Source organism: Haemaphysalis longicornis, unplaced genomic scaffold, assembly GCF_048455015.1.
Source record: "Haemaphysalis longicornis isolate Haplotype H1 unplaced genomic scaffold, Haemaphysalis longicornis Haplotype H1 scaffold_9, whole genome shotgun sequence".
NCBI lineage: Eukaryota > Metazoa > Arthropoda > Arachnida > Ixodida > Ixodidae > Haemaphysalis > Haemaphysalis longicornis.
Window position 1 is genome coordinate 150,492,958 of NW_027526460.1, and position 72,089 is coordinate 150,565,046.

At 46.2% G+C, this 72,089-nt stretch overlaps 1 protein-coding gene across 1 annotated transcript; it reads left to right on the top strand.

Annotated features, from left to right (window-relative positions):
• The first annotated feature begins 6,211 nt into the window (after positions 1 to 6,211).
• Positions 6,212 to 38,978, top strand: LOC144153615 (uncharacterized). Its single transcript, XM_077685265.1, has 5 exons — positions 6,212 to 6,299; positions 25,809 to 25,919; positions 26,346 to 26,372; positions 28,930 to 28,986; positions 38,364 to 38,978. Exons 1-5 carry the CDS (start codon positions 6,228 to 6,230, stop codon positions 38,682 to 38,684), a joined length of 588 nt encoding a protein of 195 aa, XP_077541391.1. The 5' UTR covers positions 6,212 to 6,227; the 3' UTR covers positions 38,685 to 38,978.
• Positions 38,979 to 72,089: the final 33,111 nt, after the last annotated feature.

Genomic DNA, 72,089 nt, shown 5'->3' on the forward strand with positions numbered 1-72,089 from the left:
TATATATATATATATATATATATATATATATATATATATATATATATATATATATATATATATATATATATATATATATATATATATATATAGAAGTCACATTGAAAAACATAACTGCTGAGCACGAGGTCGCGGGTTCGGTTCCCGGCCGCGGCGGCCGGCCGCTTTTCTGATGGAGGCGAAAAGCCAAAACGCCCGTGTGTACGAGATTTCGGTGCACGTTGAAGATCCCCAGGTGGTCAAAATTAATCCGGAGCCCTCCACTACGGCGCGCCTCATCGCCTGCGTTGCGTCGGCGCGTTAAACACCGCAATCAAATCAATCGAAAAACATAACTATATTTATTCTAACGTTTCGACCGGGGGCCGGTCTTTTTCAAAGAAAAAGACTTCTTTGAAAAAGACCGGCCGCTGGCCGAAACGTTAGAATAAATGTTGCTATGTGTTTAAATGTGACTTCTCTATCGTACAGTTAACCTTATAGCCAGGAACCTTTTCTCTTAACTCTCTATCTACAGATATATATATATATATATATATATATATATATATATATATATATATATATATATCTGTAGATAGAGAGTACTGAGAAAGCGCGCAGAAATATTATAAGTGTCGGATACACAGCAAGAATAATCACACAGAAGGTTTGCTCACGTACCGGCAATGGGACTTGCCTTCATCAGATTACGGTGGCATGATTTTGCTGCCGCAAACATTTGGAACAGATTTCTTATATAGCTTTGCGGACAGATGGGAGAAGGAGAGGAAGATGTTTTGGAAACAGAAAGTGTGCATTCAACGCAGGAAAATGTTTTGTAAAAGTAGAGTATGCATACAGTCTAGCTATTTCCGAGGTACAACATCAAAAGAATAGAGAGAGAGAGAGGTTGAGAGAGAAAGACAGAGAGATAGAGAGAGAGAGAGAAAGGAATTGAATTGACAAGGCAGCTCTCAAGATTGCACGACGACGTGGCAACGCACGTGGTGTGGGCTGCAAGTTCAGGCACTGCGGAAGAGTCGACAATCGCGGCTTCAACAAGAAGAGCCCACTTCTTTTAACTCGGCTTCGTACATTATTCGCAGCATTCTGCTCTCAGCGATGGCGCTGCAGCAAAGGCGGTAGCTGGCAGCGTCGCTCTCACACTTGCAGCGAAGGAGCATAAGCGGGAGGAGCATAAGCCATCAAAGCCATCGCCGAGACCAGTATTTTGTGGACAACGCTCAAAGCCGCGTGAAAAGAAGTGGTTTGAGAAGTATAGAGAGAATATCGACGCCAGCAGGCATGCATGCGTGTTCTGCTCCATTCGTTTACCGCCGGTGCAGCTACACGGCGTTCCTCCGCGGTAAGGCCACAGCTCCTGTGCTCCAATCACTTCTGACGGCACCTGTACCGGGGAACAGTGAATTGTGATTGTGGCGTCGACTGGCAAGAAGTAGAACGTGCGTGCTACTGGATGACTGCTGAACAACCCCCCTTCCCGCTTCACGACTGGCCTGTGGAAGAGTTTGTAAATGAAGCCTTCCCCATTTTTTACGTCCGTAGGATTTGGTAAAGGTGCGGAGTATTCATCGTAGTTAAGGACGTGCAGCCACCCCAATTTGGACATAGCACGCAGATTGCCGGTCTACCCCCGGTGCAAACCGTCATAACCCCTTCGCAGCAAAATTATCTGAACTCCTCCCGGAGAGTGAGTGCTTGGGTGCGTCAGCGAGAACACCGTACGTTCAGTAGGATCGCCGAAGAAGACTCGGACGACTGGCTCAAATAAGACGAGTGAGTCGGTAAGTAAAACCGACGGGATGCCCCTGCGCAGCTTGGGAACGTCGTCTTCTCTTTGGTCGGGACCGCACTACTGTGGCTGCAAAACCATGAGGCGTCATTTTCTACGTGGGACGGTTTTGCGAAGAAATTCCAGGCTTCCTTTGGTGACGCGGTTCCCCAGAAGAAGAAAGCAGAACAAACCTTTGCGCAGAGAGCACAAGTGGCCTGCAAAATGTGCACCCTGTACATCGAACAAGTCCTGAGGCTGTGTGGCCTCGTCAACCATTCGATGTCCGACGAGGACGAAATGAGTCACCGGGGACGCTTACAACTTTCTAATCGCTTCTAGCGTCTCCGCGAGAAGGGATTAGCCATTGCCGAGCGCTCGAAACGTTGAAGGATCGAAGCATTTCCCCAAAGGTTTGGCGCCTGGCTAAAGTAACGACTGTCGCCAGCATGGACAGTACTCAGCACCATTCCGTCCAAAAACATTGCCTCGATGATGCGACGTACCGCCAGAAAAGAGCTTCGCGAGTTAGGTATTTGTTGCGGCCAGCGTAGTCACACGTGCGTCCGCCTGATCCAGCCATTCACCAGTGCATACTGCAGGTCATCCATAATGACTCGCGAATACCTTGGCTCTGAGGAGAACCTAGCACTGAGCCTGAGCATTAAGTTTATGACGAAAGCCATGCCTTACGCGCAGCTTGCAAACCTTCGCTTAGTGAGCTATCAAAATGAAAAGTGCAGTAATTCCTCATTATAACTAAATCGCTTTACTCGAAATATCTCTTTATTCGAAATTTCTTCTGGTTTCGACCGAAACAAATGCATTTTAGGCCGCATTATTCGAAGCTCACGAAGAGCTGGGCCTTATTAGAGCGAAGTGGCGAGTGGAGGCGCCACCGAGTGGCGGCTACATAGCGGCGAGTGAGGCTGTCACCATGGTGGGTCAACGCAAACTGGTCTTTTCTCGGCGATTTTCCCGAGCCGGTCAGGCTCGATTCGCCCCATCCGACTTTAGTCAAAAGGTCCAAATGCGTGATAGGGCCATTGAATATGGTTTGTACACATTGGGCAATGGCGTGAACAACATGGTGTGCGAACACCGGCATTCGTTCCATAGAATCAGTAGTGCCGTCGACAACAGGACGCCAAAAAAACTCCTGTGTCGCAAACTTAACGGCTGCGCAGCTCGGGAAAAAATTGCCCAGTGAATACGCAAATCTCCTAGTACAAAACCGGTCGGTTTTCATAATTGCGCTGAGTACCCACAATGAGCGGTTAATACTATTTTAACTCAACAAACCCTACCTCAAACTCGAGCCACTGCGTTTGCGGCGCTTTCCAGCGCGAAACTCTCTTAACGTTCCGTAACGCCCGCACGCCCCCTATGAAAGTGACCACTTCCACTGCCGCTTTTATGAGCGGAGACCGCAGCGTCATGCAATGGTTGACCAAATTGGAGCAGGGGTTAATCGCGCCCAGAACTTGAAACAGCCCAAGCTCACTGCCTTTTTTGCCCCTGAATAAAGTTTTGCTTCACTGAATATAATGTGCTTTGATTCCTCACAGCTGTGGCGCAATTAGAGCTGAAATTGGATAGCTTTTCTTGAAGTGCCGCTTATATCAAAACACTGCTCATAATGAAATTTTTCTCAGTCCAGCTGACTTAGTTATAACGAGGCGGCGCAACTCGGAACGCACAGTTTGACTACGCGCGATCACCCCGTCATTTCGCTGAAGCGGTGCAGTTTCGCAAATAGCGGACTTGGTACAATTGCGGTGTCCGTGGTCTTATTGCCCATTTTTGCAACCGCGTTTCACGGCAATTCCAACGGCCGCCTCGAGGACCATGCATGGGCAACTGGCCAACACGACCTTCCAGCGGTTGTCCCAGCATAACGTGGCACGCAACAACTCGCCGACTTCTGACAAGGGCTATACTTCCGCGACCATGCGACGGCCGCGATCTCCATCGCCTTGTTGCCTACTCAGCGCACCCCCCGTGCGAAACTGTAGGTGTAGCGGCCTACGGGGGTGAGGTCGCGGGCCGGACATTATCGCCGATTCCTTGCCCGTCGTCATGTTGACAAACAAAGTGACCGTTTTTCTAGATGGTGCGGACATTGCTACCTCGGTTTCTCCTATGAGGCTCGCGTTTAAATCTCGTATTGGGTCGAAAGTTCTGTTTACATGACACCGAAAGATTCAATTCCGTGACGTCGGAGGTGAGAGTTTATTCCCCGTTGGAGCATGTTCTCTGATACTTTCACTCGGTTAAGACAGTTTCCGCACGAAGTTTATGGTTTGGGCTCATACGCCTCACAAAGTCATATTGGGCATAGACGTTTTAAGCGAATACGGTGCGACGTTGGTCTGCGGAACCGGTGAAGTTTCTTTTCGAAACCAAGCCCTACCTCTTTTAGACGAAGATTATGGGACAGACAAGGAAGTTTTGTTTGCCGTCACCGATGACGTTATATTGCCTGTTATGACGGCTATGTTTGTTCCCGTGAAATCTAGAGACTTTCGCACAGGCCGTTGCCTCGTCCTAGTTGAGCCACACGTCAGACATGCCATTAAACAATGTGCTGATCCGCGAGTTCTGGTAGACGAGTTCATGGGGGCAGCCATGTGTGGGCGGTCAAAACTTTTAATGAGCATTTACTTTTGTCTCGTGGACTGAAGACCACGTTGCCGTCACAATCCAATCTGTCAGTACGACAACGGACTCGACCATTGACAGCCCGGATTACTGCGATCAAATCAAGCACTAGATAAACGTCTCGCTTCCTTCTCATAAGTAGCAGGGGCTACTTGACGTGTTTATGCGACACGCCGCAGTATTTTAATTCACCAGAAAGGACCACACAATTTCAGTTCTCGCGTCACGCGTTTAACATACAATAATTACCGAGAATACATGCCTGATTCTCCAAAAGCCGTACCGTGTATCGCCTTCTGAGCGCAGAATAATAAGTGAGCAAACACAGAAGATGCTGAAAAAGGGCGTCATCCAAGAGTCAACAAGCCAGTAGGCAGCACATGTGATACTCGTGAGGAAAAAGGATAACTCTATGTGCTTTTGTATGGACTACCATCGGGTCAACGCAGTCACAAAGAAAGATGCGTATCCCCTCCCGCGCATCGACGACGCCGTCGCCTGCTTGCATTCCGCTTCATACTTCTCTTCAGTCGACCTCTGGCTGGGATATTGGCAGATTCCGATGCACTCTTCTGACAAAGAAAACACAGCGTTTCTGACGCCGGGTTGTCTCTTCGAATTCAACGTGATGTCTTTCGGAGTGGGTAAAGCTCCCGCCCCCTTTGAAGGTTTCATGGACACCATCTGCGTGGCTTGAAATGGGAGGCATGTATGTGCTATCTGGACGACGTCATCATCCACGGACGGACATTCTACGAGCACAATAGAATACTATCTACCATTCTGGACAACATCACGGAAGCGGGCTTGATGCGCAACTCAAAGGAATTCTATTTCAGAGAGAGTCAAGCGCTCGTGCTCTGATTCCTCGTCAACAAGGAAGGCGTAAGACCTGACCCCCCAAAATTTTTGCCGTGCGTAATTACCCCGCACCGCGATCCCTGAAACACCTAAGTGGCTTCCTGGGCTTGTGCGCCTATTTCCAACTATTCATTCGAGACTTTGCGCAGCTATCCAACCCTCCGACTTCCGCACTTCGCAAAGGACACGTTTTCGCGTGGAGATCGGACGGCCAGTCTGCTTTTCAGCAGCTGAAATCTTTGTTAACTTCTAGCCCCATTTAGCGACACTTTGATTCAAAGGCACTTATTGAGCTCCGTCCAGATGCGAGTGGTGGGGGGTTGGAGCTGTGCTTGACCAGCAACATAAAGGAGCACAGCAAGTTGTTGCTTATGCCAGCCTCACTCTAACCAAAGCCGAACGCAATTATTCAATAACGAGGTACTGTTACAATACGAGTTACAAGCAATGGTGATTCGCAATCACCCGTGTAGCCCATGTACGGCGGAACAGTGAATTGTGTCGCCGAATGGCAGGAAGAAGAAGTGCAAGAACGTGCGACCTACCAACTGTCTGCTGACCAACCCCTTTCCCGCTTCACGACTGCCCTATGTCAGATCTTGTAAACAACGCATTCCCTATTTATTACGTCTGTAGCAATATAATCAAACTCATTTGTTCAAAAAAAGAGAAACCTAGGGCACCTTGTGGATGATGTGGCGAATTATTTGAAGTTGAAGTGTACACCACCCTCTGATAAATTTGAAATATTTTTGTTTGTTAACACTAACTTGTAATGCTTGACAAAACAGATTAGCGTGTTCCTTAGGCCTTTGGAAATTACACAATAGCAAAGACATGTGGTTGACCTGTGGTAAAAATTTTCGCTGGTAACATTCATCATCAAAAACCTCTGATCTCTTGTCGTGCAGACGAAACCTTCGTGTATGACATGATATTCGGTGTCGAGACGGCTCTCAACCTGCTCTCGGACGTGTTGATGCTGATATCTCTGCAGTCATGGGTAAGTATACTGCTTTACCGCATGCCCAAGAATATTACGGCATGTCCATCCCTGGAGTGGTATTCCGTGTAGAACATGTTCTAGTGTGCCTGATACTGAATTGCGCTAAGTGTAGACACAAATAGGACGCTAACAGGACTGGGACGAGGCATCCTGTTAGCGTCCTATTCGTGTGTATACTTAGCGCAATTCAGTATTAAGCATCCCCAACTAGCCCCATTCCAAGCCCTTTTGATCTAGTATACCGTCCGCATTGCCGTTTCCATAAACCAGAGCGTGATGGGAGCATGGAAAACTTTGTGCGAATGGCAAAGCCACCCAGAGACTCTTGTCGTGCCCCATTTCTGCATTGAATGGAACTGCAAAAAAGATTTTAAGATTTAACCTATTGTTCGGAATGCCATTGCTGTATACAGGTAACTGTACAGTATTCGGTAACTGTCATTGTGTTTTTAAAACGGCGCTTCTTGATTGTAGACAGGTTGGCGTCGCTTAATTGAAGCCCGTTAAAGACACATAACATTGGTGTCAAAAAAAATATCCTGTTTCCCTCACCAAAACAAAGTACATTATGCGACTTTCTTGCCGCAGTGGAGCCTTCTCTCTTACCTGTAGAAATCTGCAACAGCAATAAACTGCGCATATTGGCGCAACTGAAAGGAACTACACCAATGGTTATAATATACGTTTAGATGCGTCGTTGGGGCACCAAAATTAGGACCGTACTCAAGAGATAAAAACATGAAGAAGGACGTTGGTTGGTCATGTAAGAGTAAGATAAATATTTTGCCTAGGTAATTTGTGGCAATGGTGGAGGCATGTTTATATTCCAAGCATAAAAGAGTCAAGAATATAATAATGGGAAAAATAATGGCCACTGCGGCCTGAAGTGGCCGTACTCTATATCGACTATACGATTGTTTTATTTGGTTTGGTGTTTAAAGGCATCCGAAAATGGTTTATTGTTCTGACGAGAGAACTTATCAAAGCCCTGTAAATTTAGGTGGTACACCACTGCCGAAAGGAAAGTAATTAATTGTGAGCTTTACTTATGGGTCGGCAGTTTATGTAGCCCCAAGCTTGTCCTCCCTCCCACGGGCTCGAGAATAAGAGGGGGCAGCAAACCTTTCGCCCTTCTGTGTACGCCATTTCGCGCGGATGTAACGTTAGGCCTACACTGGGCTAACCAGTTATATAGACTCTAAACTCAATAGCACCTGAAACTAAAGGGTTCCAGGTGCTAATTCATGTTATGAGGACTGTTACATTGCAATAAAAACGCCTGTTCCGAAACAGCACTTAAGAAAACAATTACCAAGGATATAGGCGAACTTACCGGTATAAGAACCTTTATCCATTGTGGAGATTACAGTGACAGCAATCAAAGTCGAATAAAGTTTTCTTAAGGGCAATATTATAAAAATACAAAAGTAGAAAGACTCCTTACAAAGAGGTTCCAATGTCGATGACTGCACCCGGAACCTCGAGTTTAACAAAGTTAATAAACAATAAACTTAGACAGCCATAAATACCATTGCAACGAGCTTGTTAGAAAACATGAGGCACTCCAAAATAACAAGGCAGAATTTATTTCAAGTGAAAAATAATAACATAAATCACTTCATCAGCGTAAAAACAAATCGACATATCAATTTTACATTAAAAATAAATAAGCAAAAAATGAAGAGAACTAATAACCGGACAGAAGATTGTCTTTCAAGGAACGTTTTGAAGGACCACGTGAAATTACTAAATTTCACACCACGTAGTAAAGTATTCCTAATTCATATTGCAAGCAAAGTTTAAGTCATTTTTCTGTACTTGGCTTGAACCTCCTTGAGTAACCGATCATTTGGTTCCGAACCAAACGGCAATTTTCGTGTCGCGTTTCTCTTTCACTGATACAAAATGATTAGAACATAAATTGACCCTAACTAGGAATGAAACACGACCAAATTCTCGTTATCAGAGTGAGTCACTACTTCTTGTATATGGATGATTTTATGCCTGTAACTTTTGTGTTTGGCACACCGAATTTTATTGTAAAGTCTTTTTCTGTATCACACAAGTTAGTCGTGGCCTGCTTCGCACAATACGCTGGGACGTCCTCCGGCTTTGCCGGCACTGCTTCTGCTGTGGTCTTGATCCAACTCAGGTTTGTCTTAATACCAAAAGATTGTGCCCGCCTCCGTGTACTGAGTGACTGCAGCAAGCAAGGCTAGAACAAAAACTTGAGGATATTAAATGAGGTTTTATTCATACCATTGTCGCAACTGACAGAACGTGAAACACCACATCCCAGGACTGATATACGGGGACGATATAGTACTAGCCCCACATACAGAACGTGGTTTACAAGTGGTTACAGATATATACAAGAAGGCACCTATCATGGGATTACGTTTTACCACAGAAAAGTTGGCAATATAATTCCGAAATGTAATGCTCGTAACAAATGAGTATTTTTCAACAAGAAGCAATGCATTAGGTAAAAAAGTAGGAATATCTGGACCTGCGTGTAAAACAAGGCGGTGCCCATCTACCGGCTCAAAAGACCTTTAACAAACGCAGGAAAAGAAACGTCGCTATTACCAGCCACGCAGAAATAGGAGGGGGGTGGGTCAATGAATATGAAGCAGTTAATTGAATCTCAAAGGTGGCGATGGTACCACCCATCACTTTGAAAACGTAGTTATACGTGCCAAATTAGCGATTTTATTTTGGCTAGAAGAAAGCCGAAGGGCGGGACAAGGATTCTCTTTATGAGCACTCAGCAAAACAAAAATGAGGCAGTACAGGGAGGCACGGGTTGCAGCCCTTTGAAGCGAGGAAAGCGTAGAGTTAACATGTGTTTTCAAGTACGGCTTATGCTGTATTCGGGTGGTCGCTCTAATAGATTAGCTCAGAGAACGCCGATGCGGATGCTTCCCCCACTCCGAGCCAGAGCCACTGGTGCCAGGCGAATGTCAAACCGATCTTGGAGCAGCAAGCGACAATGGCGCAGCGGCGTGGCCAGCACGGCTACTGCAAACGGCCAGGCTTGCTGCGGTGTTCGAAGCTGCTGTCCTCCTCGGCGTCGATTTCGGTCTGCAGAAGCAGCGAAGACAGTTCCCCTACACTCAATAGGCGTCTCCGTTTCGACATGATGCGGAGATGCTTGCAGTAACAGCAAAAAGCCGCCCGCATCTTCCCACGGGGGGAACTCGAGTAAATGCGTCGCATCTACTCGAGGCAAGCAAAGCATCACGTCAAGCGAAAGCCAAACAAAGACGCCCTTCACTGAATTCCGAACGCGCGCTCCGCCGCTTATATACGTTGAAGGGACTGCGTAAGCCGGTCCCAGTCGACGACGTTGGCGTACTTGTAAAGCGGCGAGGACCCTAGGTGTTTGAGCCAAGCGCGGATGTTGCTTCGCCGGAGAACGGCACACCGGTTATATGCGCAGCGCGCCCGAAGGAGAGGAAACCGCGGAAGAGAGAGTACTGCACATGCGCCGGCCCCAGCGCGTCTGCCGCGGCTATGACGCAGCGTGCCGCGGCTGTGACGCAACACAATCCACGTTAATCCAATCCAATCCAATCCAAATCCAATCCAATCCAAGCCAAGCCAAGCCAAGCCAAGCCAAGCCAATCCAATCCAATCGAATCCAATCTAATGCCCTCGCGAGAGAGTGTTCGAATCCAATTCAATGCCCCTCGCGAGAGAGTGTTCGCTTTCGCCTCGACTCGACGCGCATGCGCAGTGAGCTTGCGGACTACGGACGCCAACGCGGGTGACATCGTGAGTTACTGAAATGCTCTGCATTTAAAACGTCGAAATACTCCCAGAGCATACCGTCGGCTAGGCAGGCGTATATGAGCGAGTCGCGGCGGCCGGAGTCACATGACCCGATCGCCTCCAGATTTCGGCGACCCTCCCACTTCGGAGTCAGAGCAGTCGGAGGCACTCGGAGTGGAGGACGGCGCTCTGAGACGACCAACGAACATACGTCGAGCGCTCGATTTCAACCACCCGAACGCGGAGTCGCTTTCCGGAGTGCTCCAGAGCGCTCTAAAACGACCACCCGAATACAGCATTAAAAACATTCATAGCGTCATGGCAAGACATAGCGCCGGGTATGTTGCAGAGCCTTCATAGTGAAGAGTTATATTTGTCGATACCCCAAAAAATGCGACATCAAATAGGCCTGGGAAGCGGTAAATGCCAAGGGTAATAACTAAGAACTCGAACACCGGCTGCAACTTTTGTAGTGGTTGACAGCCACCGGTTTGCCGAGATTCCAGCTTAAAGCAACGGTGTCGCCTTGTGACTCTTGTCGTACGCGCAAATACCAGCCTCTGGGGTTTTTCTAATGAAACCTAGCGTGAGAAGGTCTTGTTTCCGCTTGATTTGCCGTCGGAATAATGTGAAGGGTGGCCAAAGCGATGCGCAATTCAGCACACATCACTCCTGGAAATCGCCGCTCACTCACACATTAGGCAAAAATGAACCGGATTATTTTTCGCAGGCAGCGACAACCTAACGACGGCGAGGTGTGTGGCGTTAATTTGAGGCGCTGCCATCGCGCTGCAAAGTTCCTTCGAAACAAAAAACGTTTCGATACTTTCGGTGCTGTACATTGAGGCACATTAGCAAAACACGCAGGCGAACGCCACCTGCTGCTGCTGTCGGAAAGCTGTGTAGGATAAGTCCCAGAAAAGCAGCGCTCCTGAAATAATAATAAAATATCATACAATCCATTAAGCAATCAATTTATTTTCAGTGCCCGGGAACGACGGTGATGTCTTACTGCTGGTACACTAACAAACATAAAAACAAACAAAATGACATGATACATACAACACGTATCACTCAAAATACGCTACACTAATAGAAGCACAAAGAACGGTAATAACAATGATTCCACCCTCCATGGACGGGAGAGTTAGCTACAGATAATGTACTAGTTAAATGAACATACAGCCAATTACAGGATAGCGAGGTAAGGATAAAAGCTATACAAAGAAGAAGTTGAATAAAATGCAGTAACTAGCAAACAAAGGAAGGTAGCATAGCAAGATTATGTGAACGGAGTAAGACATATACTGTTAGCTACAAACAGCACTACTCATTTCTGCACGAAACTGGGCCAGAGAGCCATTAAAACATCCAATTTGTCCAAAGAAAGTTATACAGGCATTGCAGTCGGTGGATCGACTACTAGTTGCACCAGTATGGAATGGATAGCGTGATCGCGTGCACTTCGGGGGAACTCAGAGCATAAGCTGGGACAGACGTTCTGGGCAGGAAATGACTCCGTGTAAGAACTTGTGCAGAAAAAGAAGATCAGCTCGATCACGCCTAGAACCCAATGGAATAATCTGAGGTAGCTGATGTTGACTAGAGGACGAAGAAGAACTGCGTCCAAGCCGGTGTTTATATTTTGACGGGACTTTTTTCGGCACTCGTTCAAGATACTGGTGGTTGGACTGGCAGGTTTCATTCCAAACTACAGATGAGTATTCTAATTGTGGGAGGCAACCTGACGAGTAAAGCTTTAAAAAAAGAACAGAAGAAGTGCAATCCCTTGTAAACCTGCACACCACACCCAGAGAGCGGAGGGCCCGCCCTACCATTTGTCGTATATGGGTAGTGAAACTGATGGAACTGTCGAGCAGCACTCCAAGGTCTCTAACCTCGGAAACTTTTGAGAGACGAGCATTTTTAGGCGTGTAAGAGAATTGGAAGGGATGTGTTTTCCGGATGTAGGTGCTAACTTTGGTTTTCTTAGAGTTCAGAATCCCTGCTCAGCACAACAGCGCGCGAAAGATGAGATGTCATGTTGAAGGGCGAAGCAGTCCTCTGGGCAATTATATATTTTGTAAACCTTTATATCATCAGCATAAAAATGAAAAAACGAGCTCTTAATAGAGGTAGATACGTCAATGAAAAGAGAGAACAGAAGAGGGCCCAACACGGACCCCTGAGGTACGCCGCTGGTAAGAATGTAGTCGACAGATCTTTGGCCATTTACACTAATATAACAGCGTCTGTTAAGAAGATAGCTGCCTAGTAAGGCAACTAGCGGAGCATTGAGGCCAGAGAGCATGTTTTTTGAGCAACAGTGCATGAGTAACAAGATCAAAAGCCTTACTTAGATCACAGTAGACTGCGTCAATCTGGCCTCGGTCTGTGACTGCTTTGGATGCACGTCATAATGCAGGTAAGGTTAGTTGTCGTTGACTGCCCAGTTATAAAGCCATGCTGATCGGGTAACAACGCATTTTTTACGCACGACGAGAAAACTGTGTGTAACGAGGGCTCAAATTGTTTGTACGCGGCACAGAGGATTGAAACCGGCCGGTAGTTCGTTGGACGTGTGCGGTTGCCTGACGTAAAGATAGGATATATTCTAGAAATTTTCCATGTAGCTGGAAATGTGTTCGTAGTTAAGCAGTTATTAAATGTAGATGTTAGAACAGGAACTAGATTATCTTTAAAACAGTGTATCGAACCGAAAAAAATACCGATTCGGTTACGGTTCTGGTTCAGGCGAAATATTTCGTTCCGGTTCAGTTCCGGTTCGACAAAATCACGTACCGAAACGGTTCGTGAACCGGTTCGGGAGCTTGAACCGGTTCGCGAACCGGTTCGATGAGTTGAGTTATCACTGAAATTAGAAAAAAAAATTGTAGTTTAAAGCGACGGTCAACTCAAAATACAAACGAAAATTCAAAGTGCTGCTCTTCCCAAAGGGCAGTGGCGCAAGGCAAAGCAAACTTTAAATAATTACGTGATATTAGAAAAACAGATGAAGTGGCGACGATTTACCACGTACTTTCACGCCCAGACTTTATGTTGTCCTAGCGACTATTCATAAAGCCACCGCCAAGAGATATGACAGTGGGATATATTTTGTGCCCTTTCCTTTTTTGTTGAAATCGCAACCGTCGCTATGGAATCCCCCATCACGCTAACTTTGAAGCCTTAAATTTAAGCCTGCGTACTGGCGCGTTCAAATACCAGCGCTTAATACCAATGGCGCACATTTTTTATATTTGTAACAAAACAGAAAAATCATACAACAGGCACATTAATACTTCCAATGAATTAGATTATTCGGTCACCCTGAATAATTTGTTAGCTGTCACCATATCTAATGTGTTAGCTACAGTTTTGTTAAAAGTAAGCTTTAGTTAACGCTCAGTCACTGCATCATTGCTCTGACCACTGCAATACGTTTTGCGATAGCTATACCGGATGTGTGTATTACAATCAGTATGTCATCGTACCGCCTGACCCCCGGCCATCGTTCCGTGTGCTACATTGCGGAATCTTATAACAGACTATGCTGTTACAAAATGAAAGGGAAATTTGACGCGCGGAGCATGAGATGGGACATTTTTGGTTAGACGCTCTTTAATTCGTCCACAGCAGTACTCCCTTCCGGAACGAGTAGCAGTTGAAGTAATGTAGTGAGCTGGGAAGTCAGTACAAGTGCACCTTCGAAAGAAAGCAGATCTGAAAGAGACAAAACTGCATCAGCAGCAAACGGCTTAGCCACTGAGCAGCTCCTGCTGTCACACTTGTCAAGTATTAACAATTTGCTGGTGTCGCACCTTTTAAACGAATTATGAAATGCAAAAAGTTTGCACACATTGGGTGTGAGCTTTCGCTGTTGCGCTGTGGAGCACTCCTGCAGCCTGATTGCTCCAATAAAGTCGCAGCTAAGCAAGGGCAAAGTCGTTTTATATCCCCTTCAAGCTGCCGAGAACGACATTTCGTTTGGCCAGCTTGCACTACGCTCGCGCTTCCAGCAGCAACAGACCATTGCTACATCGGTGCTAATTCATTTCCCCTGTTGTTACATACAGCGTGATAGTGTTCAATTGTCTGGAGGGGAAAGTGCGCGAGAGGGTACGAAATTAATGGTACGTGAAAAAAAAAAGGCCTCAATTGCTTTGACTGTGCCATATCAACAACGGAGGAGGGTCGGACCGTTTCGGTATGAACCGGTAACCGTTATTTATTTTATCGGTTCAGTTCCGGTTCGGGTTCAGCGTGCTCAAAAAATAACGGTTCGGGTTCGGGTTCAGTTCCGGCAAAAATACCGGTTCAGTTCCGGTTTTCGGTTCAGTTCGGTTCCGGTTCGACACCCTGCTTTAAAAGCTTTAAGTATGGCCGCAGGAATGCCATCTGAGCCAGACGACAAAGAAGGTTTCATGTGCTTAATAATATTAATAATCAATCAATCAATCAAGCAATCATGTTTATTTACGTGCCCAGGAACAGCCAGAGGCCTGAGTGCTGGCGCACGGATAGTTACATGAAAACAAAATACAAGAAACATATTGCAAGAAACAAACAAGTGACAAGACACACACAAATTGAAGTAGCGAAAATTACAGAAATAAAGCACAGGCGGAGCCTGGGTACAGGTAGAAAAGAAAAAAGAAGATGCCTTTGTGGCTCAGCTTATTGTAATGAATGCATCAGCAGAGAACAAAGTTTTACAGTAAGACGACAAAAACAATGAGAAGAGTTAGAATCAAATGATAAGACAAGCATGATAAGTAAACAGCTTCAAAAATAGGCAACTATATTGGTTAAACAGAACCGCAGAGAAACCCAATTTTAGCAATAAAAAAAAGAAAAACGAACGACAGAGATATTATAGAATTTTAACATACTGCGTTCAACAGCGCAGTACGGTAAATTGTAAAGGAGCTTTGAAAGACGTCAAGGCGTTCGGAGAAGCGGTTGTAGCAATTCTGTATTCTGCGCACAGGAGAATGTTTAGAGTTGCGCGCAGCGGTCAAGAAAGGGCGATGTGACCTGGTGGGCCTTTGTGGAACCCTAAACTATAAACAGTTGATTGATTGTGGGGTTTAACGCGCCGATGCAACGCAGGCGATTAGGCGCGCCGTAGTGGAGGGCTCCGGATTAATTTTGACCACCAGGGGATCTTTAACGTGCGCCGAAATCTCGTACACACGGGCGTTTTTGCTTTTCACCTCCATCAGAAAAGCAGCCGCCGCGGCCGGGAATCTAACCCGCGACCTCGTGCTCAGCAGCGAGACGCCTTAGCCAGTGAGCCACCGCGGCGGGTAACTCTAAACAGTTAAGCAGGTCCGCACAAGAAAGGTCACCATGAACAATTTTGTGAAGAAATGTAAGGTCTGCACGCATACGTCTGCAGGTCAAGGAAGGGATGGAAGGAACTATGGGTAAGTCAGAATCAGGATGAAAACTGTGATTCTGATGACGGTGCTTAAATATGGATAACAACTTCTCCTGCACACGTTCTAATAATTCACTACAAGATTTGGAGATGCCGTTCCAGGCAACAGAAGCATATTCTAGCTGGGGAATAGATATTGCATTGTATAGCATTAGAAATGGATCTGGAGAAGAGAATTCCTTTGTAATCCGACACACATTTCCAAGGCTTCGGAGTGCTCACCGGGTGATGAGCCTAATATGAGAAGAAAAACAGAGGGTACTGTCGAAAAGAACGCCGAGATCCCTAATCTCCTCAACCCTTTGCAAAGGAGCTCCCTCTATACTGTAGGAAAATAGTAGACGATGGGTTTTCCGGCCGTACGTGAGAACCTTTGTTTTAGCTAGATTTAAAAGTAGACAGTTTTTGCTGCACCAGACCGATAATTCCGACACATCCCTCTGCAAGGCACAGCAGTCCTGAAAACTGCTAATGTGCCTAAACAGTTTGACATTATCAGCCTAGAGAAGAAATGAAGATTTTGTTAACACTGTTGACACATCATTGATAAAGATAGAAAACAATAGTGGACCCAGCACAGAACACTGAGGTACACCACTCGTTGCAGTGTAAACACTAGACCTTTTGAAGTTATCTACGTAAAAGGACCGGTCAAGGAGATAGTTGGACAACAAGCAACAAGGCTTGCATCAACACCGGACATAATAAGCTTGTTAATTAATAATTTATGGTTCAATACATCAAACGCCTTACTGAGGTCAAAATAAATAACATCCAACTGGCCGTTTTCACAAACTGCAGCCGAAGCCTGTGTCATGAAGCTTGCAAGATTTGTAGCCATCGATCGACCCGAGAAAAAGCCGTGCTGATTTGGTATCAGAAAGTTCTTGACGCAGGCAGCAAGAACGTTGTGCAGAGCTGACTCAAAGAGTTTTGAGGCGCCACAAAGGAGTGAGATTAGGCGATAGTTAGTAACGGCTGACTTATCACCATACTTAAATATTGGAAAAATTCGAGCAATCTTCCATGCACGAGGAAATTTGCCGACAAGTAAACAGTTATTATAAATAGAACTTAAGACAGGCACAAAAATGCTGCCGTAAGCCTTGATGAGGGCTGCTGGAATTCCATCTGCACCACAGGAAAATGACGGTTTCATCCGTTTAAGGCTATCATTGACAAGTTTTTCGTCGATCATAAGTGTACTAAAATTAAACATATTATTAAACGATAGGCGTTCGTCGTGACCATCTGGAAGTTGAAAGACAGAATGAAAGTACTGAGCAAAGCTCGTGGGAACATCCTCAACCGGTTCCCCATCAGAATTAAGCAGGCTAATGTGTTCTTTAGACGCCTTAGAACGGCCGCGTACATACCTCCAGAAGTCAGCCGGTTTCTGAGACGCAAAGCCTCTAACGACTCTATATAGAGCTGGTGGTCACGCCGGTAGAGGCTTTTACAAAGTGAGCGTTACCGACTATAAGGTCCACTTATGAGATTAGCGGCCGGGCGCCCGGGCTGCGCGTGGGAACCCGCCGCTCTGTCTAGCGACGTAGCACTGCCAACACTGCGGTGCAACCGCCGCCAATTCGTCACGGCGCGCACGGGAGACGGATCGTCTGGCCCACCGCATACCTCAAGGATAATCCCCCGTTGAGAAAGCAAACAGTGCCGCCGGATTCCAGGAACGTCTGCTCGACGCGCGGAGGTGGTGGGATTACCGGCGTGTCTCCATATTTGTCGAGCCCTGGTCAGCATGACGCACGGTCGCCGTCCTTAGCTTTCACCCCGCGGGATCACGCGAACCTGCTCGTCTGCGGGCGTGCCATGGACCCGAAGGTGGCGACGCCTCAATGAATATTCCGTGGCGTGCTGAGTGACAGCTGTCTACGTGAATTTGGGCACTCCCATACGCGTGTACGAACGCTACAGGGGCGTTCCCGAGAGAGTGTGATGTCGAGGTTTTATAAGGCCGAACTTGGCCGTTGGAAATCGTTCTTGTCTGAGCGCTGAGCTGGCAGTTCCCGGCGGGACAAGGAGACTCGACCCTTAAAGCTAGGTTGGGATTTATGAGCCCCCTAGTCGAGGTTAAGATCGCGTCGGGGGTCTAGGGTGCAGCGCCGCACCAGGCAACTAGACGGATCTTGCGGCGAGACAGGGTCTCGGCCGTTGTTTTTTGAGCGGTTTGTGTACGCTCCGAGAATAGGAGAGTTGGACGAAGTTGAGGAGCTCGAGTGATTTGTGCGCACTCGGAACTAGCGTCCAGCTGCAGTTTGCAGTTTTTTTTCTTTTTATTACTCATGTACCTAGTTTTCCTACGGCAAATAGCTGTATATAAACTCCTCGTTTCATTTAATCAACCTCAACGCCTCCAATTCGTCAATTCGACCGCCGTCTCCAAGAAATTCAACACCATCGCCCGGCCAGCCTCCTGCCAAATCAACCGGAGCCCGGGCGATTGGGTTCCTGATCGACACCGGACTTCGGGGAAACAATCTTTACTCCGACTAAACTCCGCTTTCCACTTATCCAACCCAGAACGCTTGGCCTTTTTGTGGGCGCTGTCCTTAAGTTTAAGCGAACTTCGAAGTTCTTTAGAGAACCAGTGGGAAAATTTGGAATGAACAGGCTTATAACAAGCGATGTACTTTTCCATACCACTCCTGACAATTTCGGTAAAACGTCGAACCTGTTCGTCAACATCATTAACATCAAAAACACTAGACCATTCAGCAGATGAATAAAAGTGATAGAGCCCAACATAATCTCCACACTTGAAAGCATATCGCGGGACTGCACAATCCTCAACACCGCCATAGCAATGCGGGGCAGCGACGGAGACAGAGACAATAAGAGGGGGGTGAAACTTGTCGGGGTGTACAAGAGATATTTCGGAGGCACACACTTGTACGTTTTTCAAGTTCGAGAAGCACACATCTAGGACGTTACCACAGAAGTTTTCTATGTGGGAGAACTGCTGCAAGGAGGTGAATGATTGAAAATCTAATAACATGGTGCATTTTTGCGCTGCAAAATGGTTTTTATGCTGAAATGAAAGACTGTTCCAGTGAATACCTTTGGTGTTGAAGTCCCCTTATGGTTGGAGTGTGAATTAGAAACATTTTCAATGGATGTGAGCTTTAGATTATATTCAGCAGGTAAAATATCCGGGGATACATAGAATGCACCGATGAGCAGCTTCTAATAATAATAATAATAACATTAGTAATAATAAAAATAATTCAACCTTTATTTTCAGTGCCCAGGAACAACCATAGGGTCGTGGTACTGGTACAAAATAAAAAACAAAAAAACACTAAAATTAAAACGAGACAACACACAAAAATACTATGTAAAACAGAAACAATAAAGTATAAAATAGTTACAGAAAACTTAGAAAGCAAAAAAGGAAAAAAAGAACAAAAGGTCAACAAAGAAAAGACAGGCCTAATGTTTCACGCCATGACACTCGGCCAGCGAAACGTTCAAGAGACGCGAAAACTAGGAACTACACAAGCGCATATTGAATGAACATGACAGAGTATACGTATAAAACCAAAGTTTTCTAACAAACTGTTAGGAAGTTTCAAACATGAAAATAAAGCCTTCAGCGTTCCTAACACTGACACTAAAACGTACAGATATTCAAGTACCACAAAACAACAAAAAGTGAAAAACAAGCAACAACACAGTTTGCATATAATAAATAGGGTACATAAATTTGGAATGGCATAAAGGACTTAAGCTACAACAGTTTTCAACTCATTCGAGAACAAAGTAAAAGAGCTCTGGAATATATCAAGACGAATGGAATATTCATTATCTGCACATTGTATTCTGCAGATGGACGAGCGTCGGCTATTTAAAGCAAAACTGGTCTGAAAGCTGGAAATTTTCTGAAAAGTTTGTTTGGCATGTTGACATTTATAAGTAACCAAATCTTCACGCAAAATATTACCATGAAGAAGTTTATAAAGAAAAATAATATCACCTCCCTTTCGTCGACACCAAAGGGAAGGATTACTTTTGAGACAAGACATGCTGCCGTTTGTGTCTCCTTGTACGTGACAGAATCAGCACTTAAAGATTGATAGGAACTTATTTGGAACCCTTTCGATACGGTCACTGTTGGACTTGCAAATTCCATTCCAAACAACATAACCGTATTTGAAAATAGGCAGCGGAGAGTCGAATACAACTTTAGGAAAGGAACAGGACTTTAAACTCTCTAGAATACATGCAAACGGCACCCAGACATCGAAGAGAGCCTCGGGTAATTTGTGTAACTTGGGAGGAGAAAGTTAGAAAAGAATCAAATAGTACTCCCAGGTCCCGAATTTCGGTCCCCCTCGGCAGTGTAGTGCTTGAAACTTGATAAGAGTATCGTAACTGTTGAGTTTTTCTACTATTTTACACAACTTTTGTTTTTGACGGATTCAAAATTAGATGGTTTTTGGTGCACCAACGATGAAATGACACGATATCAGCCTGAAGAGAATTACAGTCCTGAACATTACGCACTTCTCTAAAGATTTTCATATCATCAGTATACAACAAAAAAGAAGAATCATGAATGGCAGAAGCAACATCCTTAATGAAAATGGAAAAATAAGGGGACACAGGAAAGAGCCTTGGGGCACACCACTGATTGCTTGGTACCTAAATGATGTTTGATCGTTAACATTTACATAGCAATATCGCTCCTTGAGATAGCAACGTTTGAGACCCACCAAAGGAGTGTGTACATCTAACATAATGAGCTCTGCAAGCAATAACGCGTGGTTGACAACATCAAAGGCCTTGCTCATGTTACAGTCAACCACACCAAGCTGGCTTCTACCAATGATTGCTGGGACAGCCTGCTCCATTAAGCATACAAGGTTCGTGGAAGTTGAACGACCACGCTTAAATCCATGTTCATTAGGAATAAGAACGTGTTTAAATGAGAAAGACAAGACCATATAAAGAGATAACTCGAAAATTTTAGAGGCAGAAGAAAGGAGCGAGACAGGCCTATAGTTTATAGCGTCAGTTTTTAGGCCTCACTTGAAAACAGGAAATACGCGAGGGATTTTCATTAATAATAATAATTATAATCAATCAATCAATCAATCAATCAATCAATCATGTTTATTTACGTGCCCAGGAACAGCCAGAGGCATGAGTTCTGGCGCACGGGTAGTTACATGAAAACAAAATACAAGAAACATATAGCAAGAAACAAACAAGCGACAAGACACACAAATTGAAGTAGTGAAAATGACAAATAAAGCACAGGCGGAGCCTGGGTACAGGTAAAAAAAAAAGAAGATGCCTATGTTGCTCTGCCTGTCGTAAAGGCCACACGACAGGCAGAGCAACAAAGTTTGACAGTAATACAACAAAAACAACGGAGTGTGGAGACAAATGATAATATGAACAAATGACAGTAGATAGTTTAAAAAATAGGCAACTATCAGTTGGATAGACACAACTGCAGAGAAACCAAATTCCAGAAAAAAAAGAGCGACAGACATATCATAGGTGTTTAACATACTGTATTCAACAGCGCTGTCCGGTAAATTGTAAAGGATTTCTGAAAGATGTCAAGGCGTTCAAAGAAGCGGTTGTAACAATTCTGTATTCTGCGCACAGGAGAGTGATTGGAGTTGCGCGCAGAGGTCAAGAACGGGCGATGCGACCTGGTGCGCTTTTGTGGTACACTAAACTCTAAACAGTTAAGCAGGTCTGCGCAAGAAAGGTCGCCATGAACAATTTTGTGAAGAAATGTAAGGTCTGCACGCATACGTCTGCAGTTCAAGGAAGGGATGGAAGGGACTATGGGTAAGTCAGAATCAGGATGAAAACTGTGATTGTGATGACGGTGCTTAAATATGGATAAAAACTTCTTCTGCACACGTTCTATTAATTCACTACTAGATTTGGAGATGCCGTTCCAGGCAACAGAAGCATATTCTAACTGTGGTATACATATTGCATTGTATAGCATTAGAAATGGATCTGGAGAAGAGAATTCCTTTGTAATCCGACACACATTTCCAAGGCTTCGGAGTGCTCACCGGGTGATGAGCCTAATATGAGAAGAAAAAGAGAGGGTACTGTCGAAAAGAACTCAGAGGTCCCTAATCTCCTCAACCCTTTGGAAAGGAGCTCCCTCTATACTGTAGGAAAACAGTAGACGATGGGTTTTCCGACTGTACGTGACAACCTTTGTTTTAGCTGGATTTAAAATTAGACAGTTTTTGCTGCAGCAGACCGATAATTCCGACACATTCCTCTGCAAGGCACAGCAGTCCTGAACACCGCTAGTGTGCCTAAATAGTTTGACATCATCAGCATAGAGAAGAAAAGAAGAGTTTGTTAACACTGTTGAAACATCATTGATAAAGACAAAAAACAATAAGGGACCCAGCACGGAACCCTGGGGTACACCACTTGTTGCAGGGTAAACACTAGACTTTTTGTAGTTAACATCTACATAAAAGGACCGGTCAAGGAGATAGTTGGACAACAAGGCAACAAGGCTTGCATCTACACCGGACTTAGCAAGCTTGTTAATTAATAACTGATGGTTCACCACATCAAACGCCTTACTGAGGTCAAAATAAATAACGTCCAACTGGCTGTTTTCACAAACTGCAGCCGAAGCCTGTTTCATAAAGCTTGCAAGATTTGTGACCGTCGATCAACCCGAGAAAAAGCCGTGCTGATTTGGTATCACAACGTTCTTGACGCAGGCAGCAAGAACTTTGTGCAGAGCTGACTCAAAGAGTTTTGAGGCGACACAAAGGAGTGAGTTTGGGCGATAGTTAGAAACGGCTGACTTATCCCCAGACTTAAATATTGGAAAAATTCGAGCGATCTTCCATGCACAAGGAAATTTGCCTAAAAGTAAGCAGTTATTATAAATGGAAGTTAAGACAGGCACAAAAATGTTGCCGTAAGCCTTCATGAGGGCTGCTGGAATTTCATCTGCACCACAGGAAAATTATGGTTTCATTCGTTGAAGGCTGTCATTGACAACTTTTTCATCGAACCTAAGTGTGTTAAAATTAGAGTTATTAAACGATAGGCGTTCGTCGCTGCCATCTGGCAGTAGAAAGACAGAATGAAATTACTGAGCAAAACTGGTGGCAACATCCTCGACCTCTTCACCATCAGAAGTAAGCAGGCTAACGTGTTCTTTAGACGCCTTAGAACGGCCGCGTACATACCTCCAGAATTCAGCCGGTTTCTGAGACGCAGCAGCCTCTAACGATTCTATATAGAGCTGGTGGTCACGCCGGTAGAGTATTTTACAAAGTGAGCGATACCGACTAAACTCCGCTTTCCACTTGTCAAGCCCAGAACGCTTGGCCTTTTTGTGGGCGCTATCCTTAAGTTTAAGCGAACTTCGAAGTTCTCTAGAAAACCAGTGGGGAAATTTGGAAGGAACAGGCTTATAACAAGGGATATACTTTTCCATGCCCCTTCTGACGATTTCAGTGAAACGTCGAACCTGTTCGTCAACATCATTGACATCCAAAACACTAGACCATTCAGCAGATGAATAAAAGTGATACAGCCCAGCATAATCTACACGCTTGAAAGCATATCGCGGGACTGCACAATTGTCAACACCGCCAGAGCGATGCTGGGTCGTGATCGAGACAGAGACAATAAGAGGGGGGTGAAACTTGTCGGGGTGCACAAGGGATATTTCGGAGGCACACACTTGTACGTTTTTTAGGTTGAGAAGCACACATCTAGAACATTACCACAAGAGTTTTCTATGCGGCAAAACTGCTGCATGGAGGTGAACGATTGAAAATCTAATAGCATGCTGCATTTCTGGGCTGCATAATGGTTTTTGTGCTCAAAGGAAAGACTGTTCCAGCGAATACCTGGGGTGTTGAAGTCTCCAAGTATAATGAGCTTATGGTTGGAGTGTGCATTTGAGACATTTTCTATGGATGTGAGTGTTCGATTAAATACAGAAGGTAATGCATCCGGGGATATATAGAATGCACCGATGAGTAGCTTCTCGCCCTTCGTGAGGCCTACCTCAAGCCAGACTGATTCGTCTAGGGTCTCGAGGTCAGCACGCCGCATGCAATGCACTGAATGATCAACGGCAACGAGAACCCCGCCACCTTTTTGTTTAGGTCCAGTTAATTTTCTGTCTCTTCTAAAGATTTGATAGTTAGAAGGGAAATAGTCGGAAGACGAGATATCATCGGAAAGCCAGGTTTCAGTAGTGACAACAGCAGAAAATTTAGAGCATACAATATTTCAAATAAATTCAGAGGACTTAGTTCGTAGACCTCTAGTGTTTTGATAGTATATGTCGAAACTCTCGTACTTACTGATCATTTTCAGTTATTTCAGAGCTGTACAGCATACCAGGGTGGACCTTGCCTTGAAACGGCTTGAAAAGGCAGCCTTTTGGCCACATAGACGGGTCGCTTAGGCGCCTAAAACACTCCTCGTTAACAGTTACGCAAAAAGAAGAATAGGAGTCGTACTTGGTCCTAAGGCGTTTGCACGACAATGGCGTAACTTGCACAGTTGACAAGTGAGCGAACAGTTGAGCAGATGTGGTGTTAGCGGACAGTTTTGAAACAAAGATGACCCTGGAGCTCGGTGGTCGGTGTACCACAACCAACTGAGGAGCTTCCGACGCACCCACGCGGGGAGGGCTCCTTTTCTTCTGCAAGTTCGTAGGCGGGCCATTAAACGCAGTGTCGGACCTAGGAGGCGGGGGCAGAGGGTGGACCGAAGGGGAAACCATAGTGCACAAGGCCATAGCAGGTTGACTGCTGGGGCGGTCAAAGAACGGCGAAGCGGTGTTAGAGGACAGGAAGGGGGCACCTTCACCAGCTGCACCGGCGGCGGCTTCGGCGAACGACGACCTCGTAGGGATACCCGACTGCGGTGACGTCACCGGCGGCATGAAAAGATTAGCAGGCTTCGGGGAAGCAGGCGGAGAAGGCGGGGGACGCGCGAGCTCCCCTCGCAGGCAGCGAACCTCCTCACGCAGGGAAGCGACGATTGCAGCCTGATGGGCAAGCCCAGCCACGTTGTCCCGTCGAAGAAGCCGGTTCTCCTCGCGCAGCTCGGTGACAACATCCCCGAGAAAAGAGAGGCTGGCGCAGGCTTCGGACAGGAGATTCATCAACGCAGCTACCTCTGCGCGTAGGTCCGCCGAAGGGTTGAAGCTTGCTCCGACAGGGGACGCCACTCGTTTGGCCGGGATGTTCGCTGGCTCACCGTCTTCGCTGGCTTGGTAACCGGGGTCGCTAGGCCTAGCGGGTGACGCCGCAGCCACACACAGATTGCAGACGAACGGCTGCTCACCGGAGCTCAAACGCTGCAGTTCCTCGTCCGGAAGAACAATGCACTTTCCGTGCGCACGGCGTTTACACGCAGAACATCGAAAAAACTCCTGCCTGCCGAAGAAAGCGAGGCAGCAGAGGAGGCACTTGTCCTTACTGGGCGCCATCATGCGGCCATAATAATAATAATAATAATAATAATAATAATAATAATAATAATAATAATATTCTCTATTTGCGGTAAACTTGGCCCTTGGGGGCAAGCAAGGCTAGACGGAAAGGCTGAGGCCCGTACGCTAGTGCGTCTGCTAGCCTGCCACCCAGGGCGGGTGATGACGAAGCAAATGTCTCACACACACACACGCGCGTACTCACACACACACCCGCACACACGCACACGCACGCACGCACGAACGCACAGGCACGCACGCACGCACACACACAACACAACAATGGCACGGGGGGAATAACCATTAGAAACGAACTGTTAGAAAAAACTGTTAGAAACGAACGCCCTTCATTTGAGGAATTCAAATGACTTGAAGTGGCTGACGTTTAATAATACTCCAACAAACGAAAATTTGTAGAATCGAGACGTTATGAGGACGTGACAGAAGGATTCTACTCGATGAACGCAGGAAAGAAACATTTGCCATCTTGCTACCATTCGTGAACTGAAAATGTCTATCTTTGAAGTGAATTTCATTTGCAGTAGTTGTTTTCGCACCTGACATTTTTGCGGCTGAACAGTTTGCCGTCACAGAAAATCTTAACCTCAATGATCCGGTAAATAGGTGCGTTAGGACAAATCATGTGGTTTTTGAGGAGTCGTATTTTATGTTGCATAAATAGAATGAATTATGCAAGGCGGATTTGATTTTGAAAACCAACATCAGTGCTTTAGCTGGTTTCTAATAGCATATTCAGCAAACACGCAATAAGCAGAGATGTATGTGTGTCTTATGTAATTTTCAGAAATCGCGCGGCACGAAGTTGAAGCTGCTGGTGTTCTTGGCCTGGAACTCTCTGTCGACGGTCCTTTGCTATGTCACTACTTTAGTTTACATCCACGCCATGTTCACGGAGGTAAGAGCCCCATATTTGTTCTGCTTTTAAAAAATTACCACTTTGCGAAGTTGTGCCTGAGTTAGGAACAGTGATAGAGTGCACACGGGCAATACTTCAATAAAACGCAATGAAGTGGCTCAATTTGTATCACGAAGATTAAAAAAAACTCTTGGAAGATTTCTTCAGTATTTTCGCTTGTTTTGAAATGACATGTTCCTTTTATATGCGACTTTTTCAGTGCTAAGGTGTAACTGTTACTGCTGTGTGCTTCAAGGTATTCAACGCATAAGTTAAGGCTAGTGGGCATCCTTAAGTTTTTGTAGGCAGCAAAGTTTTGGAGTTTAGTAACTGCGCACAACCATTTGCGGTGCTCTTCTTGAGCTAGAATAACATGTTCATGTGCAGGTTCAAGCATTAGTGTGAGTTTGATCTTTCATTTTTTAGGCTCACAAGGTGGACTTGTACGGGACCGTAAGTATTTTTAGCGTGACATATTTTTAATTACCGGTGATAGCCTGAGGGATGGAGAACTATTAATAATTTCAGAAACACTGGGACACTTTTCACCTAAGATTTGTAGTTCCTACTAAGTTCGACTTGCAACATAAAAAAGACATTACAGCCTCTATGTGCCAAAAGTACAGTGTCCTGTTTGAAATAAAAAATACTGAAATACCGAACAGAGCGGTTTAGGATGCTTTTGCGTTGGGAATAATTTTCAGTATATTTAGAGTTGGCACTTGCGGTGACATTCATAACAATGTTTGCTTTCATTTGGTCCTGGTCAGAGTACGCTTCATATCGCCTATTATACTTTCACTGCATTTTGGTATAACAAACGAAACGACATTTTGGTAATGGTATACTGGTTGCTCGTTCACATTTCGACCAGGCTCTTGAATGCAACATTATTGGCCCGGTTGAAGCACAGGTGCGTGCCTCAAGCCCCCAATCTTCCTTAAAACCACTGGTAGGGCGTGTTCACCGATTCAGAGTCAGCGTTTGCGCACCGATGGCGCAACATCATATAGTCGATGGCTTGACAGCAGTGTTGTACACGTTCCTCTGAAACAGTAACGAAACCTCGTTCCTCGTTCCCCCCCAATGTTGAAACCAGTTCCCGTTACAAGTTCCTTTATTGCGAAAAAAAAAACGCGTTCCAGCTCCACTTCGAACATCGGAACGTGTGGTTACATTAACGCTACATTTCATTTTTAAATGAACGTATGATGTCGGATAGTCCCGTCCCGAGGCGAAATAAAGGGCGCAATTTAAAACTCACACCAAACTGCGTATAATACACTAATAGAAACACCGGTGGCAGCAGATTATCTGGAGGAAAAGAATCGAAGGAAACGCTCCTAGACAATTTTTTTCAGGGAGCACTGGACAAACTCCAGAAATGTCTAACTGCGATTTTGGTGCTCGTCTATTATGGGTGCAACACATATGGCACTTTCCGCTTCGTTCTTACAAATGCGCAGTAAAATTACTGCGCTTCAGATGTGCAAATAGAAAGTTACGCGCACTACCATATTTAAATTTCTTGGATCGGAAACTGTGTCGAAAGGAACAATACATAGGCGTTTAATGAATGGTTTTTACAATAATTCAGTTTATTTAAAATACTTTACAAGCCCTTTGCAGGTAATTGAGTAAGGGGGTTACAAAAGTGAAGCTTTGCGGATCATACAGCACAAATTTGCGAGTAACAAAACACAGCAGAACAAGCAATGGCTACAAGGCTCACCATAGAAGTTTAAGTCAAGAAAAATTTAAAAAAGGGAGCGGCGTACTCACGCATAAAATCTACGCGCTAGAATTACAATGTATACAGAACACAATTAGGGTAGTAGAGAAAGTAAACAACCAAAAATAACCAAATATTTGGACACGACGCACAAATCAGTTGCTGTGGTTAGAAAACACAATCCTTATAAAACATGTAACAAAAAAGTAGCCGCAACTACGAAAACAAAAACTACGAAGAACAGAAGGAAACATAGAGCTAAACGAAACTAGAACTCGTCCAATATTGGTACCACGTTAACTTAAAATGACAAAAAGAAGCACGGTTTGCTGCAAAAAGACAAATCTGGCAGTAAAATTCTCAGAGTGAAAGGGAGATGCGTAAGAATCTTCAGCAAGAGTAAAAAATAACACAATTTTAGTAGAGTTCTTTCCTTCTTTACAAATGAAATTTCTTTAACGGTTTGAGGACAGGGGGAAAAGCTGCAAGGCGAGGAAGTGAAACCGTTAACTTCGTTGAATTCATAGCTAAAAATCTTCCATCGGTTTTACGTTGAAGCAGCGGACAACTGCTTGGTTTTTTCCTTTTATCGCGGCGATCAGCAAACCGAAGCCGCCTATCCCAACTTTTTGCACTGTGAATTTAGTTCATTTTCATAACTTTAACGGTCGGTTGTAACTTGTCATGGCAACAGGCAAGGTTAGCGGCTATAAAAATACCTGCAGGCATTCTTGCAATTTTCAGACTTCCCGACCAGATGTCCAAATACTTCGTCTTTTGACTTCACGAGCTTCTCAACTGTGTGACATCGAGTGCAGTTGAAGAAACCCCATGCGTAGAACCCGACGATGTTGTTTGATGAGCATCGTTGAAATCCGAAACAATCTTTGGATTAAGTTGTCGTGTCTAATTTTTTTATCTAAAGAGGGCTGAACCTTTCAGGCAAAATGTAAGCGTCGCAGAGCATGCATCGTTTCTTTTGGGTATACGAATCACGAAGGTGTAAAGTACCTCAAACCTTCATTATAACAATTCTGGAAAGTATAATTTCTTGGGTTTCGAATAGCAAACTTTCTATAAAACCTAATCAATCATTTGGGAATCTTCACGATGTAATAGGGATACATGCACGTCATTGTTCTTTAAAAGGGAGAACGACACTATTGTAAACATAATGCTGAAGTAGATTTTTGGGCAAGGTTAGACGGCCTTTCTGCGGAAAAGCGCACTGCTAAAATCACCCTGCACTGTGCCCCTCCTTCTGCCCCTCTATTATAGGCCCCTACCCATCGCATTACGAACATCACATGGTTTACGTCGGTGTTTATAATAAAGGTGAGAACATGTTTGCAGCAATATTACTCGAATAGTGTACTCGCATGCTGTTTACTCTAAATGCGCCACACTGGCCCATTCATGGAGGTAATCGATGCAATTTGATTAGCTGGAACAGGGCTTCATTCCTCGGCGCTTCGTTCCATTACTTGTGGTGTAGTACTAACGACGCCGGGATGAGCCCACATTGAAATGGGTACAACTCATATTGAGTTATTCGTTACTTGTCATAATAAGTTTTTTTACAGTAGAGGTGAGCGCTTGTAGGAATTACCGCTATATTTGTGAAGTGAAGTGACGTGAAGTTAATTTCCTTTCGTAGAAAAGACTGAACCGAGGCAATATGCGTTTAAGCCTGACGAGACCTCGGTGCCCGAAGCCAGTACGCAGTGCAGATATGAACCCAAAAACCACTTAATACATAGATGAAGCGACAATCAAAATACAAAAATAATATGCAATCAGTAGCACCTAAAAGAATAAAAAATAAGAGCACAATAATAGGCCAATACAAATTGATTAATTGTAGGGTTTAACGCGCCGACGCAACCCAGGCGATGAAGAGCCCCGTAGTAAAGGGCTCTGGATTAATTTGGACCACCTGGTGATCTTTAACGTGCGCCGAAATCTCGAACACACGGGAGTTTTTTCCTTTCGCCTCCATCAGAAAAGCAGCCGCCGCTGCCGGGAATCACACCCGCGACCTCGTGGCAAGCACAAATTGATACATGTACAAGTGCAATTAAGAGCATACGGGTGAAATAAAGTAACTCATTTCACTCAAGTACTTGTGTGAAAAAGATAGAAATAGTTATATACACTTACATCCATGAACACACATACATACACATATGCATATGGTATCTCGAAGACACAACTTACGTTTTTGCATTACAAGTTCACCTTCAATAAGGTGTTGTTTGGTCTTTTTGTGTAGCATGTTTCAATATAAAAAGAAACTGATCAGCAGAGGGGGATTTGTTTAGGGCGTTTGGCACTTGAAAACTGTTTTTCTTCACCATAATTCGTCCACGTTCGCGGAAACTTAGTTTTACCGCGCGAAGATTGTAACCTATGTTGCTATCGGGAACACAGTAAAAGGGATTGAAGTGAATGTATTGAAGCAGCTGAAGATAACCCACTTGGTCAGCTTTTAATATGCAGTGTTTAACAAATGGTGGTTGCCTACTTAAATTTCCTGGTGCGCCATAATATCCCTCAGTAGCCCGCAAGGCCCCTTTTTGCAGGGCAAGTAATTTTTGGTAATTTGAAGACGTGCTCGTACCCCAAGCGCGACTACAGTAAGAAAGTCTTGAAAAAAAAAAAACAGGGCATTATACATAGACTCTTTTAATCAAACCGGCTGTAGATGAGAAGCCCTAAAAAATAGGCCAACAATTCAGAAGCATGTTTGGAAATATGAACAGACTACGAAATATTTCTACTAAACCACACAGTAAGAAATTTTTGGGAAGAAACCTTATTCATTATTATACTGTTGTTATAAGTATTGCCGCAGGAGGAACCCCCCCCCCCCCCCCGTCCTACCCTTCCCATCTGGGCATGCGACATAGCGCCTGTAAGAAAAGGACTGAAGGGACCACAAGGAGGAAGTTCGAGACGCGTTCTTCCTGTTTGCCAGTGCTACTGCATCCCGGCATAGTGTGTTTTCTCCGGGTGTATCTGCGCCATTAAACTCTCCTATTTCATTTTTCCCGTGACATTTCTGGTGGAGTGTGCGGGGTACCAACCCATGAGCTTGGACCAAAATAAAACCCTCGCCTTCAAACCAATCGGAGTGGACACAGCACCCGTCCACAAGGCCATCCGCCGACTGCGAGGCCTTGAACCCGAGTTCGGCTGTCTTACAACTCGAACAAGGGCCATCACGACCAGCACCACCAGCCAAAGTACCCAGTGCAGCGGTTCCACCTCGCCGCTGGTTTTTCACGCACCACGCACACCACGGCCGTTTCACAAAGACCCCTTTGAGAACATAGACGGCTGGCTGGACGATTTCAATCATGTACAATTGCAAGCTCCGCTACGTTTACTTTTCGCTGGAAGACACTGCTCGAATATGGTTCCTAAATATTGAGCGCTAGATGACTAGCAAGCCAGAGTTACGCTGTAGGTTGCGGACGACCAACGGCAGCGACAGCAGAAAGAGAAGGCCGAGCGGGCTCTTCAGTCCCGGGATCAGAAGGTAAAAGAGAGCGTGGTCATGTTTGTACAAGACATGTCGTTCTTGCATCGTAAGTAGCGTTTGAAACGGGATGAGGGAAGAGAACGCACACACGATGGCTCTTCTGTCGTCCCGTTTCAAGCGCTACTTACGATGCATCAACACCAACTAGCCCAACTGTCAATTTTATGTCGTTCTTGTTCTGGCGCGCGATCCCGAAATGAGTGAAGCAATGAAGGTGCGCCACCTCATGCGTGGTGTCAAGTAACAGCTTTTCGCTGGACTTGCTCGAAGCCCTCCTACGACAGTAGCGGAAGTCGTACCAGAGGCGTCCACAATGGAGCGCTCGCTGCGGCAACGCGCCACACAGTACAGATTTCAAGTGAATATTGCGGCTTGCGGATCATTATTTGTCATGAGAGCCCTCCGGGAACTTGTGCGTAGCGTTCTGCTAGAAGGACTGCAGCTGCTACAAGGAGGGGACAACCAGCTAACCGTCGCTACCATTGCCGATGTTATCCGTGAAGTTCGCCGAGCAGTGGAACTACCGACATCTGAAGTTGAATGGCCGGTTCCAACTTACACGGCTGCGCTGCGTACCGCAGCTCTTGTGACACGCCCAGTAACAGCTTATACTGATGTGGTCTGCACTCCTGCTTCTGTAGCGCCTGTGTTTCGGCATGCTGCTCCACAGCCATTTCAGCGCGTCTTGAACCATGTGACCCGCTACTAATGAAGACGCCTGGAGCGTAAAACGGCCTTGTGGTGGACTACGGACAACCGTCCCCTCTGCTACCATTGTGGAGAATACGGTCATGTAATCCGCCACTGCTCTTATCGCTGAATGGGTCTCCGTGGGTTTTTGCCGGATGCGCCACCACCGCACTATGGGGAACGACCACGGGAAATTCTGGAGTACCTGCCTGCTAAAGAGCTACCCTCAACACCCCGAGTAGTGCACTAATCCAGGTCTCCCACACACCGACGCTACACCTCGCCTGGCAGTTCCCCCAGTTCTGACCAGATTTGGAACAGGTTCCGGAACCCACGTCGAGGAAACTGAAGCCTGCGACCTCCGGGGGCAAGGCCGCTGAGGATAGGTCCAGAGCCTCCATCGACGCGATGAACTCCTCCAGCTCACCCTACCCAGATAACGAACTTTGATGAAAACGAAATATTTTCCACCGACATTACAGTATTCGTCAATAATGACCCAGTAACCTCTTTAGTCGATACTGGTGCCCATTATTCTATCACAAATGGCTCCCTTGCAGCAAAGCTTCGGACGGTTACAACACCCTGGAATGGCTCGGCAATCGATACGGCGGGAGATCACCTCGTCGTGCCCATTCGCGCGTGTACCGCGAAGATCGAAATTCGCAGTGTGACCTTTACCGGTTGTTTTATTGTGGGGCATGACTGCTCAAAGCAGCATATACTCGGCCTGGACTTCCTTCGTGAGTACGGCGCAATTATAAAGCTACGGGAGCTGGTACTCCGTATCTGCGGAGACAACGGGACGCTGCCGCCTCAAGCCAGCTTGTTTGTCACCGTTGAATGCCAGCAAGCCCCGGAAAATTGTGGCATCGTGGAGAAAAACGTTTCGCTTCTCCTCGCTCGGCAAGTTTGCTCCGCCCGTGGCCTGGTTGACCTTATTAACAGGCGAACCGAAATTCTCTTGACGAGTTTCAACGCAGGACACCAGCATGTGCCATTCCATACACCCGACGCCTACTTCGAAGAAGTCAGCGATGGTCCCAAGCTACACAGTATAGCGGAGTTATCCACCTCAACTCATGTCGCAAGAACTACAAAGGTTGACGTGAACCCCAGCCAGACCGAACAACAACAGTGGCAGCTTCTGGAGATTATAGTCACTTTTAGCGATTGGTTTGCTACGTCATCAAAGGTTCGGCAGACAACCATTACAAAACATCATATCATAACCGACGAAAACGAACGACCCATACACCAGCGCCATTATCGAGTTTCGGCAAAGGAACAGGATGCTATTCGCCGGAAGATGAAAAATGCTCGCCGACGACGTCATACAACCGTCAACGAGTCCGTGGGCATCACCTGTGGTCCTCGTAGAAGCGACAGACGGCACTCTCTGTTTCTGTGTGGATTACAGAAAAGTGAACAGAGTGAGAAAAAAAGATGTATATCCTCTCCTGCGTATCGACGACTCTTTAGATCACCTCCGCCATGCTACGTTCGTCTCGTTGAGTCACTCACGCAGTTGAATATTGGCAAATCGAGGTCGACGAACGAGGCCGTGAGAAAACCGCATTTATTACTCCAGACGGGCTCTACGAATTTAAAGTGCTCCCATTCAGATTGTATACCGCTGCTGCCACTTTCCAGAGAATGATGGACACTGTTTTATCCGCCCTTAAAATGCAGACATGCCTTCTTCTATTTAGACGACGTGGTGGTATTTTATCAAACTTTCGAAGAGTACTAAGTGCGGCTCCGTTCAGTTCTGCAATCCATTTGTCCTACGCAACTTTCTCTCAAACCAGAAAAGTGCCACTTGTATTGCAAGGAACTGAAATTTTTTGGTCATGTTGTCAGAGGTGAATGAAGGCATCCGTCCCGATCCAGAGAAACAGCTGCCGTAGCCACATTTGCAGTTACAAATGAAAAAGGAGCTGTCCGCCGCTTTTTGGGCCTCTGTTCAGTATATCGACGCTTTCTGCCGAATTCTTTTAAAATAGCGGAGGCTTTAACCCGTTTGACGAGAAACGACGTTCCCTTCAGTTGGGGCCAGAAGGAGTCCGGATCATTTGACGAACTCAAAAATTGGTGGCAGAACACGCCTGTCCTTGGCCACTTTGGAGAAGAAGCAGAAACGGAAATACACACAGATGCAGGCGATATTGGTGTAGGAGCGATACTTGTACAGTGTCAAGATGGCGTCGAGAGTGTAATAGCATATTCCAGCCGAACTCTTTCACGTGCCGAAGCCAACTACTCCCCAATAAAAAAAGAATGCTTGGCAATCGTGTGGGCGGTCAGCAAATCCCGGCCATATTTATACGGGCGACCTTTTAAAGTGGCAACCGATCATCACTCCCTCTGTTGGCTGGCGAACCTGAAAGATCCCTCAGGTCGTCTAGCACGCTGGAGCCTCCGATTTCAGGAGTTCGACGTCACGATAAAGTACAAGAAGGGCAGCAAACACAGCGACGAAGACTGCTTGTCACGCGCCCGTGTTGCTCAGGACTCAACTGATGCAGACAATGATGGCGGCTTCCTCGGTGCCATAAACCCAATAGCTCTGGCTCAACAACAGAAGGATGATGATTCAGAGGTAAGTCCCCTAATTGATTACCTGGAAGGCCAAACCTCTCGGTTGCCTCCAATTTTCGCCCTGCAGCCGTACATCGTTTTGTCGGCTCAACAACGTTCTGTACAAGAAGAATGTGGTACAACGGAAATAACGTGCCTACTAGTCACTCGCAAAACACTCCGTGAGGAAATCCTCGGAGCCTGTCACGACGAGCCGTCCTCCGGTCACCTCGGTTTCTCCCGCACCTTGGCGTGCATATGCCTCAAGTATTACTGGCAGGAGCTGACTGAGAGCGTGAAACGGTATGCTAGAACCTGTCGTGACGGTCAGAGACGCAAGACGCCACCCAAAAAGACAGCGGGATTTCTGCAGCCCATAGACTCCCCAGAAGTGACCTTTCAACAAGTGCGCAAGAACCTTTTTGGTCATTCTCCTTTGTGCTCGTTTGGGAACAAGTGGATCACTGTTGCTACTGATTACTTGACTCGTTATTGTGAGACCAAAGCTATTTCTCGTGGCACTGCCACAGAGGTTTCGAAGTTCTTTGTTGAAAACACAGTACTTCGCCATGGTGCCCCTACGGTAATCATAACAGACAGAGGAGCTGCATTCACTGCGCAACTTCTTGACGAAGTCCTCAAGCTTAGCTGCACCAGCCACCGTAAAACAACCACGTATTACCCCCAGTTCAATGGACTTACAGAACGGTTGAACAAGACAAAAGCAGATATGCTTTCAATGTACGTAGACATAGACCACCTTAAGTGGGGTGACATCCTTCCATATTTGACGTTCGCCAACAATACGGCGGCACAAGAAACTACGCCTTTTTCTCCTTTCCGCTTAGTATACGGTCGGGATGTCATCACAATGCTCGACTCGATGCTTCTCCTGAACGGTGTTCCAATGTCAGTTATGGTGCTGAAGAAATCGTGCATCGTGCAGCCCCCCAAAGCCTCACGCCAGCTAGCACGTCAGCGCATTCGACACCAGCAAACCCATGATGCGTGGCGGTGCAACCTCCGGCACAGAGAAGTCACTTACCGGCGAGGTTAACAAGTGTGGTTGTGGACCCTGGTTTGTCGACGAGGCCACTCCGAGAAGTTACTGCGACGCTACTTCAGACCATACACATTCTTGCGGTGGATGAGTGACGTGAATTATGAGGCTATTCCTAAAGGAACAGTGAGTTCCCCACGGGCCATTATGCGAGCTGAGGTTGTCCATGTTGCACGGATGAAGCCTTATCACGCTCGTTGAACTCAACCTCGGACAACTGTGGTGTTGCGTAAAACTGTCATTTCTCTTCTTTTTATTTCTAGAGGACCTGTTGGTAAAGAGCATCGGAACGATGCCTTTCAGGGGAGGGGGCAATGCCGCAGTGGAATCCCACCATCTGGGTGTGCGTGATAGCGCCTGTAGGAAAAGGACTGAAAGGGAGACAGGGAGGAGGATCGGGACGCGTTCTGCCTGTTAGCCAGTGCTCCTGCATCGCGGCCTAGTGTGTTTTCTCCCAGTGTATATACGCCATTAAACTCTCCTATTTCATTTTCCCCGTGACAATATGTATACAATTAGTTTTCACGGTGTTCATGGACTTGAAAATAATGTGTCGTTTCATTTACATTAAAACTAATCTCGTTTACGTGTAACCAATCGCGAATGTTGATTAAATAAGTGAAGAAAAGATTGGTGCCATCAGCGTACATTACCAGATCGGGAGAGTTATGTATGCCGGGTTAGGTCATTCATATATGTAATGAATAATAACGGTCCTTGAATAATAATGCTCCGATACACAGGTAGTTAAGCCTGGTGTACCTGCGGGACACCAGGCCTAAATATTTGTGCATCGGATAATTTATTTGTTCCAACATATCGGGAACTATTACTCATATTCTAACTCCCCAATAGGTCCAACGTATTATACGTGGAAACCAATATAGTTACAAAGCTTCTTGAGAAGGGTCTCACGATGTACGCAATCAAATGCCTCGCGCAAATCTAAAAATAGGCCAAGGGTATATGTTTTGTCTTCAATAAAACCTAATTATTTGTCTTTAACAACTAACAGTTCTCGGTCTGTGGACTGATTTTATGTGTACCCGTAGTTTAAATCAACATATATATTGTATTTGTGAAGAAATTTGGCTGTCTTAGAATTGATTACACCTTCGAAATTTGGCGCACCCTCTGAACGGAAATTGATCGGAAATTCGACAGTTCATTTATGTCGCCTCCGTTATGCACTGGAGCGACTCGTGCGACTTTGAGATTCTCTGAAAACACTCCAGTTGACAGCATCAGATTTGCAATGGGTGACGAGAAATCACTTATAATGGCGCTGACATATTTTCACAGAATCACGTTTATATCTTCATATCCCGCCGCTACGTTGCCATTTTAAATAAAATATCAATGTAGCTACTTCTTGAGAAGTTGTGGGCGCCAGTACTATAGTATTGATTATGGGAGTGGTGAGGCCCAGAGAGCTATTTACCGGAGTTTGCGTGAAAGAATTTAGAGAAGCAACATTGATAAAGTAGTCATTTAAGGCGTTTGATAGCTCATGACCAGTTAATTTACAATTAACTGGTTCATGCGTGGAATCCAACTGGAGGCTTTTGGTTATAGGAACAGCTGAAAGTTCTGCTTTCTTGAATGTATTCAGAAACAAACTGCCCGAAGCTGGTGCGCCTTAATGACGACATAGCCATGGTAACGTTTACCTTAAAATGATCAGGCACAGCTATCACCCACAGTTTTCGAGTAAATATCCTCGGCTCCTACGGAAGGCGTGTGGTCACAGGAAACCCCGCGCGCTGCGCCAACTGAGGGGCCGCGAGATATGCAAAGGCAGGCAATGGAATTAAATTTAACAAACATTCACTTTTTTCATGTGAATTGCAGAAGCGGCGAAGAAAAACGTTAAGGAAAAAGAAAAGAGGGGAACAATAATAATTCGAACCTTACACACAAAATATTTCTTTGTGTAAAATATTTTCGTTACATGCCGGTCAATCATGTTTTGTGCTGTGCACTCGGTTGCTTGGAAATGCAATATCGCAACATAGTTCAATACCAAAAAAACTTTTAGAGCCCTCCGACATCTGCTGCATAGCAGTGGTTTTGGTCTGTGTGCGCTTCACAATACGCGAGACCGCTTATAAATGGACACCGCGGTGAGGGGGGTTATAGGAACGCGTTAGAAAACTGACACCACCACCTTCGTTTTAACGCTTAACACGGAGCCAAGAGTATCAGAGCACTATTAAGGTGCATCAACACGACCTACAAGTCTGGTTGTTATTTCGACACAATACAATACAATCCGCACAACAAGATGGGTAAACACAAAGCAGACGTTAGATAGCTGTCTTCTTTCTATTTTTCATTACTTTTTTTGGTCATTTTATCCCCTCAACTTCCAAGGTAATAAATTTCTATACGAACATTGGTGATATCTACCTACAAACGCATGTCCTCTGAATATTTCATCAGTTTAAGTGAAGACGTTTAAGTTGTTATTCTATACACGCGATAAAAAACTGTAAACAAACTTTAGTAACGAATTTTCTGCCAACCTGTTTGTGTAATTCAATGACTTCCTTAGCACGTTAGGAGTAGAAGTTCACATCAGTTATTCTCTTAGCAATTGTTATGTCCATAACGTTAACCGTACGAACATTGTCCTGGTCGGAGCTCCTAAAAAATCCTACTTTGCATTTATTTCAATGGTATCATGCAGTGAGGTTTTATAAGTGCAACGAATGTAGGTCCCCAAGTATTGGAGAGGTAGGTTCCATTTCGCCGTATTATCCTTTTTTTACTTGTCTTTGTGACTGAATGAGTGGTCCGGCAAGTGCCTGGGGATATCAGAAATAACTCTTTCTGCAGGTGCAAATCCTCTACTACATCGGCAAGTTCTACCAATTGTGGGAACAGCGGGTGCAGGAGGCAGACGAGCTTCCCCCTCTGCCTCCCGGAAGTGCACCCTTCCCCGGGCCAACAGCTCCGATGTACGGCTACAGCGGTGCTACGCAGCCGGGAATGTCCGAAGGAGGGATGTACGGCGTGCCGTATCAAGCAGCTGGCGGTGGGTTTGCGCGTCCCGGCATGGTTCAACCAGGGATGTATGGCATGCCATACCAACATGGCGGTGATGCCCCATTGCCAGCGGCGCGGTTCCAGCAACAACCTCCTTCCACGACCGACTAGTGTCCGCAGCGGTTTTTGTTGGTCAAGCCCCGACCCGAAACCAGCAGAAAAACACCACCAAGACGCAAGCTCATACACTGACATTTCGCTTAGCTTCAAGAAGTACGTTTCGCTCTCGATATTTCTTATTCCGGCCTACGCTGAGTGGTGCAGATTCAATAAACTGGAAATGCAACAGCTCTGGCGCAGCGCTTAGTTTGTAGTCCTACTGTTTGGAGGGGACACGGGGATCGGCGTCGTACACGCAGCGACTCTGATCACTGTCGTTGCACTATTTTCCACCTCAAGCGAAGTCGACGACACGGAAAATAAATGTGGCATAGACACCACTAGATGCACCTGACATATGTAGCCTAAACTATTACGTGTCCGTACAATTACTTTTTGTAAAGGGTGTAAATGTAGAGCATTGTCAGCGTTACCTTTATATCCTCTTAGCTGTAAATAAAATTGGGATCGCCGTCATGTCAAACTATTCGACGAGGTTTTTGTCTTGCCTACTGATGTGAAAAGACAATATTGCCGCGAACCATACATTGGGTTTGTTTATTTGTGTTTTGCTTTTACCGCCCGGCTGCGCCGGTCTGTGTTATCTCCGTGCCAAGGGAAGCGCGTGTTCCATTCCTTCTTTCTGTGCCGCATGTGTTATCTGTTGTGATAGGGAGAGCATTCCGATCTAACGTGAACAGCCCGGAATAATCTTCTTGGATCTACTATGTTCTCGATGCGAATCGATGGTTCCAGAACCACGCGCGCCGAAAGATAAAAAGCCTGCAGAGCAGACGCCAGGGCATTCGATTCTGCGACGCTCGCCGACGCACGTAACGTCACTTTGTTGACCACTGCTTCGCCGCCTCTGTATTCTTTTCAGTTGTTAGGGGAGCACAAGTTCGCTCCAATAAACTTGTTTCTTTTCCAAACAACTGCTTCGTCCTTGGCTACGTGACATCTGGTGGAGGTGCTGGGTATGAAGGGTGCGTACCCCGCACCTCCACCAGATGTCACGTAGCCAAGGACGAAGCAGTTGTTTGGAAAAGAAACAAGTTTATTGGAGCGAACTTGTGCTCCCCTCGACCTCCCCTCCCCTCGACCTCGAAGGACGAAACGTCGCCGTGCCTAGAGCGTTCAAGCGTAACTTACCAGCATTCAGCCTTAAAAACTCCGTCCTCGTGAAGAAGAATTTCAGCCCCGGAACAAGAACGAATTATCTACTTGTCATCCCCGCAGACCTTCGTGACGAAATTTTGGAAGCGTCCCACGACGACCCGTCTTCCGGACATCTCGGCACAGCTCGCACTATTGCAAAAATTAAGGCGAAGTACTTCTGGCCCCGCCTTACATCCGACGTCACCCACTACGTTCGGAGTTGCCGGGACTGCCAGCGACGAAAAACGCCGCCGACAAGACCCGCCGGACTTCTACAACCGATCACCGTCCCGTCGAGGCCCTTTCAACAGATTGGAATGGACCTCCTAGGCCCGTTCCCGACGTCACGATCGCAGAACAAGTGGATTGTCGTAGCGACAGACTACATGACGCGCTACGCAGAGACCGCCGCTCTTCCGCGGGGGACTGCACAAGAAGTCGCCAAGTTCTTTATAAACCAAGTTGTGCTGCGACATGGAGCCCCTGAAGTCTTAATCACGGACCGCGGAACGGCCTTTACCGCGGAGCTGATGCAAGGAATCTTACGCTACAGCAACACGGATCACCGAAGAACGACGGCGTACCACCCCCAAACGAACGGACTAACGGAACGTCTGAACAAGACGATTGCGGATATGCTGTCCATGTACGTCGACGTTGAACATAAGACTTGGGACGAAGTCCTCCCGTATGTCACGTTTGCGTACAATACAGCGACGCAGGAAACTACGCAGATGACACCGTTCGAGCTTGTCTACGGAAGACGACCGACTACGATGCTCGACGCCATGCTTCCGCATCTAGAAGACGACGACCTCAACGCCGACGTCCAAGGATACCTTCAACGTGCGGAGGAGGCCCGCCAGCTCGCTCGAGTTCGTATAAGGGACCAGCAGCTGGTGGATGCCGGCCGCTACAACCTCCGACGCCGAGACGCCGAGTACCGCCCAGGGGACCGTGTGTGGGTTTGGACTCCCATCCGACGACGCGGACTCAGTGAGAAGCTCCTGCGACGGTATTTCGGACCCTACAAGATTCTACGACGTGTTGGCCAACTTACCTACGAAGTGATCTCCGATGGTGACTCCGGCACATCACGACGACGTACGCGGCCCGAAGTCGTCCACGTGGTTCGCTTAAAACCTTTCTACGGACGATGACGAACTTTTATTTTTATTTTCGGACTGTCGCTTATGTTAGCATCGGGTCGATGCACTCTTAGAGGGGGGGTAATGCCGCGAACCATACATTGGGTTTGTTTATTTGTGTTTTGCTTTTACCGCCCGGCTGCGCCGGTCTGTGTTATCTCCGTGCCAAGGGAAGCGCGTGTTCCATTCCTTCTTTCTGTGCCGCATGTGTTATCTGTTGTGATAGGGAGAGCATTCCGATCTAACGTGAACAGCCCGGAATAATCTTCTTGGATCTACTATGTTCTCGATGCGAATCGATGGTTCCAGAACCACGCGCGCCGAAAGATAAAAAGCCTGCAGAGCAGACGCCAGGGCATTCGATTCTGCGACGCTCGCCGACGCACGTAACGTCACTTTGTTGACCACTGCTTCGCCGCCTCTGTATTCTTTTCAGTTGTTAGGGGAGCACAAGTTCGCTCCAATAAACTTGTTTCTTTTCCAAACAACTGCTTCGTCCTTGGCTACGTGACAATATACAAGGAAACACGGAGAGAATAAAAATTTATGCGTGTGTTTTCATTAAACGCTCAATGCTCGGGAATACCTTATCGGTCTAGTATACTGTATAATCAGAGAGAATATAATAAAAACCTTAATTATTGTCTTGATAATGAGACGGAAAGCCGTTTTGTTTGGAATTGTTAGTGAACAGGAATGCGGTGTCACACCTAAAGCCTGATTTTTACAAATGATATTGATTCCTATATACGTTTCTACACTTTTTTTCCGATCAGACTTTAATAAATGTACAATATACTAAACGACCCACTTCGCTCCCGGAAGCCGCTCAGCACAACCGGAGCGTCAGTAGCTAACACCCACGGTTGCTATCGGGGCGGAGCGGAGCGTCACAAACGGCGAGCTCAAACTCTATAACGTTGCCGTATAACCTTTGGCTTAGGGTGGCCGCTCTTTGAATTCTGGTTTCACTTCATGCGCTTGGGGGGCGGAAATGCAGCGACGCCATTACCCACCGTAAGAGGCTGTTAACGATTATCTAGTCACGATGCTTGAAACGCTAATAAGCGAGCAAGCCCTGCCCGTTTGGGAGAGGAGTTTCGGATCTTTCACTTGAATGGGTGGTGGCCACAGCACACGCGCATGTCCGAACGCCGCCTTTCTCTGTGTTTACTTATCGTTTTCAGTTTATTTTGCGTACTAAACATTGCACAACGTAATCATGAAGAACGTTGAAATTAGCTTGACGGGGCCTGATTACCCTTGGTCAGTTTCAGAACAAAGGGGAGTAGGCATGTGGGGAGTAAATGCCAAAAATAGGAAAATTCAACGATAGAAAAGGTACAACAAAATGGTTGAAAACAATGTATCCTGCCCTGCTGCTTCTTCATATTATTTTTCCTGTTCCCTCAGCGAGGGCGTATGAGCTGGGTGGAATGAAACCAGGGGTTCTCTGCGTGCGCGTGTTCTAAGTGGCTGGAAAGTATTCCGTCGACCTTAAGCTAGACTCTCGAAAGCATCTTCTGGCGACTCGGAGTCTGCGCGGTCACTCACCGTGAAGCAAGAGACGGCTGGGAAATCCTGAAGGAACGGAACAACAATAATTTGCAGTTTCCGTGGTAATCCACAATGATGATGATTATGAATAAATCTTTATTTGCCAAGCTGGTGCAGATGTAGGGCACCCGCCCGGTGGGGGGGCTTCCCTATTCCGGGATACCCTGAGCTCGGCTGGCAGTCCAGGCCCTCTTCACTAGTTCACGCTGGATCCCAAAGTCCGGGCTCGTCAGGCGGTTCACCCACTGCTTGTAGAAGGGGGAGGTTATTGGGGCAAGGCCTGGGATCTTCTGGCACTCCCAAATCTAGTAGTACAGTGTACCGGGCGTTGGACAGAAATTGCAGGTGGACGGGTATTGGGTGGGAAAATCGCATAGACTAGGGTTCTGTGGGGGTACGTATTCGTCTGTAGTCTTCGAAGGGTGGTGGGTTCTGCTCTTGTTAACTGGGAATGCGGAGTCGGGAAGGTTCTTCGGCCTTGACGGTAGTAAGTGAGAATGTCAGGATACCTGACAAGCGGTTCTGTTTTGGGGGCCGCAAGCGGTGTTTGTCCCTCTATGGTAATGGCCCGGTGTATAAGCGCGCGGGAAGCGGCGTGAGCCGCCTCATTACCTTCGAGAGATTCGTGTCCAGGTATCCAGATGAGCCGCGTTTCACGTATGTGAGCAGTATTCTTAAGAATTTGAAGTGCCATTTTGCTGATGCGGCCTCGTTGGTAACTGCGGCACACCGCCTGCGAATCCGTCAAAATTGTGATTGCATCTTTTCCCGTCGTGATGGCCAGGCCAATAGCGGCTTCTTCAGCAGCTTCCGTTGATGTTGTGCGAACGGAGAGGGCGATTGTTACTTGCCCTGCTGCATTGGCGACACACAGGACGTGGGCTGGCTTGTTTATGTACGGAGACGCGTCCGTATACCTTGTTGTTGGATTGTCGCCGTATTTATTATTCATGGCTCGTACTTTTGCTACGCGTCGAGCTTTGTTGTGGAGTGGGTGCATGTTTCTTGGGATGGGGGCTACCCTGATGGCTTGTCTGAGTTGGAATGGAATCCGCAAGTTTTCATACAGCTGGGACATATGGATCTTAAAAACAACGTTAAACAGCCTACGATTTTTTTTTTAGAGGAGCTTGAAAATTACTCTGTCTGGCTGGTTTGTTAAGAACAACGTTTTAGAGCGTTGGTTAAGACGAGAAGATTTGCAGAACAGCATGCCCAAACAAGCCAAAAAGAACACCACGTTGGGTAATTATTGGGTCAGCGCGCCATATTTAAATATCCTTCAAGTGCATCTTTTGCCGTCCAGTTGTAACAACTGCTGAGGCCCCTTTTACACTTGAGCCTACGGCATCGCGGGGCCCGTACTCCAGTGGGGTAAGCCCACCAGCTGCCGCGAGAATCAAGCACCCTGTAATTTGTTGCTTTTCCCGCATTCTTTATAAGTGCTCCTAACTTCCTTTTTGCGCTTCTGTCTTGTCTTGTTGTACCACTTCTAAACGAACATGTCACGAGGCTTCCGCAAAGAGAATGGCTGGCTGTTAGAGCTTGAGTTTGTGCCAAATAAGATTCACTCATTTTGGGAGAAAGCGCGAAAAACGACTACACGTAGAAAAGAACACAGCACGGGGCGCTTCGTGTAGTCGTATACGTGTGGTCTACGTGTAGTCGTTTTTCGTGCTTTTTACCAAAAGGTATCACCAAGTCGCCCAACTTCCAATTTTGTTAAGATTCACTGATGGGCTCCCCGGACTTTTGACTGCCCACGTTCATTAAACAAATCTCCAAGCAATCTTTAAAAAACAGGTGCAGGAAGATGCAGGCCGGAATACCTGTCTGGTCGCTGGGAATTTTAGCTTCAGCTATTTCCAAAAGTAACCGCCTAAAATTGAAAATCATAAACATTGCTCTACTGAGTATGAAACGAAAAGCCTGTCCCACAACCAGTTAGCTTTTAAACATTGTGAACAAAGCTCACGCTCCAGCGTCGTGCGTCTCAGAACTGAATAGACACAAACCCACTGTCTCGCTGAAGGCAACTCGCCTTGCAAGCAGAACCACTTGCTCGTGCAGGTACCCGTACAGAAATACAGCACGCTAATAGGTCACCGCATTATTATTGTTTTTTCGATATCCGAGTAGACAGACAGCAAGGACAGAAACAGCAGGAGAATATTGATTCTGGTGAAGTTATCAATTTATAAATCGATTTATAGGTTTCAAAACACCAAGTTCCACCACTCACGTTAGGCCAGCCCAGTATCAGTGCCGTCGTTCATTTTCACTGCTAGCCCTCCACACCAGAGCGACCTTTAGGTAGCTTACCTTGGCTCACCCTGTCCACCTGTATCGTGGGTTTCCTACTCAGCGCCCTGACAAATGCCAGTTCTTTTGACAGCCAGTTACTCTACCTCATAATATATCATAGTGCGAGCACGATCCCAACCTTCGTATTCTCCCATCGGCCATTTGCCACACTGAGCGCCAGGAGAACCCAATGACCAGCCGCCATCGGGAAGTCCAGGAACTGCTGGCCTCCAGATCGAGCGCTGCCTGCTCACCTCATGGCGTACTAGCCACGTAACCAAATTCTCTTTAGCGGCTAAAATAACGTTTTATACTACTGGTATTACGCACGGTGTTCGCGAGTCTATCTTCGGGCACGTAGCCAGCACAACCAATGATACGAACCAATCTACATTGCGAAACGACGCATTCACCGGCCGCCATGAGAGACCGATCACAACGCGGTACCGCTTCGTCTGTGGTAGGGAAGCACAACGCTGCGAGCACTTGTCCCCTTCGTTTACCTCTCGCAACAGCAAAAACAATCCAGCGCCGCCTTTTTCATTCCGTCTTCCATTGCAACTCAGCCGCTGGGCAGAGGTCCACAGCCCGGGTTGTGACCGAAATAATATTTTGCAGCACCCAAGCACACGTTCAATTTTGCATACCCACCGTGTACTACGGCCTGTTGTCTATGCGTGTGGGTTCATAATTCTGCAATCATGACCGAAAAATCGCACGTCTCGATATGGCCGAATAAACGAGATGATTTCTTCACGATGGGGATGCTGCCATTGAATGGTTCGGCATGTGAAGCATTTCTAGAAAGAAACGAAGTTTTGATTTAAAAATCTCATCGGCACTCTCTATTGCCCGCGATCGCGCATATGTAAATAAAGAAAACATATCTTCCACGCCTACGTACGAATTCACGTAAGGCAAAGCTTTATTCGTTCACAGCATTGGTAAAAACAGACCTGCCTGTTGCTATTCTAAAGAGGTATTGCGTTTGGTGTAGTTTTTAAATTTTTAGAACAGTGAGCAGTGCCCAGTTCACCAAAAAATATGAGAAGCAACAAAAAAACGCTCAAGCTATCGATCCCCCGCCGTACCCTCCACCAGCTCCAAGCGCACTGACCGTGATTCACGCATGAAATGGGTCTTCCCCGGGAATTCTCCCCTCCCCCACACCTTCATTCCCCGACCATGCGTGCGCGATACGGGATAGGTGAGGCTTATCTTGTGTAACATCAAACTCGGAGGTGCACCCCGATTGGCTGCCACAACAAGAGCAGCTTGTTTTGGCATTGCCTCTCAACTTTACTGGTGAATCCTTCTAAGCGGGTATGCTTTACGCGCACACTGGTCCTCACATGGCCAACATTTCCTGGTCAGCCATCGTCCTAATCGGCCAATTCTTTGAGTGGTAGTGGTGTTTACGCCATAACGTTAAAGCCGTGACGTTTACACCGTGATGACGCTGTGTCTCGACAAATTAGGCATTCAAATAGTCTGTGCAGACATTGACATTGTTTACTCAAATTAAGCGCCTTTATTTTAGTTTCCTGAGCTCCCTGACGAGGTATATCTTAATTGTGTATAGGGCAAGTGACCACATAAAGATTCGCACGAGAAAGTCTACACGTTCAAACACAGACCCGTCAAGTAAAAAAAATGTTCTCGAATGATCTTTTTATTCTATGATGGAGTGCCCTAACATTTTTCTTGTTACTTGATTGATTGATTGTAGGGTTTAACGCGCCGACGCAACGAAGGCGATGAGGCGCGCCGTAGTGGAGGGCTCCGGATTAATTTTGACCACCTGGGGATCTTTATCGTGCGCCGAAATCTCGTACACACGGGCGTTTTTGCTTTTCGCCTCCATCAGAAAAGCGGCCGCCGCGGCCGGGAATCGAACCCACGACCTCATGCCCAGCAGCGCAACGCCTTAGCCACTGAGATTTTTCTTGTTACACCACAGCATCGGACGTGCTTACGAGCCGCCTTATTATGCACATTCGTCTTCCTGTGGCCCATGTTCAGGTTGAAAAGTTCACCTCTCCGCGCGCGCGCTTTAGCGAAAGGGTAAATGGACCATTACGCCAGAAATCCGGCATCCGGCCTCTGTATCATCGAAGGAAGGAAGCATAAAATACATGAATGCAGGCAGGTTAACACAAGAATACTCCGGTTGGCTACCCTACTCAAGGAAAGTGGAAACGAGGAAGAAGAAGGAGGAAAAACTTTTAAAGGAAGAAAGCGTATATAAAAATGGGGAGTGGAGCTGGAGGAGCAAGTCAAGAAAGAGTAGGTCACACAGATTGCAGGAGAGAAGTCGGACCCGATAGAACTGGGAGACTGCGGCACCCCACAAGGTTCCGTCCTGTCGCCCCTGCTATTCAACCTGGCCCTCCTCCCGCTGCCAAGTCTACTCAAACAGATCGACGGCGTGGACCACGCGTTCTACGCCGACGACATTACGGTGTGGACGAGTCGCGCGGGATCCGAAGCCTGGACGGAGGAGGTCCTGCAGAGGGCGGCAACGACGGTCCACGAATACGCCAAGACCTGCGGGTTGTGCTGCGCACCCCAGAAGTCGGAGCTCCTCATCGTGCAGCCCAGAAGACGCAAGAAAGATGCCGAGCCGAATGTGGTCGTTACCATCGACGGCGTAGACGTCAAGCCCACGCAGCAGCTGCGCATCCTCGGTCTCTTGCTACAACGAGACGGCAAGGCGACAGCGGCCATTGCTAAGATCAAGACGGCCTCCGAACAGGTCACCGGAATAATCCGACGCGTTGCGAACCGGAACAGAGGACTTAAAGAAGACGATGCCTTCCGCCTGGTCAGAGCGTTCATCGTGTCTCGCATCACCTACTCGGCCCCGTACCTCCAACTAACGAAGGCGAACAGGAACACGCTAGACACGATCATAAGGAAAGTCATCAAGACGGCTATGGGCCTGCCCCAGTACTCGTCTACGCAGAAGCTGCTGGACATGGGGGCACATAATACGGTAGACGAGCTCATAGAGGCTCATCGTTCCAACCAGACAGTGCGACTGAGCCAGACTGAGCACGGCCGAGCAGTCCTTCGGAAGATTGGTTGGCCCATCGAACCACAGATACCCAAGCACCCTCTACCTCCGCCGTGGAGGGAAGCGCTCAAGACCAAGCCCCTGCCGCGCAATATGCAGGCCGGCAGTAACGATGAGAGGCGTGCCGCGCGGGCACAGGCACTCGCCCGACAGCTGGAAGCAGACCCCCGGGTCCTCTACGTGGACGCCTCACTTCCCCAGCACACCAGCAAAGCAGTGGCCGCCGTCACGACCATCGACAAGCTGGTGACCAGCGCGTCGCTACGGACGACAGATGCCAGCCAAGCAGAAGAGATGGCCATCGCTCTCGCCCTCACGCACGGAGACGTGCATACGATCGTCACTGATTCCAAGACGGCTTACGGCAACTACCGCAAGGGGATCGTCTCCCACGCGGCCATGGCAATTCTCGCAAAGCGCAGCCCACCGGGACGAGACGTAGAGCTCGTGTGGGTTCCGGCACACTCGACAGTGGAAGGCAACGCCCTCGCCGACCACTACGCCCGCGAACTAGCAGACCGGGCCGAGGACGAGTCGGAGCTACCGCACCCAGTCACGAGCTACCGTGAGATTACCACGCTGTACAGGAGCGCCAGGTGCAGGCTTCCCGTGCCGCACCAGCAACTCGACCGCAAGCAACAAACAATAGTGCGCCGCGCACAAGCGGGGTCACTGGCGCACTCAGCTTTATTGAACAAGATGTTCCCGGCAGAACACGACCCCATCTGCCCGTTCTGCAAAAAGACGGAAGGCACCCTGCCGCACATACTGGCGGAGAGTACTGAGCTCAAGAATCCTCTACCTTCCCTCCCCCTTCCCCTTCCCCCCCTACCCGAGCGATGGGAGATCTTGATGTCCAGCCCCGACCTGTCGACGCAGCAAGAGCTCGCATCCAGGGGCCAGGAGCTATTGGACTCATATTGGACTCGTGACTAGGGTTCCACCCCGTCTGACGCCTGCGAGCGTCACCTGAAATGGGCTCAGCGAAAGTTGTTTCTCTCTCTCTCTCTCTATAGGTAACTACAATAAAAAACCATGGACAATAATAAGCCGCAAAACAAAACAGGTCAACTGGCCAAATCGACGAGTGAAAGACGGTACTCGATGCCTGTGGCTTTTAAAAACCGAAGCAAAGCTTTCGTAGCCTTTTGGGAAGACAATGGGAAACGCCTGACACAAAACAATCCGCAAAGTTTTCGAGCTTCCGGTGGGCGGTTGACAGGTGCTACCTCGGCTTTGAAGATAGAGCACAGTGACTATAGAGGTAATGTGCTGTTTCATCCGTGGCGTGCACGTTCAAAGCGGGGCTGTAACACGTGCCTATAGTCAATGAGTAAGCGTTGGTGAAAGTGACTGCTATCCACAGAGGGTAAAATGGAGTGGCATCCAAGAATAGCATGTTAATGTGTAAGGGATGCGGCAGGTCAAGGTCAAGTGAGTACAAACGAGAGTTTAACAACTTTGGCGTATTACAAAGAGCAAGCGTGATTTCACTGGGGATTGAGAGCAGTAACCTTGCAGGAAAGGTTGTTAAAGAAAATATGGTGCCTGGAGAATAAAGTGCAGAAACTTCTATTTTTTATGAGGTGTAACGCTTTTGCGCTACACAGGCAATGAAGCGCACCGTAGTGGAGACCTTTGAATTTATTTTACCCACCTATGTATCTCTAACGTGCGCCGAAATCTACAGTAACTTCAAGGCTTCAGGGGCAACGAACTCAAGATCACCGTTAATCGAGCCATGCACGCCGGATTACGCTTCCGTGTTGTCACAATAGACCCGCCACGGCGGCTTGTGCCTAAGGCGTCGTGCTGCTGAGCACGAGAACGCGGGTTCGATTACCGGCCGCGGCAGCCGCTTTTCTGATGGAGGCGGAAAACAAAAACGCCCGTGTGAACGAGATTTCGGCGCACGTTCAAGATCCCCAGGCGGTCACAATTAATCCGGAGCCCTCCACTACGGCACGCCTCATCGCCTGCGTTGCGTCGGCGCTTTAAAGCCTATACAATCAATCCATCAATTGTCACAATCCCGCTCCATCCTGTGCGCACCGAGCGCCAATTCCTCCTGTTGGTGTCAGAAAAGAGTGAAACATACTTTACTACAAGTTGAAATTGAGAGGCAGTCCTGGGAAGGGCTCTGGCCATCTAGTTGAGTGAAAGCAGAGCCTGAGAGATCGGAGGTGTGTATGCCGGAGGAAAATAACAAAGTCGTGAGTGCCAGGTTAGTGCTCACAAGTTGCGTGGGACAAATGTTAGACGATTTACATTATGCGAAGCATGAAGCACAACGAAAATCGACTTAGTGCATCAACCATTGCACTGCAACATAACAAATAGGTGCTTTCTTTTGCTATGGTACATTGCGTACTTCTAAACCTTACATACTACCCCTAAAATTGAAAGCCAGCTGGCACAATGGTGCTAACGTGATATCACAGCATAGCTGTGTTCGTCTCACTGTGCTCAACTCGACGAACACCGTATAAGCCACCAAGAACCATTTACCCTGTGTATATATAGGGTGTTACAACTATAATTGGAATTCCTTAATTTTCTTTCCTGGGCGAGCAGCTGCTTGGTTCGCGATCAAACTTCACACGAAGGTCGTATTTTTTTTGTCTATTTTGTTAGACACCGCCGGCAATGCTGGCACGTAACTGTTATAAATAAATAAATAAATAAATAAATAAATAAATAAATAAATAAATAAATAAATAAATAAATAAATAAATAAATAAATAAATAACGATAAATAAATGATCAAATAAATAAACAAATAAAGAACTATTTTCGCCAATGCAAAAATGGCAGCCAATTGTGACGTGCGAGTCAGTGCAGGCTGATCTTAGAATGACGGCGCCACCTGCGGTATGCGATCGAAACGGACGATTGAGATTCACGGTAGGAAGGAGCCAATAACGTAGCAGATGATCAGAAAATCTCTTTTGTCTCAAGTTTACGACGATCATAATTAGTTGCATAACCGCTGATACCGATCATAATAAATTATTCCCACGGTTCATCGTTGGCAATAATTGCCGTATTTGTTTCCTCACCTGCTTTCAAATTTTCCGATCACCTGCTACCTCATTTGGCTTCTCCATACCGTGGAAGGAGCCAAATCAGGTGGCAGAGGACCCTAAAAGTTGCTTTCACATTTTCTGTTTGTGATACCCAATTTTGCCCCATCCTACCGTGGAAGGAACGTGAATCCCCATCGTCCGTTTCGCTCTGCATACCCCATGCGACGCCATCGTTCCATGTTCAGCTTGCACTGAATCGCACGTCCAAATCGGCCGCCATTTTCTCACAGGCGAAAATCGTTGTTTAGATGCGAAAGCATTTTATGATCTCGGCAGGTCCCGTGTCGGCGCCCGCACTAACACTGCGTATGCGCAACTCTCCTCCTTACACCCATAGCTGCGCGATACTGCACTATAAAAAAAAAAATAGTTTGCGGCGCCGGGTTTCGATCCTACGACTCTCTGGCCGCAACGGGAGGTACGTGGTGCTCTCCCACTACGCTACAAATCCGGGACAGGAGCAAGTGCTACGAACGCGCTTATGTCCTTGACTCATTCAAACTACGTCAAGAAGCTACTGATTTGTACAACGAAGGCACGTGAAGCTGAACGTCAACGGAAGCGACGAACTGAAAACTTTAGAGGAGGATGTTGAATTTCCCGTGGGAAAGCTGTGGCGGGAAGCGCCACGCGCCTTGCAGCTCAACCAGCCCCCTCCGTAGCGCCTGTGATGCTGATTCTGGCAGGATGCCCCTAGGGATTGGTGAACCATAGAATCCATCACGGGATAGGTTCGCGTTCAACCAACATCGTCATCTTCCCGTAGGGGAACCGCGGAAGAAGAAGAAGAAGCAGAAGAAGAAGAAGCTGCGAAGAGGAAGTCGTGTACATTGCTCTCAGCCGGTGCACCAATGTCAACAACCTTTACCTCACCAACGCTGACGGAGACTACCGATTTTATCACAGAGACAACATCGAAAAGAACATGATGGAAGAGTTTCGGCGCCTCGAGAGCCACCGCCTACTCCCCCTAACACAACAGTACTTGCGTGCCTTTGCCACCGGTGTGGACCCGGATGCGGAATTCCCTCTGGCGCTAGTAAAAACCAGATCACTCAGCATAACGGCAACACGATGGAACCACACGGAACCGCAACGATGCTTCGCATCCTCATCAGGGTTCCCCACGGGAAGATGGTGTAATTTTTTTTTTATTTTCTGAATAGCAGGTGAGTACCATCGTTGTTCCCGGTATCAAAATAAATAGACCACAAAATGGGAACTTCGTGCGCAGTTTCAGTGTGAACCGCGCCGCTGTTCTGTCAGAAAAAAAATTTCAAGTGTTCCAATTATCTTGTTAACACCCTGTATATGGCGTCGTAAGCAGAAGACCAGCTCAGATGCGAAATATGACTGCTTTATTTTTACAGTGCCCTCTTCACACTTCGTATAATGCATCGTCAGCCACCGCAAAGTATTCGTCGAGCGCTGCCTTGCCGTTGAAGACCTGCACTACTATTACTTGTTATTCTGGGCGATTACATTCTGGTTTGGCAGCACGGTGCGGTTACTGATAAGCTGCCTTTTCTTTGGAGGCCGGTACCTTCATTCCTTGCCCCATCCCCCATGTGCGCGTAACAGAGTCGCAGAAGGCTGCCGCCACCGTCGCTGCCGCGGCGTACCGGGTTTTATCAGCGCAGGCAGTTATCCCCAGCAACGCGGAGCGAGTGAAGGTGGCGGGAGCCGACAGTTTTGTCGGCGACGCTGTTTGCTCAAACAGTGACCACCACGTGCACTGGGTATTTGTATTTCCATTTCGGGAGGCTCTCATGTGGCGCAAGCCAAAACTTTGCCGGGCGCTCCTCAAGACACACACGCCCATGTGCGCTCGGTACTTCTTAGTATTAATTTGTTTCTGGATTCCGCAACCAACAGTCTTAACAGCTCTTCTGTTAAAAAGGCTCTACAACATTCAATAGCTGTAAAAATATGTTAGCGGCCCGGGGTCGGCGAACCAGAATGCACTGGACGCATTTTAACAATTGAATGTTTGAAGATTTTCTGAACATTTTAAAGGTTCAAGCTTCCCTTGGTTGATGAAACACGAACAGTTGTGCTAATTTGTATATCGTGGAAGTTTAAAACCGCACAAGGAACGAGGACAGGACGGAAAGAACCGAAATAAAAAAAAGAAATCAAATCAAATTATTTTATGTTCAACATTACAATATTTTAGATCATGAAATCGATTTTTTGTGCTATTCCTTTGCGCTTCTTGTTCACGGCGGGCTTTTAAACTTAAATTTTCACTATGGGGCTTTTAAAGCTTGCTTGGTTGTCAGACTCGAGAATCGTGGAAGCAGCTTCACTTTGACCCCACGCTCAAGGTCGCTGACTATGGCCAAATATTCTGAAACGCAGGGTGGCTCACAGGAGGAGAGTCGATCTCTTGGCTCACTTCCTAGGTAATGTGGGCAAAGACGCCTCAAGCTGCACCGATTGCGCTGGTTTCAAGTCGCTTTAGGGACATTCATTCCTTCGACCAGCTTTTTGTGAGGGCATCCTCTTCCGCGAAAACACAAATGGCAGCCTTTCTATGGGAGAAGTTGTCCTTAACCATTGTCCTGAGCGCGCGCTTCTTGTGCTTTAGCCAAGGCTACCCTGGTGATGTGGCGTCATGCAGACTGGAAAAGTTAACACAATTGACATCCGCTTCCCAGTCAGGCAATTCATAAGTTCAACCACAACGCCGCAGGACAGCCTTGCAATACGGCCATAACATGGCCCAGCTTATTGCATCGGTGGCATTAAATTTAAATTGGTATATACCATGGTACATACGGTTGCACTCAGCGTTGCACGTGACCCCCTTTTACTGACGCATGCAGTGACTCACAGTCACACGCACGTGTAATGCATCGTGATCGCCCTATGCGACAGTAATCCCCTACCTGGCTGCGGATGTTATGAGGCTGCGTAGATCAGTATCCTTTGTGTTGATATCCAAATAGGAGATACGTCCAGTATCTATCTCGGTATCTGTATCTATCTCGGTAGCCAGGAAGGATCGAACTGAATATCTCCCACGGCTGTAGCCGCCAGCAAAGTGTCAACGATCGTTTCAGTGATCATTCCGACGGTTGTCACGCTCCTCCTAGAATTTATACCAATTTTGTTTACCTGTTTAAATCCCAGCCGTAAAAAAAAATCTCCGTTAAAGTGTTCATGTTGAAACCAGTGAGGTCACAAGTCTTCGTAATGAGTAGGCAGCCACAGATTATATTTGCTGGGCATCGCTGGTCTTGTGCATCAGGTCAAGTAGCGAGTGCGCCTGACCGATTTTAATAGTGGAGTTACTCCACAAGCCGTAATTTCGGGTGTAGAGAAAAATATTCCAAGAACATGCGGAGCGCCAGTGAGCGCCTGCCTCGCGGCGACCGCCCAGCGTTCCCGGCACTCGCAGTGGTCTTATCAAAAAGAAGAGAACTGGCAAAAACCACCACGAGTGAGAATATGCCCAGCGCTTGTGAGCGCGTTTCCCACGGCGACCGCTGAGTCCGCGGCTCGTGCAGGGGCTTTACAAAAAAAAACAACAACTCCAGCGCTGTCTTCAATCGCTAGCGCGCATGTAACGCTACAAAGGAAGACCACGACCACATCGATGCATCTCGCGATGACTACTACTTGTACAGTGCAAAGCAATCAGTGAACATGTAAAAAAAACAATTTCACACTTGTACAAATGCGTGGTCACTTGTGTTTCAGTGTTCATGCATAAAGAAATCCTGCAGCTTCGGTATCGTTGAACCCTTGCGTGACTTTATGCAAGCTTTACCAGTTGAGCAGCTGGAAGCCCACGGTATACTGAGAATCACCCTGCATCCATCGCTCGCCCCGAAGAATACGATGACTTCTTCGATGCATATGACAGCGATGAGCGTCACCACCACTATGCAAATAAACAATGCTATCGGAAATTTACTATGTGCCCGGCAACAGCTTTGCTATTCAATTAAAGCAGAAAGTTGCGCGAGTTGGTTACTAACCAATGAACTCGTACTGCTAGCGAACTTCAACATTGGACAAAGAAGGTACTAAAGGATTAAACACAGGGCGTGCCATTCATGCCTTGCGCGTGCGTGCAAATTTCCCCAAATGTTCACGTTTGAGGCGGCACCCAACAAAAACTGCTCTGAGCAACTTTATTAAGCGGGCTCGTGCATAGAGAATTTTCCCGTATTACCAAGGCATACCGGGTAAATAGAAATAAATTGAAATTGTGTATGGATTCGATACTGTTTGAAATGTTTTACTAATTTCAATGAGGCTTGGTGTTTGAATACTTCCGTGCTTTTTATTACGACATGTTTTTAATACCAGATTGGAGCGGCGTAAAGTGTAATCCTTTTTATAGCTCTGATACAAATGTTTTGTAGGAGTTTATTTACAAGAACCTTACAGGCCCCCGTAGGGGCATAGCGTAAGGGGAGGAAAAAAACAGTAAAAGCAAGACAAGAGCAAGTAAGCATAATATGTACAAGGTGAGGCTAACCTTGCATTGCGAACACAAGGCACAAAAACACAACGACACAATATACTGCCAAGGCTTAACTATAGATTATAAGGCGCAGTGCATACACAGTACAACTTAACAAAATACTTCACAAAAATACGCTAGCAACAAAAAGAGGGTGAGCAATTTAAGGATTCAAACCTAGGAAATGACTGGTTAGACGGTGGCGGAAGAAGGCATGGTTTGATATGAAAACGATATTATCGGGCAAATCGTCCCACAGACAGATGGCACGTGGAAGCGCAGAACTATTGAAAGTTAATGTACGACCGAAATTGCGCGAGTAACTGAGATTGTTATGCAAACGTTTTTACATGCGCAATGGTCTTTCAAGAGGGAGGGGCGTGAGCCTATTCCCATAAATGTACTTGTGAAACAAGCACAGAAGTGCAATAGAACGTCCTGTATCAAGTAAGGGGATGTCATTATCATGTTCAATTTGGGTGTCGCTATGAGAATGATCATAATCGGAAGAAATAAAGCGTGCTGCTCTAATCTGCACGGCTCAAGCATATTGTTAAGATATTTTTGGTGAGGTGACCATATAGGGCTAGCAAATTCCAGTTGAGGACGGACAAAAGTAACGTAGGCCAGCTTTCGTACGCAATTAGGGGCATTTTAGGGGCGATGCTCCTTAGGGCGTGGGTCTGTCCATCCTCGACGTATGTATGTAGCCACCTCTAGTTTAGTTCTTGGATTGTTTACTAGATGGCGTGGCTACCTCTAGTTTAGTTCTTGGATTGTTTACTAGATGGCGCTACTTGTATATGATGAAAAGATGCGCTTGGATTGTTTACTAGATGGCGTGGCTACCTCTAGTTTAGTTCTTGGATTGTTTACTAGATGGCGGGGAGCGTTGTAATAAAATCCGTTCGCTGTTGGCGCGCGCTCGGAGTCGCCCGATGGATAAGGCTGCAGATGTGCGAGCCCGCGAGGCAGAAGCGCTCCGTGAAGCTGCGCGACGCCGCCGCCAAGATCCTGCCGTACGAGAGCGGGAGGCCGAAGCGTGTCGTCTTGCTGCGCGACGACACCGCCAAGATCCCAGCGTTCGAGAACGACAGGCCCAAGCGTCACGGCAACGGCGCGAGGACCCTGCCGTACGCGAAGCGGCACGGCTGCGGCGCGAAGAGGATCTCCAAAACGTCAGAGAACGGGAAGCAGCGAGAAAGCGCGCGTATCGGCAGGCAGACCCCGATGCAGTGAGAGCTCGTGAGGCGTCTGCAAAACGCATCAGGCGAGCTCAGCCCCAAGGTGCCGACGCGCGGTTTAAGCGAGACTTTCTAGACGTTACGTTCGGACACAGATGTAGTGGGCGAACTTTCACTGAAGAGTCACTGTTTTACCGATGATTTCCCCTCAGGAGCTTCGCCCACTCATCATCATTCACCCCGTGGATATGCTGTGAATTTTTTTTAGGAAGCTTGCCATGACGGATACTGCAAAAAGCCCAGTTTTAAGCCTTGCTAACCTAAGGGGTAGAACGACATGTTTTGGCAATAATGGCCTGGGTTCGAGCCCCGGCATTACAGAATGATTTGCAAAACCTTCATTTGTTTTACCGTAATATGTTCTCTTGGCTCGATTCTCCGCAATATTTTCTTAAATAGGGGTTGTTTGGTAACGAATATGTCAGTTTAAAGACGGGGAGTGGCCAGATGTCACATTTATATAACGTACTGCATCGCATTAGAAGTGCCTGACTGCGGCCTATCCTCAATCAAAATACCGCGCCGCGGGTGCATCACTGGCGCCAGTATGGCTAATTGGTACAAAACTGACAAAATGGAGGCCTAGGGCCTTCTACTAAAAATACATCAGCAACCGGGCCTCGAAGCTCGATGAAGAATGAGTTTGGCACCGCCTCTACATTGTGATGCTCACCATCAAGGTAACCACAAGTCAATACGGAATACAAGACTGGCAACGTAATTATTCTAGTGTATTTTCAAGTGACAATGACAATCACTAAACGAAGCTACCGCGCTTGCCGAAATTGTTATTCTGTCATGTATAGGGCGGCGCCAACATAAAGAACCAAAATTTTCTCATTCCCAATGAATATAAGAGGCGAGTGATCAAAATCACTGTGAGGTGGTCGTGGGTGATTTTTAAACTCTCACTCGTTGGTACGTCAACATACCCGCTTGAATGATTGCTCTTCGGAGTGTACTTGGACTTTAATACTTTCGAATGGACAACTCATACGAAGTACTTAGGTGGCTTTTCCCTGAGTGTCTTTCACTTTTCTTTTTCCTTATTTTCACAACGCCATTCATTATTGCGTATTTTTTCTTGGTGTAGCCATTCACTTCGTCCGTGTGCAGTTATCTGTTAAAGGGCCTTATTTTTAATCATCAGAAAAGCCGTGTCCTTGCTCAATCGGGCCAGTATGCCATCCACTTCCCATTTTCAGGTCATCTAACCCAGCCAACGGCATCTCTTATCAATCCCCGGAGAGTACACGTCGGCTTTCTCCCATTTTTAACATATACCTTTTAAGGAGAAAGCCTTAGTCCCTAAATCTGCTCTTAAGCGCCCTTGTTGTGGGTGATGGTGTTTTTGCAGTGGTCCGATTCCAAAAGTGGCCGCCGCGATAAAGAGGAAACGAAAAAAAAATTTAGAATCTGGTGCGAGTTGAACCAGGTTCATCAGTGTAGCACCCCTCTGCTCTACGAAATGAGCTATGACTTCCGGTTGTGGGTGTATAATAAACGCTATCATTGTTCTTCCTTTTTTTTTGGTATGTCCACTTCTGTGATTGGAGGAGATCGGGAGCATTAGGGGCTAATGTGACTGCTTGCTAAATTCAAAGAACGGTGAATTAGAAAACATTCAGTGTTCATGAATAGTGCGCGCCGCGTCGCACCGGAACATATATGGCCCGTATGTCGAGTACGCGCACACCAGCAGTCCAGATCCCTGATCCTAAAGCAGCTGTGGCGTGTGCTATTTTTCGTGATTGCATAATTTATGCCGTAGAACACAGCACCGCAAGCGAGAAAAGAAACGCAAACACGGTTTTTTGTAGGAACAAAGCTGTCCGGACCACAAGTACTTCGTGCCAAAAGACGAAGAAACCAAGGCGGAAAAGGACATGTAAATACAATGTAGTAGTTAATAAGGTAATAAGTATGGCTCCGCTGTAGCCTTCAAAAGTGTACGCAGACTTCACTTCCCCGAGGACTTTTGGAGTTTTCCACTTTTTTTATTGTGTTGATTTTTCAAGCATGATATATGTAGGCATTCTATAAACCAAAGAGGCGCGTGCCGGACTGCACATCGCAAAGTACGATGCAAAAGGGGCAGGATTCATTGAGCCAGTACGCTAATCTGTTGTAGGCTAATCCTAGTATTCCGCAGGCCAAGCTGGTAGTTAACAACCGTGGTAATATGTCGAGTAAAACTCGTTAGAGACTCGGAAAATAATAATCATATCATTATTTCAAATAATAAGTTGTTTGAAGAGCTTGGAAATGTTTTTGACCGTGTCTATGAAAACATCGCCTTCCTGTTGAACCGGTGCACCGACTGTTAGCTACAGTTTAACAAAACTTGTTTCTCCGCGAGTTGGTTCATGCTTCCAGAAAAAAGAAAACGTGGCGTTCAGCAGTCGTGGACGAATACAAGATAGGAGGGATACAGGCGCCCTTATATCTCGTATATTTTCTTCCCCGATATACATTTATTTCTTTTCCGTCTGATACATCTTTTGCGGTGGCATATTACCGCTTAGTCATACGTTCCTCCGGCTCCGGCATGACCAAGTTTGGGTACGATACCGCACTTCCTGCTCCTTCCCCGAACATGCAGTTGCCACTGGCTCACGGCTACCACAGGATTAACTCGTAGCTCGTAGACGTTTTAATGTATGGTGAAGAAAGCAAATCCTAAAAACCGCTTAAGACACCGGTTATGATGCCAAGTATAAGCCAGAAGCGGGGGGTCTTTACATACCCCCCACGATGACATGGATTCCGAGCTGCAGTTTTCTCTCTAGTATTTACTTAAAAACTATATGGTTGCTGCACTTCCATGCCCATGGTTGTAACAGGCCTGTGCAACTTAGGCTATGCGCAGACTACCGATCCTCGTTCTCGTAATCCTCCTCGTCGGTCTCGTTACCGAGCGAACGAAGTAAACATCAAGTACAAAAGAAAAATGGTGGAGGAACGTGTGGCGAAAGTGGGAGGTAGGAAGGCGGTATGCCGAGCCCGCATGAGAAATGATGGGTGGTGGCCACGCGCCGCGAGGTAACGTGGTAGAAGCGCGTGTCGTCAGGCGCTCGGCGCAGGCGTCTACCCTTCCTGACCCGCAGTTCGCGCCGCAGACGTAGACACTCACAATTGTTGTCATTTGCGCGGGAGGTTCAAACACAATTTACAACAACATGCTCGGCAGCGGCGATGCCCAGCGAGATAACAGCAATGTAGCGCACGCCGTCGTCTGTTCGGTCATCACGGGATGACTTCCTGAGACGCAGAAGCTAAGCGCCGGGACGGAGAATACTGCATGCAGCTCGCGCTGCGCAAATTTCCCAATAGGCAGCATAGTAATCATAGCGATTTTTTTCACGTATCCGCGAAAGGGATGTATTGGTTGCTTTTTTTGAGCTGCACGAGTCGCCGTGAGCTGTAGAATGCCATCTTTTTTAGATGCGAAGCATCTCATGCTCGGGGCTGTGTCCCTCCCTCCCTTGTTGCTCTCCGCCTCCCGCACTCTACTGCGCATGCGTGTCTCTTCTGCCCCGTCAGCGTTTGGCCTGACGTCAGCGCAGTGCACTATAAAAAGAAATAGGCAGCGCCCGGTTTCGATCCCACGACTCTCTGGCTGGAACAGGAAGTACGTGGCGCTCTTCGCACTGCGCTACAAACAGAGACGGGAGCGTGTGCTACGAACGCGCCTTGTGTCCTTCACTTATTCAAACTACGTCAAGAAGCTACTGATACTACGAAGGCACGCGAAGCTCAACATCAACGAAAACGACGAACTGGAACCTTTAGAGGAGGACGTTGAATTTCACGTGGGAAAGCTGTGGCGGGAAGCGCCACGCACTTTACAGCTCAACCAGAGAAGAGGAAGAAGAGGGCGGGCAGCGGGGTAGGAGCATCAGCACGCAATAACGAAAGGCGAGAACAAGGAGGTGTTCGATCAGTGAACGCGGGTCTCGGTCTCTTCGCTGTCTCTACATTTCTCTATATTTCTTTACATTTCTCTGTCTCTACACGGGGGTTCACACTACGTTCCCATTCGTGCTCTGATGAATGAAACAACATAACGGCAACACAACGAAACCTACACGGAACCCACTAGATGCTTCGCATCCTCCTCATGCTTCCCCATGGAAAGATGGTGTAATTTTTTTTCGTTCCGGTACCCTAAAGGCCTTTGCAGGCACTCGGGGAAGAGGAGGTTAAAACAAAATATTAAGAAAAATTTTATAGATAACGCAATTTTGAAATTTGTAGCCAAGTTAGCAAACACAAAAAATAATAGAAAAAGCAAAACACCAGTCTTTAAAAAAGCATGGAAGTGCACTTGATGTCACACAAAGCCCAAAATTAAGACTTTCTTAGACAACCGGATATAACTTATTTATTACAAGTATCTACATTGCCCATTGGGCATTGTTGTATGGGGGTTACAGTAGAAAATAGAATACAAACAGCAAATTATAACCAAAGTGAAATCATACATAACATTATACAAGAAACTTCTAAACACTTACAGCACAGCATTCTAACAAGAGTAAAAAAAACACAGGAGCACGGCAAAAGCAGTAATGATAGAAATCCAAAATGAACAACCAGATGAAGTACAAAGCAAACGTTAAATATACTTGTTTTTTCATCGACTAAAAACGCTGTTTTAATGGCTATTAGGAAATTAGATTCGGAGAATATTGGTATTTTTAGCGCGTTACAGTCACTAATAGAGTTTGGAAAGAAAGAGTATTTAAACACATTCAATGAACGTGCATATTCTCTAATTTTATATACGGGGTCTTTTCGTTCGGACTAGGTGACTTTAAATATCGTTCTTTATTGATTCCAGTCCTAATATGGTATATAATATACCGCGTTTAAACAGTCCTTCAAGCGGTTGACAAGGAAGTCGCTATATTGAATAGAACCAATTTAAGGCAGCCATTAATTCTACCAGAAAAAACAAGAAATATCAGTGACAGTTGAAAATTTGTGCGTGAAAACGTGGAGTGGGCTTTCTAAGGAAAAATTTCGAGGCGCGGGCTATGCGCGATGCCGAAAAAGACGATGGGTCTTGATAGACTATGTGGAAGTAAGAGAGCAGTGCTATCTGTTGTCGTTTTTCTAGAGAAGGAAACTTGAGGACTTCCTTGATAGCCATAATGCTGGATGTTCTGGAGGAGTTGTTAGTGATAAAACATGCTTCTTGATTCTGTAATTGTTCGAGCTTGTTTTTAGGTATGCATGATTAGGATTTTTTACTGGAGAGGCGAATTTCATCTTTAAACTAACCTAAACTGTGTAAGAGAAAACTGTGTTCACTGATTTGCTTGTAAACACAAGTAAAAGTTTATTGTCAAACTAGAAGTTCAGGTTAGTGTGGGCGTCAAGAACATTTTACACAGGCGGACCATATAAAATTTTTTTGCGGAATCGAGATTTTTCTTTCACATATAGTCTTATTTTTATGGTGTTTGGTTTTTTGTATCTTCATGTACACGGTATGAAAACATTAATTATTATACGTGGCCAAGGCACTGATTGTGTTTAGGAAGAAACACGAACTGTCGTTACACAGCTAGGCCGAAGCACTTGAGCTTTGAAGGAACATTTCCTTGCTTCTACTAAGGAGCGACCCAATTTCATTTACAGCCACACTACCGGAGAAAAAAGCCGGCCAGCCAGATATAACAAGGAAATCACCGGTAGTTTTCTGAAAGAAAAGGTGTTATCTAATTTGCAATAAAAAAGGTTTTTTCCACATGCAAAACAGAAAAAATACGACTAAACAGTGTGCTGCAGCACGTGACCGTTTTATAAGGCACAGATTACTGCCGAACGATAACGCTTCAAATGACCGCAAATTACCCTCGAGATAACCTCAGTAATCTGTGCCCTAGAAACAACAAAAGTGAGCGGCATTTAAGGGATGGTTCTGTTGCATTCTAGCTGCTGCGCAAGTTCTAAGGCAAGACAGGCCACCCAATTACGATAATAGCCACCCCAATTGCGATATAAGGTAAAAATGCAATATTATGCAATATTAGATATCTGCGGTTACACCGTTATTACAGATCGTTGACCATGGCTTTCATCGTGCCCGTTGGAGAATGCCACCTGTACAAATAACAATACTTAAGCCGCCATTTACATTCGCAGGACTCCGCTACGGCTGTCAAAATCACGCTAATGTGGAGATTGCATGTTTCTGTCGGAGGCTGTATAAGATGACTGCAGCAAGCACGGAGGGTGACGCGCAAGAATTGGCTCTACTGGCTCCACTCTCTTAGGGAGTCACGCTTCGGCGAGCGTTCCGTCATGTACCGGGAAAGGACGCTTCACTCCAAAATGTGGCGTGGTTAAAAAACAGGATGAAAAGTAGGCTCTAACAGCAAAAAAGCAACAACACTACTGTACAAGGCTATGCAAATTTCTTTTATAAAATTGAAGCTCAATAAAACATTTTTGTCAGTGAATAATTAGAAGGCTCAAGCAAGATGAACGAGAAAATATGTTACAATTTTTTTATTTTGGTTTAGGAACAAAAAAGCCACTTGGCTAGCTAAGCCAAGTAGGGTAGGAACTTCGCCAGCTGCAACGGCGCCGCCCTCGATGGCCCACGATTGCAGCGCCAGATTTCACTCTAGTATATATATTTGTATGAAGCACTGTGGACCACGGGGCTGCTTCTGAGTACTTTATTGCCTAGTCCCAAAAGTGGCAACGGGGGAGTAGCTAGTACTGGAATATTTACAAAACCACACAGTACAAAACCGAGAGTACCGCACACGCCGAGCACTTCAGAGATCTGAGATGTATAATAAGACATCAGCACCATGGTTTTGTTTATTTATGGGCGATAGTGTTAAACACGCGCTACGACGCAGAAGATGTGGTCGGCTAATAAGCGACGCATGCGCTTTGCTACGCCTGTAAAGAAATATTCGTGCATGAGTTACTGTAAAGAACAAAGCCCGGAACAAGGCAAGAAATTTCCGGTTTGTTTTCTCTTGGGCGGCCGAATTTACCTTCGCAAGGCGGGTAATCTTGCTGGCTCTTTATTTTGTGGGCAGTTACGCAGTTTATTTGCTGCCTGTTTTCGTATTCGGTGGTTCCACAGCGCTTCAAGTTACCGTTGGGTTTTCACAAGCGCTGCAGAAACAAAATACCTTCCCCCAGGCAGAATTCTGTCTGGAAAGTTTATGTTCTATCTACAGATACCTCACCCGGGTGATTGTAGAAAAGATCGAACAAAATGTGCTGGTCGATATCTTTTATTTGCTCGCATTTTTTCCTATTATTCCGTGCTTATTTTAACGTCAAGAGTGACCAATTTTGTGCCCGGGAAAGGTTTTGTCTAACTGCAAAACATTTTGGAACGTGACAAGGTGGACCCTTACCGCTACCTGCCCGTGCTCCTGGGGACGTTATCAACGCCTGTCCCCAGAAATGCTTGTAATGACCACTTTGTAAAATTTAGGCTGAGTGTACATCTGTCCTAACCTTTGCTACTTGCAAGAACAAAGTTTTCGCAAAAAAACTGCACATTGCGCTCACCCAATTTCTTTCGAAATTTGAGCCTAAATATTACAATAAGCACATAAGTTAAAAGGTTCACAATTTTGTCGCGTGTGCTACTTACAGTTGTAAAAATCCGGGAATAATAAAATTGTATAAAATACTGTACAGACGCAACGGCCACGCAAGTTTGAAGAAAAAACTGAAAGACGCAAAGTTTAGATGGTAATGTAGAGAAAACACATCTTCGATTTTTTTTAAATTATCGCCATAGCCTTCACATGTACTTGCATAATTGTTCAAAAGCTATTGCATCGTTGTATTCATGCAGTGCGAAGAGAGCGAGAAAGGTGCCCTATCCGACTGCCTCTCCACGACGTACTGTAGTGATAACGACTTCTATCACAGTTGTATAAATTACAGATGTTTCGTACAAAAAGCAAATGATCCCCGCACAGGTACAATAAGTGAGCATGAAACAGAAGAATGGCATTATTAATGCGCACGTCCGCACCGTAATAACATATCTGCGCCGAATTTGAAGTGTATAGATTAGGGGGAAAAGCAATCAAACTCTAAGGTTCAGCCCCATGTTTACAAAAATGCGCTCTTTCAATTTTTTTAAACCTCTTCGAAGATATTGACGGCTTAATTTACATTGGATAGAAATAAGAGCGTCTTGTATCACATCTATACAAAGTGTGCACAGCGCGACGATGAAGCCTTGTTAGCAATGCTGTTCGCGGGTTGCCCAGACAGGAAACAGTGATATAGCTACGTACTAAAATTTGAATATAATCCTATTTTTTATAGGAAATAAAAAAGATCACAGCTGAGGGGTAAACACAGGATAAAGTATGAAAATGGGATTTTTAAAATTAAAGTTTGACGTCGTAAACAATCGTCACCCTATCGAAATTGTATGCTGCTCTGCAGCACAGAATTACCCGTCTAGATAAAGTTTATCCCATATAAGTATTTGTATATTTCCTGAAAGGTACACCTGGGCAGTTCTGTATGTAGATCACATGTACATGCCGCAGATCACTTAAATTTTGTGCCACATGTGACAGGACTGAATTCCGGGGAAAGTACCCACTATAGATGTTGTTGGTATTTTCAGCCACGGAAGTTTGGAACTTCGTTCGTTCCTACATATCGAAGCGTCCGCGATCGACTTTCTTAGACAAAACTTGCTATGACGTTTCTGGCCATATGAATTCGAATTCTTGACATCTTGTTCAGGTTGTGAAGTGTAGTGCGCTGTTTAAAGATCCCTATAACTACGTCGCCCGCATTCTTTGATCCAGAGTCCGCCTAGAAATGGCAGAAGGTCAAGCCTCGTCTATAGAAAGTTGCCTAGCTCCCCCGCGTCGAAAAACTTCCCCGTCCTTCTCTTCTTCCAAACCTACCTTCTACAGGAATATTTATTCTTTCGCCTTTCGCCTTTCGAGTAGCATTCATTTGATGGCGCGCTGAAAGTTAATAAAGAGTTCAATTCACTGGAATTTATACTTGAGTTCCTGGTATTTCTGGGTATGCAATATAAATGCCCTCGTCGGCACAGTGTGCGCAGGACCGCCTTTCTTGCTGTCGATTACGTTTACTCATCCCGGTTGCAGAAGAGTAAGATATTTAACCTGACAAGCCCAGCGCTGTAGTAAAGAGTTGCGCTCGTACATGCAGAATTCCGCCCGAATTGAATTTGTCTTGATATGTTTCTTCACAAGCGTTACCCTCACAATCACGCACAACCCAGATTGTTTAGTTTCATTTGGCGTTGAGAACTTTAGCCCATGTTTTGTGAAGTATTTCCGCGCCCCCCCGATCTGCAGCAGCATTCCCTGCGAGTGCCGCATGAGCCGGCGTGCGGGCGTGCCTGAAGGCGGCATGTGGGGGCGCGAGTCAGGAAAAGAGGGGTCGCTACGAGGAGCCAAGCACACGGTATTCCCGGTGAACTGAAACACAAAAGTGTGTGCAAATACTTGTATTGTGGGTCATTTGAGTTGATAGAACGAATACAGCACATTTACGTGGTTTACATCTCAAGCGGACGTTTATAAAATGACTGGATTTGAGCATTTCCATCTTAACCGACATTCCAGAAAGGGAGGTGGCGGGTGCATGTTGTTTGTAAGTGATATGGAATGTGAACTACTTACCAATTTTTGCTGCATAGCACTCCATTACGAAGTGTTGGTTCTTCGGTGTGGCACACAATGTTCAGTGATTGTTACCGTCCGCCTTGCAGCGCGATTACTGAATTTATTTCCTTTCTGGATTTTTAATTTGGAATTTATCAATAAACACGGACATAGCCTAATCATGTGTCCTGAATATAACATTTATTTCCTCATCCTTAGTAGAATGAAGACTGAATTTAAAGCTTTGCCTAATATCCACTCCTGTCACAACACTACAAAATCCGCTACACAAATTACAGCTACTTCAGATACTGTCTTACACATTTCAATTGCAAACAATGATGAGACGTGCTTAAGATCTGGAGTTATTAACTTTGCTCTCAGTGACCGCTTTCCTGTGTTTAAGTCTGTGAAACGCCATGCTATTGCTGAAAAGATTTTTCCGGCATGTCCATACCCGTTTTTAATTAGATATAGGTAATGCATAGCTTCAACTAATTGGAACGATTTCTTAAGAAACAGCAGCTCCGACGCTGCATGTGAAAAGGTTCTTCTGAAATTCTTCTAGACTTATAAAGCTAGTTTTTCATACTAAACGTATGCTTCACCAAAAACTGCCCGTAAACGCTGGCTAACTCGGGACCCGATTAGGCTGATGAGAAAACGCTTTATAAACTTTATAAAACGGTTTTGAGAACTAGGGATGCTGACATCCTCTAAGGTTTTAGAACTCTCCACAATTACGTTACTAAAGAGCTCTGTGTAGCAAAAAACCGTTACCTTTTTAATTTTTTAGTACTTGTAGAAAACGCCCTCAACACGCCTGCAAAAAATTAAATACCATGCTTAGAAATCCCACGAAGCCCCGAAAGTCTTATAAGGAATGGTGAAATACTAGAAAGAGAAAGCTTAGCCAATGCATTAAATGATTTTTTTTTTGTTCCAACCGCTTCAAGGAAGGCTGCAGTTATGATACTTAAATTGCTATATTGACATCATTAGTTTTCCTGATCCAGTTGCAGAAAATGACGTCGTCGCTGCCTTTATGTCTTTAAGAAACAGTTTTTCCTCCGACGTGCATGGTTTCCATGTAAAGCCCGTAAAGTTTGTCATTGAGTTATTAGCGAATCGTCTAAAAAACACCTTAACGTGTGTTTTTCAATAGGAGTTTTTCCGCGCGATGGGCATTCCGCGAACATCGTAGTATCATCTAAAAATGACGATGATAACAATTTCTGTAACTACCGGCCTATTTATGCATTGGCTGTTTTTTTCTAAACATACAGAAAATACGTCCTAAGCGTCTAACTTAACCTACTGATCTTTACAATGTCATTAGTCCCGCTCAATTGGGATTCACGAAAAATAAATCGACTAAGATGGCACTGCTCGATCAAAAAAGTTTATGCTGAAATGGAAACAATAATGTTGTTCTAGATATCTTCCTCCATATTAAAAAAGCATTTGTTACGTCAATCACGATATTGTCCCTCATAAGCTTAACCGATAGGGATTTCGCGAAACGTTTATTTTTTACTACACATTCTTTACTACATCTGTCACTTGAATCGTAGCTCGTTAAAATGTGAAAATACATTTCTGCAACAGAGCCAATGAAGTATGGCATACCACAGGGTAGAATTTCGGTCCCCTCATGTTTATTTTGTACATCAGTGAGATTGTTGATATCGATGAAACCGCAAAACACGTGACGGCGATGTTACAAGTCAGTTTTCTTGCGGTAGCTGATGTATTAATTTGGCAATTCGCTCAGACAGGACTCTCGCATGTATTAGCAGCTAGTCATCAAACAATGTTTTAATAGTGAATGTTAGCAAAATCAAAGCGGTATATTTTAGCACATTTTCATCCAAGTGGTCAAGTCAGAGCAGTTGCACCTATTGGAATCAAACTTGAGTCGAACTTTGTTAATCGCTTCAAAATACTAAGCGTATATTTAGAGGAAACCACGACATGAAAAAAAAACACACACGGACTTCTTTATCCACATATCAACCAAGGCCACTGGTCTTATGTCCCGTTACTGTTACCTTTTCCAATTGCAGTTAACCTTTTACTTTAGAACACTATTTCAGCTCTGTGCTTAGCTACAGTGCTATAATCTGGGCTACCAAAACTCGGGAAAATATATAAAACTGAAAGTTGTACGAAAACGAGCTATTCGCCTAGTCAGCAAAGTTTCGTGTCTTTCTCCGACAAGAAAACGTTTTAAAAGCGCAGTGTTATTCTCTCGAATTCTATTTACAGTTAGAAACATTCTTGATGTTGCAAACAAGCAGTAGTCAATAACTCTTCCCTGATCAATCTAGCTGGATTAGAAAAGTTTTTTCCAAAGTATTCTACCCGTTACCCTGAAACTTCGAAACCAATGTCAGACGAATGCTGGAGAACATGAGCTGCGATGCAGGTATCCATATTTGCGAAATGCCTTCAAGAAATTTCTGCCATACCTCTGAACCATATAAGCAGTATTTTTATGTCAAAGTCGTGATATGCTTACAACGGTAAATGTTTGGTCTTTCTCGTTCCTGTTTTCAAGGTTCCATTTTCTAAACCCTCTTTAGTGTCTATTCCAGTACTGCTTATATGTCCATTGTATATGCTGTGTAAAACCTGCGTCCTTGTCTGTGTTTTTTTTTTCAATAGTTGTAATTGCTACTGGCCGCCTGTCGCACCGTGGAACTAGGGGCCAAGCTGTTCTACAGCTCTTTTTTCCGCTTCCCTATTCGCGAATGTTTTTCGGTTGCGCAGGAAAACATATATTCATGCATCTATGGTTTAGGATTGCTGTGCGCACTCTATATGTGTTGGCGGTACGAATCATATCGATAATGCAAAAGAGCACAAAAAAAGGAAGAATGTCAGTGCTTTAAGGAATCCAGAGGAAGCTCTAAACACTACACACAAAGAATATCGTTCCTTTAACTGATAACTGAGCGTATTCGCAGAGTATGTTCCAGCGGTGCCTCCTTTGTAGAGAAAGGGCGCTGAATTTTCGCTATTTTTATTGTGAGTCAATGTGTTTCTACTTTTTCCCAAAGAACATTTAGCGGTGATCATCTTGAAAGAGTTTTACAAAAATCGAAACAGCACGTTTTTTAAATATTAGGCTCATTCAAAGATGTTTGTCCTTTTTCTGTCGGATTTATGTTCTAAATTTGGCGCAGATATGATGTTTACCGTTGTGACGGGATCATTAAAAATGCCAATTTTTCTGTTTTATTCTTCGATATTGCATCTGCAGAAAGGTCATTGTCTCTTTATGCAATGCATATAAAATTCATAAAACTTTGAGGGAAGTAGCTATCACTACAGTACGTCGAGGAGAGGCGGTTGGATAGGGCACCATTTTTGCTCTGTACGCTTTCCAGAAACACAGCGATCCAACATCACTTCAAGGATAATACATGTAAAAGTTTACACATGGGGAAAGTTTAGAAGAAATCGAAGATATGTTTTTACATTACCCGATTGGTCATTTCAGATAAGATCGAACAAAGCATGGCTGGTCGACCACTTCAATTCGCTTGAAATTTTTCTACCTCATTGCCGCATGTATGTAATGTGCGGATTCACAAATATTTTCGGCGGAAAAAATTTTGGCCGACTGAAAAAAAATTTGAAACCCACCCGCGTGGACCCCGGCCGCTACCTGCCCATGCGCCGCGGCAAATTTAGCGACGTCTAGCAAAAAATATACTAATCAGGCGGTAATGGTAATTTTTATGCTTAATCTACGCCTGGCGTCCGTGTGCATTTCTGGTTGGGCGATTTCGTCGAAATGAGCGAACACGGCCTGGTTTTGCAGGCGTTGTTTCAGCTCGCAGAATGCTTTTTCTTGTGCGTTTTCCCAGGCGAAAGGGGTGCTATCTTTTGTCAGGTGCGTGAGTGGCTCTGCGATGCGTGCGAAGCTTGCGACGAAGCGCCGGTAGTACGCGCACAGTCCGAGAAATCTTCGCACGCTCTTTTTAAATGCGAATGCATTTCTTAGTCGAGCCATGTCAGGCGCCGTGCGGCGTCCACCCGCCCACAGGTGTTATCTCTCCGCTTTCACCCCCTCTCCCATAGCAACAGCTGCGACGCGCGCGCTCCTCCTTTCCCCTAGCAACCGGAGCAGGTGGTGTGGGCAGATCAGCGGCGAGTGAGTGGAGAGGAGGAGCACGCTCGGGCGTGTGAGGGCGCTCGCATTGCGGGAGCTCGCCGGAGCTCCCGCGTGTCGGGGAGAGTGTAGGCGAGGGTAGGCGCGGTGCTTCTGTGCTTCTCCTCTCGGCGCTCTCCCCACTCTCCCACGCCCGCATGCTTCTCAAAGACCCTTTGACTGTGCACTTTACCTACCACAAGGCAGTGATCGTGGCCGTCAAGTACAACGACAACACAAACAGGTGTTAAATAAATGGTTACGCTACAAATCACCGTCTCCTCATTAATTATACATTCCGCGCACTCTCGCGCAAAAGAAATTATTCGCATTTCCTCAGGATTGCCTTCGGGGAGGTGGGGTGAATTTTTTGTGTTTCGGTCTTGGGAAGTTCGCTATGGCTGATTTTTTCGCCGGGTCAGGCAGGACTCCCGCGGCGTTGACGACGTGCCCAAAAACTTGAGTTCTTCGTAAGCGAAGGGGCACTTTTCGGGCTTCAGCGTTAACCCCGACGTACAGATGGCCTCGAGTACAGATTCCAACCTTGCAAGGTGTTCGTCGAAAGTCCGGAAGGATACCACAACGTCGTCGAGGTATACGAGGCAGGTGTGCCACTTCCGGCCAGCTAGCGCAGAGTCCATGACTATTTGAAACATTGCTGGCGCCGTGCACAGCCCAAACGGCATCACCTTGAACTCGTATAGGCCGTCCGGGATTATAAATGCGGTCTTCTCTCGGTCTCTCTCCTCCACCTCAATTTGCCAGTAGCCGGTCTTCAGATCCATCGATGAGAAGTACTTCGCATGGCAGAGGTGGTCGAGGGCGTCGTCGATTCGTGGCAGGGGGTATACGTCCTTTTTGGTGACTTTGTTCAGTCGCGTGTAGTCAACGCAAAACCTTAATGTGCCGTCTTTTTTCTTCACCAGTAGAACAGGCGCAGCCCAGGGGCTTTTCGATGGCTGTATAATGTCGTCGCTGAGCATGTCGTCGACTTGAGTCCGGATGGCTTCCCGCTCGTGGGAAGAGACGCAGTACGGTGACTGTCGTGTAGGTCGGGCTCCATCTTTGGTTATTATTCGGTGCTTCGCTAGAGGTGTCTGACGTAGTTTTGAGCTCGACGAAAAACACTCCCTGTAGCTACGCAGCAAAGCCAATAATTTGTTTCGTTCTGCTTGCGGTAACGTCGGATTCACGTCGAAGGGATTCGGAAGCTTGAAGGTATCTTCGGGTGCGCGTTCAAATTCGGCAACCGCGATCACGTCACTTGCTTGTTGCGTTTCTTCGAGGAACGCGATTGAAGCGCCCTTGTTTAAATGCTGGTACTCCTCAGTGAAATTGGTGACCAAAACGTGGGATTTGCGCTGCTTAAACCGCGCAATGCCTCTTGCGACAGACACATCGTGGTCGAGAAGCAACCTTTGGTCACTCTCCACCATAGCGTCAACGTCAGCAGCAGCACCTTCACCAGATGTCACGAAGCCCGAGACGACGCAGTTGTCTTGAAGGAAAACACGTTATAGGAGCGAACTTGTGCTCCCCTAACAACTCAAAT

Coding starts and splice junctions, on each gene's coding strand:
- LOC144153615 (XM_077685265.1), top strand. CDS start 6,228: ATGATATTCGGTGTCGAGACGGCTCTCAACCTGCTCTCGGACGTGTTG. Junction 25,920..26,345: donor TCCACGCCATGTTCACGGAG/GTAAGAGCCCCA, acceptor TTCATTTTTTAG/GCTCACAAGGTGGACTTGTA. Junction 28,987..38,363: donor CGTCGGTGTTTATAATAAAG/GTGAGAACATGT, acceptor CTCTTTCTGCAG/GTGCAAATCCTCTACTACAT.